We start from the raw sequence: 72,089 nt of genomic DNA on the forward strand, positions 1-72,089 counted from the left end.
TTTTATTGAGCACCTGCGTTTCACATACATTATTTAATCTAATCATCACAATAACCCTATAGGGTGTGCATGTGTGTGCAATCATTATCCCTATTTTAGAAATGTGAAAACTTTAATTTGAGTGGTTCATGTAAGATGTGCTGGGTCACAGCACTAAAGGGTGATACAATTAGGACATGGAACTTAGTCTGTCTGCTGAGAACATGCTTCATGCCTCAAATAATGCCACCACTCTAAAAGGCTGAAGTGAGTGATACTCTCAGTTAAAGGCCTAATAACACTAAGTTCATTTTACTCCTCTGTCGATACTTACTTAACTTCATTGTAGAATCTTCTACTGAGTTTCATTGGAAAAGAGAAAAAAACTGGGTCTAAAGTAGGTGTAATGTTTCCTTTCCATATAGTGTTCCAGCTCTTGGAAATGTTCTTTGAACCAAAAATTTTTCAGTAAAGCCCATCTTCTGGAACCTTCATGAAAGCTCCACAATAACAAAAGAGCTAAGTCTTTAAACAAGACTTCATCATGCATTATTAGTCAAACAGAGACCCTTAAGGCCTGGCAATAAATATAGCTAATAATATCAAGGAGAATACATACTTTGTACCAGGCATCATACTTTGCATTTGTATCATAATAGTGGTAGTAGCAATGTTTGAGTATTTACTAGGTGAAGGATACTATGTTTTGCATAAATCATCGTATATTTATTTTTTTCAATATTTCAATGAAGTAGAAATATTATCTCCGTTTTACATATGAGGAAACATCTTCAGTGAAGTTGTCTATAGTCGCATAGCTAGATAGTAACAGAGCCTAGAATTGATTTTCCAGCTAGGTGACTTTTCAAAACTGGAATATTACAACTGATGGACTGTTAATTGTCTTCTAAAAGGAAGGGAATAGTCCTGTTGAATGCTTTTTACCAGAAGAAAGCTCATAGGAATTATTCCCCCTCCTTCCCAAATAATTTCTGAACACACTTCCTATGTGAAAATCTCTCTGCCTGTGAAGGACTTTGGAGGATAGTCAGACAGTAACCTTGCTGTAAAGGAGCTTGCAGCCTGCACCGTAGAGATTGGACAAGCACACAATAGCCATGTTACAACATAGGCAGGACCCCATGGGAGACTGGGACAGAACACAGTAGGAGTCCAAAGAAAGGGTCCTACCTCTCTCTCACTGGCGTCTAGCAAAAAAAAGAATTATTTTTTTGGGTGAGTAAAACAAAATGGAAAAAGCTTGGAAAAACAGTTTAAGATTCTTATTAAGCACTTTTCTGAATGAAAAAAAAAAGCCAAATGCTTTACAAGCTAGTTTTCCTAAAACTGGAAAAATTTGAGAGATTCTGAAGAAGACAGAAGGAGAATGAAAAGACAATAAGAAAAGGTGGGAGAAAAGGAGATAGAATGGTGAAGATAATAAGAGAGATAACAGCTATTGGTCTCAGTTTTAGAAGCAACAGAGAAACAGTTTTGCTTTCTGAAGGGAGTACTCTCAGAATGGCCAATTTCATGTAAACAGTAGGTGGCAGCCTTAATATCTCCTGTCTTAACTCTAAAGCATGGCTTAAGTGATGGGACTGTAGCCTTGAAGAGAAAGTCATGATATTTGGAAACTGGAAACTGAACATGTTAACAGTTGACCTACAATAGCCATTGTTACTTTTCTTTACGTTCAACTATCAAATAACAACTGAAGTCTAATTTTGTTCTCAATCTTCTATATTTCAAAGTACAGAACTTAAGTATGGTGATAAGGAGGGAATGAAGTTTTGAGTCTTTAGCTCTCTACCATAATTTCTGTGGGATGTGGAAGAGAGCAAGTTGTTTCAGGTAGAGTCTTCTAAATACACCTGGAATTTGGGTTGACATAATTAAACTCACACATGTGTGCATAAGTGTGTATATAAATGTATCTAAATTCTATATATCTATCTGTCAATATACTTTATAGATAGATTTGGAGAGTTCCCAAGGCTTACTGATTCCAAATTCCATAGCATCCAAGTTAGTGCTATGAATTGCTTTGCCTCATCTTTACATGGAAATTTCCACTTCAGAAAGCTAGCATTTTACACACTTCTCTGTACCAATGCTGCTTTGCCAATGACGTTCAGAGCCTTCAGAAGATGGCCAGTCCTTTCAATAGTTTCAATGATGAGTGATTGAGCTTTGACTATTTATTTAACTGAATTCTGTCTTGATTTCACATTGAAAAAAATTATCATTTCGAGGTTGAGGTCTTTGCTAACAGCAGCGTCATCATAATGGTGTGGACTTATGATTGGTGTTACAAGGTCTTTATGTGGTGGTTAGTTGGGATGAGGTTTGAGGGTGGATTTCCAAATCCTTACCAGTCAAAACCCATTGAACCCTATAAAAACAATGAGGGTAGCATCAGGGCAAACCTCTCATAGCATAGGTCCTGGAGCATGTACATTTTGGGTTGGCATTTTTAAGAAAAAGTGTACACAGATATCGTAATTTTGTCATCTACAAAGGCTTATGATCATGGGAATTTATTGCTAAGAACCTCCTTTCTCAGAAGGGCCTGTGGATACAGCCTAGGCTTCATTACTATCACACTCAATTTGCCTCTGGTTAGCCCTCCCCACACTACCTTCAAAATGCCTTTTTCCATTTCTCTTGTTCTCACGTAACTCCAGGTCCTTGGGGGAAAGTCCTTGGGTTTTTAATCTGTATATATTTAAGTTGTTCTAAAAAATGCTTGTTAAAATGAGCCAATATGGCAGCCACCAGCACCAGCATTCACACAGCTGAATGTTCCCCAATATGGGTGACAACAGTGTCTATGTCATCAGTGTGAAGTGCAGCCACCCCCTGCCTCTACAAGAGACTCTCCAAGACCAGAGCCGTGTGGCTGACACGGTCTTGGTGCTCTGGCCGGGTGTCAGGCCTGAGCCTCTGACGTGGGAGAGCCAAGTTCAAGACATTGGTCAACCAGAGACATCCCAGCCCCACATAATATCAAACAGCGAAAACTCTCCCAGAGATCTCCATCTCAATGCTAAGACCCACTCAATTCAATGACTAGCAAGCTACACTGCTGGACACCCTATACCAAACAACTAGCAAGACAGGAACACAACCCCACCCATTAGCACAGAGACTGCCTAAAAATCATAATAAGGTCACAAACACCCCAAAACCCAACACCAGACTCAGTCCTGCCCACCAGAAAGACAAAATCCAGCCTCATCCACCAGAACACAGGCACCAGTCCCCTCCACCAGGAAGCCTACACAACCCACTGAACCAACCTTACCCACCGGGGGCAGACACCAAAAACAATGGGAACTACGAACCTGCAGCCTGCAAAAAGGAGACACCAAACACAGTAAGTTATGCAAAATGAGAAGACTGAGAAATACAGAGCAGATGAAGGAGCAAGGTAAAAACCCGCCAGATCAAACAAATGAAGAGGAAACAGGCAGTCTACCTGAAAAATAACTCAGAGTAATGAGAGTAAAGATGATCCAAAAACTTGGAAATAGAATGAAGAAAACACAAGAAATGTTTAAAAGCACCTAGAAGAAATAAAGAACAAACAAACAATGATGAACAAGACAATAAATGAAATTAAAAATTCTTTAGAAGGAATTAATGGCAAAATAACTGAGGCAGAAGAACAGATAAGTGACCTGGAAGATAAAATAGTGGAAATAACTACTGCAAAGCAGAATAAAGAATAAAGAATGAAAAGATTTGAGGACAGTCTTAGAGACCTCTGGGACAACATTAAAAGCACCAACATTTGAATTACAGGGGTCCCAGAAGAAGAAGACAAAAAGAAAGGGACTGAAAATATTTGAAGAGACTATAGTTGAAAACTTCCCTCATATGGGAAAGGAAATAGTCAGTTAAGGCCAGGAAGTGCAGAAAGTCCCATACAGGATAAAACCAAGGAGAAACATGCAAAGACACATATTAATCAAATTACCAAAAATTAAATACAAAGAAAAAATATTAAAAGCAGCAAGGGAAAAGCAACAAATAACACACAAGGGAATCCCCATAAGGTTAACAGCTGATCCTTCAGCAGAAACTCTGCAAGCCAGAAGGGAGTGGCTGGACATATTTAAAGTGATGAAAGGGAAAATCCTACAACCAAGATTACTTTACTCAGCAAGGATCTCATTCAGATTTGACAGAGAAATTAAAACCTTTACAGATAAAAAAAAGTTAAGAGAATTCAGCACCACCAAACCAGCTTTACAACAAATGCTAAAGGAACTTCTCTAGGCAGGAAACACAAGAGAAGGAAAAGACCTACACTAACAAACCCAAAACAATTAAGAAAATGGTAATAAGAACATACATATCGATAACTATCTTAAATGTAAATGGATTGAATGCTCCAGCCAAAAGACATAGACTGGCTGAATGGATACAAAAACAAGACCCATATATATGTCGTCTACAAAAGACCCACTTCAGACCTAGGGACACATACAGAATGAAAGTGAGGGGATGGAAAAAGGTATTCCAAGCAAATGGAAATCAAAAGAAAGCTGGAGTAGCAATTCTCATGTCAGACAAATAGACTTTAAAATAAAGACTATCGCAGGAGACACAGAAGGACACTACATAATGATCAAGGGGTCAGTCTAGGAAGAAGATATAACAATTGTAAATATTTATGCCCCCAACATAGGAACACCTCAATATATAAGGCAAATGCTAACAGCCATAAAAGAGGACATCAACAGTAAAACAATAATATTAGGGGACTTTAACAACCCACTTTCACCATGGACAGATCATCCAAAATGAAAATAAATAAGGAAGCACAAGCTTTAAATGATACATTAAACAAGATGGACTTAATTGATATTTATAGGACATTCCACCCCAAAACAACAGAATACACTTTCTTCTCAAGTGCTCATGGAACATTCTCCAGGATAGATCATACCTTGGGTCACAAATCAAGCCTTGGTAAATTTAAGAAAATTGAAATCGTATCAAGTATCTATTCCGACCACAGTGCTATGAGATTAGATATCAATTACAGGAAAAAAACAATAAAAAATACAAACACATGGAGGCTAAACAATGCACTACTAAATAACCAAGAGATCACTGAAAAAATCAAAGAGGAAATAAAAAAAACACCTGAAAACAAATGACAATGAAAACACGATGACCCAAAACCTATGGGTTGCAGCAAAAGCAGTTCTAAGAGGGAAGTTTATAGCAATACAATCCGACCTCAAGAAATAAGAAAAATCTCAAATAAACAACCTAACCTTACACCTAAAGCAATTAGTGAAAGAAGAACCAAAAAAAAAACCCCCAAAGTTAGCAGGAGGAAAGAAATCATAAAGATCAGAGCAGAATTAAATGAAATAGAAACAAAGAAAACAAAAACAAAGATCAATAAAACTAAAAGGTGGTTCTTTGAGAAGATAAACAAAATTGATAAACCATTAGCCAGACTCATCAAGAAAAAAAAGGAGAAGACTCAAATCAACAGAATTAGAAATGAAAAAGGAGAAGTAAAAATTGACACTGCAGAAATACAAAGGATCATGAGAGATTAATACCATGAACTATATGCCAATAAAATGGACAACCTGGAAGAAATGGACAAATTCTTAGAAAACCATAATGTTCCAAGACTGAACCATGAAGAAATAGAAAATATACACTGACCAATTACAAACACTGAAATTGAGACTGTGATTAAAATTCTTTTAACAAACAAAAGCCCAGGACCACATGGTTTCACACACGAATTCTATCAAACATTTGGAGAAGAGCTAACACCTATCCTTCTCAAACTCTTCCAAAATATAGCAGAGGGAGAAATACTCCCAAACTCATTCTACGAGGCCACCATTACCCTGATACCAAAACCAGACAAAGATGTCACAAAAAAAGAAAGCTACAGGCCAATATCACTGATGAACATAGATGCAAAAATCCTCAACAAAATACTAGCACACAGAATGCAACAGCACATTAAAAGGATCATATACCATGATCAGGTGGGGTTTATCCCAGGAATGCAAGGATTCTTCAATATACACAAATCAATCAATGTGATAAACCATTTTAACAAACTGGAGAAAAAGCATATGATCACCTCAATAGATGCAGAAAAGCTTTTGACAATATTCAACACACATTTATGATAAAAACCCTCTGGAAGTAAGCATAGAGGGAACTTACCTCAACATAATAAAGGACATATATGACAAACCCACAGCCAACATTGCTCTCAATGGTGAAAAACTGAAACCATTTCCACTAAGATCAGGAACAAGACAAGGTTGCCCACTCTCATCACTGTTTTCAACATAGTTTTGGAAGTTTTAGCCACAGCAATCAGAGAAGAAAAAGAAATAAAAGGAATCTAAATTGGAAAAGAAGAAGTAAAGCTGTCACTGTTTGCAGCTGACATGATAGTATACATAGAGAATCCTAAAGAGGCTACCAGAAAACTACTAGAGCTAATCAATGAATTTGGTAAAGTAGCAAGATACAAAATTAATGCACAAAAATCTCTTGCATTCCTATACAGTAATGATGAAAATCTGAAAGAGGAATTAAGGAAACACTCCTATTTACCATTGCAACAAAAAGAATAAAATACCTAGGAATAAACCTACCTAAGGAGACAAAAGACCTGTATGCAGAAAACTATAAGACAGTGATGAAAGAAATTAAAGATGATACAAACAGATGGAGAGATATACCATGTTCTTGGATTGGAAGAATCAACATTGTGAAAATGACTATAGTACCCAAAGCAATCTACAGATTCAATGCAATCCCTATCAAACTACCACTGGCATTTTTCACAGAACTAGAACAAAAAATTTCACAATTTGTATGGAAACACAAAAGACCCCGAATAGCCAAAGCAATCGTGAGAAAGAAAAACAGAGCTGGAGGAATCAGGCTCCCGGACTTCAGACTGTACTACAAAGCTACAGTAATCAAGACAGTATGGTACTGACACAAAAACAGATACATAGATCAGTGGAACAGGATAGAAAGCCCAGAGATAAACCCTCACACAAATGGTCACCTTATCTTTGATAAAGGAGGCAAGAGAATACAATGGAGAAAAGACAGCCTCTTCAGTAAGTGGTGCTGGGAAAACTGGACAGCTCCGTGTAAAACAATGAAATTAGAACACTCCCTAACACCATACACAAAAGGAAACTCAAAATGTATTAAAGACCTAAATGTAAGACCAGACAGTATAAAACTCTTAAAGGGAAACATAGGCTGAACACTCTCTGACATAAATCACAGCAAGATCCTTTTTGACCCACCTCCTAGAGGAATGGAAATAAAAACAAATGGGACCTAATGAAAGTTAAGAGCTTTTGCACAACAAAGGAAACCATAAACAAGACAAAAAGACAACCATCAGAATGGGAGAAAATATTTGCAAATGAAGCAATGGACCAAGAATTAATCTCCAAAATATACATGCAACTCATGCAGCTCAATATCAAAAAAACAAACAACCGAATCCAAAAATGGGCAGAAGACCTAAATAGACATTTCTCCAAAGAAGATATACAGATTGCCAACAAACAAATGAAAGGTTGCTCAACATCACTAATCATTAGAGAAATGAAAATCAAAACTACAATGAGGTATCACCTCACACCAGTCAGAATGGCCATCATCAAAAAATCTACAAACAATAAATGCTGGAGAGGGTGTGGAGAAAAGGGAACCCTCCTGCACTGTTGGTGGGAATGTAAACTGAAACAGCCACTATGGAGAACAGTATGGAGGTTCCTTACAAAACTAAAAATAGAACTACCATATGATCCAGCAATCCCACTACTGGGCATATAACCTGAGAAAACCATAATTCAAAAAGAGTCATGTACCACAATGTTCATTGCAGCTCTATTTACAACAGCAAGGACATGAAATCAACCTAATTGTCCATTGACAGATGAATGGATAAAGCAGATGTGGCACATACATACAATGGAATATTACTCAGCCATATAAAGAAACGAAATTGTGTTATTTGTAGTGAGGTAGATGGACCTAGAGAGTGTCATCCAAGTCAGGAAGAGAAAAAAATGCTGTGTGCTAACCCACATATATGGAATCTTAAAAAAAAAAAAAAAGTTGTGAAGAACCTAAGAGCAGGACAGGAATAAAGACGCAGACGTAGAGAATGGACTTGAGGACATGGGACGGGGGAAGGGTAAGCTGGGACGAAGTAAGAGAGTGGCATGGACTTATAGATACTACCAAATGTAAAATAGATAACTAGTGGGAAGTAGCTGCATAGCACAGGAAGATCAGCTCGGTGCTTTGTGACCACCTAGAGGGGTGGGATAGGGAGGGTAGGATGGAGATGCAAGAGGGAGGAGATATAGGGATATATGTATATGTATAGCTGATTCACTTTGTTATAAAGCAGAAACTAACACACCATTGTAAAGCAATTATACTCCAATAAAGATTAAAAAAAAAAACCCAAAAAACTAGCAACCTAGTCCCAAAATAGAGCTGCACATAGCAGAAAGCAGCTCCTAGAAGAATTACACATTCTAAGCCTGAGGAACATGAAGATTGGTATGCTGGGACATCTCCGCTGGGAATGTTGTGCGAGGTCCATTATTAAGTCATTTGGAATATAAAGTTAGCCGCTCCAGGACCTTAAATGTTTTTCAAGATAGGAAAACTCCAGTGTAGTTTGAGACAATTCTTAACTGGCTCTAAAAGCAAACAACATCAACAACTTAATTTTTTTGCAAAGAATGTGTACTCCCCTTCTAACTAAAAAAATATATTTAGTTCAATGGTAAATAAATTATAACAGATTTTGTGCCATAAAAAAATAAAACAAAACAAAAAACCACACAATTAAGTGTACTGACAAAATTTTATGCATAGGCAGGGATAGTTGCTATTACTGAATTCATTAAAGACATGTTTAAAAATATTTGATCATTATTTAAAATAATACATTTAAGCTCACAAACCTTGCGTGTCTTGTTTCCTAAAAACTTGAACACTGATCACAAAATTCATCAAAATTTTCTTAAACATTTCCATAAAATTACAAGTCCCAGAGGATAATTTTTCTTAAATGTTTTATTCACCTTTAAAACACATATCATTATGGCAATAAGTACAGAAGTTATGATTAAATCAATTTTAACAACTGTTTTAAAATTTCAGCACTATGAGTGTGATTAATTGCTTCATTATTTGTATATCTATTTCTATGGCTAACATTAGCTAGTTATCTTATACTTGCCCTTAAGAGAAGCCATCCACTGTACCAGAGCAGGAGATGCACTTTGTGGATTGATGTTCCGTGGGACTCAGGAACTGGTTGTGTCCTCTGTATTACTGATCTGAGGACAGGGAAGGAAATTCATAATGGGCTCTAGGTTTAGGAGACAGAAAAGAGCCTGAGGTGAAACAGAGGCGCTCTTTACCATCATCAGCAACATGGCAGCAGACACCAGTCATCCTATGATTATTTCAACTAGACTCTAATTACCAGAAACACTGAATAGTGTTGGACTGGCTTTACGATAATAAAAGCAATTAAAGTTAGAATGCTTTTATAATTTTGTACATTGTCAGCTTGGCAAACTTGTTTTCTTTTTTTCCAGGAAGATACTTTTCACAAATACATAAGCAAATAGTTAAGGAAACTCAGGAATAAACTACCACAAAAAGATTGTCTTATTTTCTGTCTTCTCTGAAGAATATCTGTTTTGAGTATGTTCTTCAATCTTTAGTAACTCAAGTAAGCCATGGAATGAATTGTCCTGTATTGATAATTAATGATGTTAACAGTAAATGTGTCACACGGGTGATGTGCGGGAACATAGGGTGATGATATATTGTTATCACTGTCTCTATCAGTGATAATCAGTTTAATTAGAGTATAATCTGCCTTTGAGTACATTTTTGAGCTTTAGTGGAGAACCGTCTTGAGTCCAGGCCTTGCTACATCATTTATGGGGCCTTTTTCATTTTGCACCACTGCAAAATGAAGATGTGGGCCTCTTTTTCAAAAAAAAGGAAAAAAGTATAATTAAAGGTGCTAAAATATAATAAAATATATAACGAAACTAAAATTCTAAGTAAAGAAAAATTAAATTTTAAATTATTAGCTTGAATTTTAACATTCACCATATATTGTACAATGCCAGGTTTAAATACAAATACAGGAGCCTTTAACTTTTATAATTCATAGAGAGCCTTTAACTTATATGCAGAAGCACTGAAGTTACACAATTTGTATTTGCATCTTAATCATGCATATGTATAAAAATAATTGCTTTGACATTTGGATGGGGGTCTTAAAAAAGTTTATGAAGAACTTTCATGTATATTACTTTGTATACAAGTTAAGATATTTGCTACTATCATCATTTTATGGGTGACCCAACAGGGTCTCAGAGGCTATATCACGTGCTTACCAAGTCTTTCAAAATAGAGAAACTTTGATAAGCTAATCTATTCTATTTATGCTATATTTCTACCTGTGAAATTATGTTGCTATTATAAAAGTTTTGAGATCTGTAAAACGGCAGTTTTCCTTTGTTTAACACTCAACCAGATCTTCTTTTCTTGTGAGGTATCAGAAGGCATTGGACTTTCTCTGATAAGGGGCAGTAGTATAGTGTGTAAGAGTGCTGTGCACCCCAATTTTCAGCTCTGCTATTCACTAGCTGCGAAGTTTGGACAAATCACTTAACTTGGGGATAATAAAAGCACCTAACTCTCTTCAGGAAGACGAAATGAGGCACTACATGTCAAGCACTTAGGACAGCGCCTGGATGTAGTGTGCAATCAGTGCAGACAACCTATTGTTATTCCTTTTTTGGGGGTGGTAATTTTGTTGCTTATTAGCACTTGTATGGCAGAAGAAAGATGAGGGAAAGGAAAACACATCCAGTGTTTGTTAGTTTTTATACTTTCCAGAAATCTGGTGAAAGATTTAATTTGGGGTCTGATTGAAATAAAAGAATATGAGACGTTTTTTCAATAATTAATTACTTCATCGTATTGGTTGAAATTCCACAGGCCAGTCAGTTTCATCTGTTCCAAGGTCCCCAGTTGTACCCCCAGTTCGTCCAGTAGCTAATTTATCTCTGAGGGGTCCAGAGGCGGGACCCTGAGTGGTAGAAAGATTAAAAAGAGCCCATTAGTGAAAATCTCTCCTCCCTGGGAAAGAGACAGTCCTTTGACTATTTACAGCCCTAGAGTGAATGTTTAAGTTGCCCCTGTGCAAATTGGGAGATTTAGAAAGAGACCCAGGTCCACCTCCCCGCCCCGTGCCCAATCCCTTAACCCGGAATCATAAATTCTAAAATCCACCTTCAGAGATAGGTTATTGCCTCAAATCTCCTCTTTTATAATGCAGACACCCCGGGGAGCTGTGCCACTTTTAGCTGCTAATTTACCCTTCAAATAAATGAGTTCCTGAGGTCTTTTCTTTCAAGCTAAAGAGTCTCTGTACTTGATAGTGGAGAAGGGCTTGGAGTGTGGGGTAGGGACCAAAATAGGAAATGGACAGTAGAGGGAGCAGAAGATAGGTTTGATACTGCTGGAGGAGAGTCAGTGCGGAGGAAAGATCAGATGGCCAGAGTCAGGAGACCTAGGTCTACTCTTGTATTGACTTCAGGTCGCTGAGCAGCTTCGGGAGGTCAGAGGGCAAACTCTTTGAGGATCGGTCCTGCTCTGATATTCTCTGACTCCCTGTCCCCACTGCGTTTGGTCTGCTAGCTGGTACCTCTCAGTCCTTAAGTGAAGAACAAGAGATAGATCTCAAGAGAAGGTGAGCAGTTTCAAACCTTCCCAAATATTCTGGAAGGTTTCCTTTGCATGTTGTCTACTTTATCCATCTGAGTCCTCAGCAAATTAATCACAGTTGTTCTGAATTCTCAGCCTGATAATTCTAACATCCCTACCCTGTCTGGCTCTCATACTTGCTCTTTCTTTTCTAACTGTGTTTTTTGCCTTTTGTAATTTTTTTCTTGATAGCCAGACATGATGACTGGGTAAAGGCATTGCGGTAAATAGGCCTTTAGTGACGTGGTGGTGAGGTGCAGGGGGAGGGGAAGTGTTCTCTAGCCCTATGAGTAGGTCTCTGTCTTTCAGTGAGCCTGTGCCTCTTGACTGTGAATTTCACAGTTTCAATTGTGAATTTGAATTTCAACTGTTTCTCAGTTTTTTCTCTCCTCCTTTAGGTGGGGCTGGATGGCTAAAGGGGGCTGGAATTGAGTATTTCCCTTTCCCTAGGTTAGTTAGGCTCTGAAAATACCCCATCAGGTAGGCTCTGGTTAACTAGTTTCTCCTGAGGACAGGCCTTATTAAGAACAGAATGCTCTGGTGCATTTAAAAATGGTTCCTTTTCCCTTCCTCCTGTCAGACGCATAAGGGGATTTTTCTCCAATATTCACCGTGAGAACCAGGTTGAGCTCCTAGAGCTCAACAAAACCCACAAAATATGGAGACCTCCCTCTGACCAGATCCTCCTGGAGTTTTTAACTCTCAGACTTGTCCACACTGAGCCTCTAGTGACTAGTTAATTAAGTTCAGGTTTTCCCGCCCCAGCACTGGTTCTCATGGACGCTTCTGCTCTGGTACGTTGTGATTCTTTGTATTTATTTGCCTGTCTGTCTCTCCAATTTTGGGGGCAGTAGTTTGCCCTGTGACCTCAATTCTCTTACAGATCTAAGAAGAGTTGTTGATTTTTCAGTTTGTTCAGCTTTTTACTTGTTGTTAAGATAGAGTGGTGACTTCCAAGCACCTTACATGTGGAACCAAAACCCAGAAGTCTGAAAGGTTTACTTTGACATACCTTGTGTCTACTGGTCCTAATGTATGATGTTGTATTTACAGAAGAATCCGCTACTCCCATCTCTGGGTTGATGTTGGGGAACTCACAATCATTAGTTTTACAATATCTCAGGAGTCTAGTTTCTTGAGGGGATGTAACTTACTTTTCAAATTCTCTAAACAAATACAATAATATTCAATTTCATGTTTTGAAAATAGTGTTTGTGGGTATCACTAACCATGACTCTGTTCTGGGTCTTAAACTTGGTTGCTTCAGCCCCTCAAGAGTAGATATAGGGGCTGCTCTTTGATGATCTCTGGGCTTATAGCTGTTTGAGGGCATTTAGGGCTGTGTCCATGACTTTTAATAGGTGCAGGGCAGGCCTGGATCTTGTGGGTAGATGAGACATTGCTCCCTCTGAGTGTAAGCTGCTCATGCACTGGTGCAGATGTGCAGAAGTGCACAGTGGATAGTCATTCATCCATAGGCCTGGGCGTGGTCATAAGGACATGCTCAGTGTGATGGCTCGGTGGTTGCTGTCCGGGGCTGTATCCAGCTTGGCTTTTGATGCTCACCAGGACTTCCCAGGCAGTGCCCCACCCTTATCCTCAGTACCAGGCAGTGAAGGGCTGGTACAGGTACAAGACCTGACAAAACCTTTGCTTGGGCATATTCCCCTCAGTCTTCCCAGGATCCTCCAATACAACTACCTTTCCCCCAAAACCCTCTTCATTCTTTCCCTCAAAGCTTCAGTCTTTTAGAGTAGACCTTCACAGTCCATTAGAACTGGAGCTGAGATCATTAGTAACCAAAAACCAATTCCCCTTTCCCCTTTCTGGAAGGTAGGAAGGACACATTCTTCAATCATTCCAAAAGGGGAGGGTGGGTGATTTATTTATATTGTAGGTCCCTTCTCCATGGTTTCAGGTCTCCCAATAAAGGGGGGGGGGATCAACTATTCATAGTAAAGTGATTAAAATTAAAAATCTTGTCACTCACTACCTTAAGGAGTCATAAAAGCCAAGAAGAACTACTATGTAGTTAGGCTATTTTAAATATCGAGAATTATTGCTCAAAGACCCACTTATTTCTTTTGTACTTCTGGTATTCCTCTACTTAGCCAAGGGGTGATTTCTGCCTCCCAAGAATTGACAGAAGAAAAAAGAGGCTGCATTTTCAGCTATCCAGAATATTTTACCTATATTTAGTTCAGTAAACATTTAGTAAGCAACACTAAAGCTAGATTGTGTTGGGTCATTGGAAAATGCAGATAAATAGGACATAGTTCTTGTCCTGAAGCTCAGAGTCTAGAAGATAAAATAGATTCTAAAAATACATGCAGCCTGGAGAGTATGGAACAGAGGTGGAAAACATTCTACTTTACTTTGTGAATGAGGAAAGACTCCGCGAAAGGAGTCTGAAGGATTAAAGGATGGGTAAGGTTCTGACAACTAGAGATACATCATTCTACTTAGAAGACGTTATGATTTTCTCCTCAACATCCATCCAGCACAGCTATTGGGTCACAGCAATGTAATAGTTTGAATGAAATCAACCCTATCTCTTCTCCCTGGTTATGCTTTCATTGGTCCAACCTAGTTAGGGAACTCTGTTTTCTTTCCATTGTAATTCAGCTAATCCAGACTTCATGCATTTTGCTAGACCACAGACATCAGTCAAATTTGCATAAATCTCAGCCATTTTTCTGGGAATTCCATGACATTTATGCTGTATTTCCTTCTAGTTGCTAGCTACTGTAGTGTATTGTTATGAAACAGGGAACTATAGACTCCACCATGAGGGAAGCAAGCCTAAGTTTGATACAGGCAGAGGGACACAGAGCAGAGAGAAAGGCAAGAAAAATGGAACCTCAATACTCATCTAACCCATACATGAAACTTTAAATTTGTCAATGTCTCCTTACATAAACTGACAAATTCACTTAACCATTTAGGCTAGTTCAAATTAAGATTTCTGTACTTGGAACCAAAAGTATTATAAGTGATACAAGGTAAGGGAGGGGTGGGTATTTCAGGGAAGCATAGTTCAGACTCAAGAAACATCATAATAAAGATAAGATGTGCCATAATTTGCAGGCACAAGGGTCATGAATGGTAGGCTAAATTTGAGGATTAGAATTTTACAGTGAACAGAAATGTAAAGATTAATGTACACCACCTTCCTTTGTCATATGAAGGAAATCAGGGTCAGAGATCCCTACCGATATTTCTGGGGTAGAGCTGGGTAGTGGCAGGATTGGTAATGAAAACCACCAATCCGTTCCTTAGATCCCATCTGCCTCCCCACTTCTTGTTTGGTCATAGTGCCTGGTTTTTGGACAAGTCTGTCTACTGGATAACTATTCCTCAAAGTCCCACAATGTTTTCAGACTCAACTAGGACAAGACAGAGCTCATGATTTTTGCCCAAACACTTGCTCTTCTCCCTGTGTTTCCAGACTTCAGTTGCTCCAGATACAAATCTGATTTTTTTCCTTTTCATCTAAGTGTTCTTCTTATATGATCCACTCACCTTCCATTAACACCTATATCCTGATTACTCTCAAATAGACAGTCTTAAACCTGTGATTTTTAGACTCTTGTACACATACATATTTCATACATTTCACCGAAGGTCCCAGAAGTATATCAGACTGAACATGTCCCAGATGCAATAAATATCTCCCCATCCCCCAAGCAATTAGAGCAGACAAGTGGATCCACTTGTTAGGTGTCTGGGATTCATTCTCAATACTTTCTCTCTCCTAACCAATCCCTCCAACCCCCGTTATCCAGTTGATCAATATATTTTTTTAAGTCTTTATAATCCTTTCCCTTCTCCCCACCCACTGCCATTACTGAGGTCATCAATCAGAAGTAAAAACAGTCAGTCTCCTTGCCTTTATTCTTGCATTACTTCCAATCCACACCCCCCCGACGACTGTCAGTGATCTTCCTATAATGGACATTTTAGATGACATTGTAATAGCTCTAGGTACTGACCTGCCCTGCCCCCAGTATTGTTGTTTCCTTGGCTGTTTCTTTATTTGTGTGTGACTCAGCTGAAGTCTATTTCCCACACAGTGCACAGCCTCTGATGCCCATGCTTAGATTTGCACCCTCGTTTTTACCTTTTAGCTTGGCTACCCAGGGTTCAGTATAAGTCACTATTGGTTAAGGTCATGTTTAAGTCCCTTTAGCCAGTTGGATTTTTAGCCTTTACTGGTGTGTGTGACTTGCTGCTATCCAATTCGGGGAACTTGTGTTGTTGTTTTTGTTTGTTTTGCCCCACATTTGCGTTGGAACCAGTAGCTTGGAGGTTTCCTCTCTGATGGCACCTGGGAGGGCATAGCTTGGGCATGCACACAGTCTTCTGTTTGCTGGGAAGGGAATGGCTGTGTTTACAAATAATATAAGTCTGGTTTCCTAGGAGTTGCCCCTGGGTTAGAGCAGCTTATTGTTCAGATGGTGTTTGGTCAGAGGCTGTGCTTGAGCCCCTTGTGCCAGGGCAGTCTGCCCTGTGTTGATCGGTCTGTGTGTAGCTTGGGGTTGCTTTCAAGTCTGCCTCCATCCTACTGTGACAGCTCATGAGTAGGTGCAGCCTAGCACATGTGCACAGCATTTCCAACACCCAGCGTGACCCCCAGGGGGGCTCTTCTTGGCTGTCTCTTTCCCTTGTTTTCAATATTAAACTGGCTGCTCTGCCATTTTGTTTGTGTCATGGAGCTAACATAAATTCTCTTAACCAAGATCTCTATTGCTTCGGACAATGGCCTTAGGCATAGAATTTGCCACTTTCTGTTCCAAATAAATCAGCCACTTCAGGCAGAGCTGCAGAACTTGTTATTCTTATGGCCTTCCTTTATCCCAGGAAAAGTCCCTTGGACACCCAATGTGAGCTGGGAGGAGTGACCTTCTTTCTGGAGATGACACTCTGTGAGTGAGTGAGTACTGGAGAAGGCAGAGCCGTCCCTGGTCTTCTCAACTTTCCCATCCTTCCATGATACTTCTGCTCTGGGGCATCTGCAAATAGTGGACACAGTGGAGAAGGAAGATGTGAATGAAGCTATAAGGGTAAAGGTGATATCAAAGAACTCACTTCTAGGTGACAAGGGGCAAACAGCTAGGACCCAGAGACCAGCAGATGTGATACTTGCCACTGTCTGTGGGTCTCAGAGGACCAAAGTGTTCAGTTTTCCAAGGCAGAGCAGTGCTGCGTATTCTGCGGCTTTATACTTGCCTTATTCCAGGCAGCTCTAGATAAGCATGAGGAGTTAAACATCTAGCAGGTCAGTACTGCCTGGGCAGGGATCACTTTTGTCAAATTCCAACCCATTTGAGACTCTGGCGTCTACTCTGCATACCATGCTAACCCGCCTCTGCCTTTAGAGGTCTGATGATGCCCTTGAAGGGAAAGGAAGGCCTCTTATTTTTCCCGTGCTGCACTTGTTTTGTTCCTTTTGCTAAAAAAAAAAGTGTTTGTAGATCCCATTCACCCCAAAACACACCAAAAATTCTCTTACAAATGAACTGGAATAGGAGTGATTAGGGGCCCAGCATTCTGGTTCTGCTGTGCCTGGGGTGTAGCATCGGCCCTAGAAGCTGGACAGGGGAAGAGAGACTTCATTCTCTTGGACTGGAATAGAACTTCTGCATCATGGGGCTGGGGGTGACAAAAAACATCAGCAGACTATTCCTTCCAGGGTAAAACCATAGCCACAGACTACTGGGAGCTGAAGGAAGAAGGCACCCTCACCCCATCCCCCATCTTTTTGGCTGCACACACCAGGGGTGGAACTTTTATGACATGGAACTGATTGGGGGTATGTGGGAATGGAGTGTTCTTGGCTCAAATGCCACAGACTCTCACTGTTCTTACTGGAATTTAGTAGATTTTCTTGAATGAATGTTTCTCCATTTGCTGTATGCCCATAGGACAATTTTCAGAGCCTCTAAAAGATTTTTTTAAATATATTTTTTCAATAGTTGAATTGCCTTTGTGGATGTAGGCCCACTGAGCTCCTTATTCTATCATTCCAGAATTCTCATTATTCATTTTTAGCATCCCAGAATCTTAAAAAAATGAAACTAACTTAGTCCTCTCTCAACTTTTGAGAGGTCCTGGTTGGTACCTTTAGGCACTCCATCTTTAATTAATGAACAAATGAATAAGTGGAAACTGATGGTATTATGAAAGATGGATGAAAGCAGACATTTAGGAGACTGTTGCAGTTGTTGAGTGTATGGTGCCCTCCTTTTCTGCTCACTTCTCCCCCATTTTCTTCTCAACCAGAGAACTTAGAAATTTAAGCAATTTAGGAATACGGGATTTTCAAAATCTTCACTCTCTGGTCACTAGAAGCAGTAGCTTTTCTCCCAAAGGGACCAGGATTAACAGGATGGGAAGTGTAAATCTACCTCTGCATCCCTACTTTTACTTCAGTCCATCATTCACACAGTTCTTTCAGTATAGCTACAAGGATTTATTGTCTTTGTATTGATAGCATCCCACCCTGTGTCCCCTAGAAGGCAACACAACTGGAAATGAATGTAACGAAAGCAAGCAAACATACCCTATCAAATTTGAAAATTACATTCTTTGCAGGTACTTAACAGTAATTAATCTCTGCCCTGGCATGGATGGAGGAAAAGATGGATGGCAAAAGCATCCCACTGAATTTTACAAAAACTCCTTTTCTGAAAAATATACAGTTGATCTCTACCACTACTTAATATGGCTTAATCCTATCCCCTGATTGTCCTTGACTGATGCAACAAGGAAAACGTGTGTGACTTATGCATCATTTTCCCTAACTAGAGCCACCAAATTAATCATCATATAACCGTCTGTTACAAAGCTTAGTGATTCATTCATTTCCATTTTATACCAGTTATAGATGTTGAGAGACATCTATATGTGATGATAATGGACTGAAGTTACTATTGGAAAACATACAAAACTCTTCCTTCCTCCCTTCCCCCAGCTAATTTCCTCTCTCTTATTGCTGCTTATGAATATTGAAGATGAAGAGTGAATGTGTGAGAGCCACATGTGGAAATTATCTTTATTTTCAGAATTGAAAATGTTCATTTGCCCATGACTGAAAAATTATACAATCTATTTTTTCAGTTATTTATCTCCTGTGGAAACCTGAGCCCACTAATTGCCTTTTAATATCTATTCTCCCTCTCTTGCTAATGACACATCAGATTTTAGCTGGCCCTACAGCCATCTAGAGTAAAGACTATATTTCCCAGCCTCCCTTGCAGGTAGGTGTGGCCATGTGACACAGTTTGGGCCAATCAGATGTAGGTAAAAGTGTAACTTCTGGGAAATGTCCTTAAAGGGAGAAGCATGCTCATCTTTGTCCTATTCTCTTTCCTGCTGCTGGAATGACTTCAATAATGCTGGCTCTTAAGGAGCTACCTTAACATATGATGCAACCAAAGTTATGGAATCCTGGGTTCTTGACAACTCTACAGAACTGCTATTTAGCCCTGGGCTGCCCACCTCTGGGCACTTTAAGTGAGAGCATAAAATCATGTTTTAAAGCCAATATCATTTTGCTTTTACTTTCATAAGGCACTGAATCTAATACAAATCTAATATCACCTATGCATCAGTAAATCAGTTTTTAGTTAGAAAGTGATAAGCAGGGTATTAGGTGATGTTTGTAAAAGCACTATGCCTTTCTATGATGAGAGTGGATAATCAAAAATCACTGAGATACTGCCTAATAAAACAGATTTAAGGTATAATTGACATACAAATTAAAACTTCACATATTTAAATTGTTCAATTTGTTGAAGTTTACATATGTGTACATCATCTCAATTAAGATATTAAATATCTCCCTCACATCCAGAGTCTCTTCCTGCTCCTTTAAAATCCCTCCCTTCTACCTCTTTCTGACCCCACACAACCCCAACCCCAGGCAATCACTGATCTCCTTTCTAACACTATGGAATATTGCTGACTTATTTTTACTGCTGAGTAGTATTGCATTGTAAAGATATATCACAATTTGTTTATCCATTCACTGGTTAATAGATATTTAGGTGGTTTTCAGTTTGGGGTATTATAAACGAGGCTGTTACAAACACTTGTGTATGAGTCTTTCTGTGACCATCTGCTTTCACTTCTGGTAAGTAAATAACTAGGAGTACAGTGTCTGGGTCACATGGTAGGTTTATGTTTAACATTTCAAGAAACTGCCAAAAAATTTTCCAAAGTTTGCCTTTTTGCCTTCCCATTAGAAGTATACAAGGGTTCAGATCCTCCACATCCTAACACTTAACATAGTCAGTCTTTTAAAATTTTAGACATTGTAATAAATTCTAATAGATCTGTATTGTATCTCACTGAGTTTTCCATTTGCATTTCCCTCAGGCTAATAATGTTGAGAACCTTTTCATTCTTTTCCTTGGTATATATTTTCTTTGATGAAGTGTCTTTTCAAATTTTTTGCTTATTTTTTCTTATCGGATTGGCTTCTTTCTTTTTTTTTTTTTTAACATCCTTATTAGAGTATAATTGCTTTATATAGTTGTGTTAGTTTCTGCTGTATAACAAAGTGAATCAGCTATATGTATACCTATATCGCAATATCCCCTCCCTCTTGCGTCTCCCTCTCACCCTCCTTATCCCACCCCTCTAGGTGGTCAAAAAGCATTGAGCTGATCTCCCTGGGCTATGCAGCTGCTTCCCACTAGCTATCTATTTTACATTTGGTAGTGTATATATGTCAATGCCACTCTCTCACTTTGTCCCAGCTTACCCTTCCCCCTCCCTGGGTCCTCAAGTCCATTCTCTGTGTCTGCGTCTTTATTCCTGTCCTGCCCCTAGGTTCGTCAGAACACTTTTTTTTTTTTAAGATTCCATATATATGTGTTAGCATATGGTATTTGTATTTCTCTTTCTGACTACTTCACTCTGTATGACAGACTCTAGGTCCATCCACCTCACTACAAATAACTCTATTTCGTTTCTTTTTTATGGTTGAGTAATATTACATTGTATATATGTGCCACATCTTCTTTATCCATTCATCTGTTGATGGACACTTAGGTTGCTTCTATGTCCTGGCTATTGTAAATAGAGCTACAATGAACATTGTGGTACATGATTCTTTTTGAATTATGGTTTTATCAGGGTATATGCCCAGTAGTGGGATTCTTGGCTCATATGGTAGTTCTATTTTTAGTTTTGAAAGGAAACTCCATACTGTTCTCCATAGTGGCTGTATCAATTTACATTCCCACCAACAGTGCAGAAGGGTTCCCTTTTCTCCACACTCTCTCCAGCATTTATTGGTTATAGATTTTTTCATGATAGACATTCTGACCAATGTGAGGTGATACCTCACTGAAGTTTTGATTTGCATTTCTCTAATGATTAGTGATGTTGAGCATCCTTTCATGTGTTTGTTGGCAATCTGTATATCTTTTTTGGAGAAATGTCTATTTAGGTCTTCTGCCCATTTTTGGGTTGGGTTGTTTGTTTTTTTGATATTGAGCTACATGAGCTGCTTGTCAATTTTGGAGATTAATCCTTTGTCACTTGCTTCATTTGCAAATATTTTCTCCCATTCTGAGGGTTGTCTTTTCATCTTGTTTGTGGTTTCCTTTGCTGTGCAAAAGCTTTTAAGTTTCATTAGGTCCCAATAGTTTATTTTTGTTTTTGTTTCCATTTCTCTAGGAGAGGAGTCAAAAAGGATCTTGCTGTGATTTATGTCATACAGTGTTCTGCCTATGTTTTCCTCTAAGAGTTTGATAGTGTCTGGCCTTACATTTAGGTCTTTAATCCATTTTGAGTTTATTTTTGTGTATGGTGTTAGGGAGTGTTGTAATTTCATTCTCTTACATGTAGCTGTCCAGTTTTCCCAGCACCACTTACTGAAGAGGCTGTCTTTTCTCCATTGTATATTCTTGCCTCCTTTATCAAAGATAAGGTGACCATATGTGCGTGGGTTTATCTCTGGGCTTTCTATCCTGTTCCATTGATCTATATTTCTGTTTCTGTGCCAGTACCATACTGTCTTGATTACTGTAGCTTTGTAGTATTGTCTGAAGTCAGGGAGCCTGCTTCCTCCAGCTCCGTTTTTCTTTCTCAAGATTGCTTTGGCTATTCAGCATCTTTTGGGTTTCCATACACATTGTGCAATTTGTTTTTCTAGTTCTGTGAAAAATGCCACTGGTAGTTTGATAGGGATTGTACTGAATCTGTAAGTTGCTTTGGGTAGTAGAGTCGTTTTCACAATGTTGATTCTTCCAATCCAAGAACATGATATATCTCTCCATCTATTTGTGTCATCTTTAATTTTTTTCATCAGTGTCTTATAGTTTTCTGCATACAGGTCTTTTGTCTCCTTACGTAGGTTTATTCCTAGTATTTTATTCTTTTTGTTACAATGGGAAATGGGAGTGTTTCTTTAATTTCTCTTTCAGATTTTTCATCATTGGTGTATAGGAATGCAAGAGATTGCTGTGCATTAATTTTGTATCCTGCTACTTTACCAGATTCATTGATTAGCTCTAGTAGTTTTCTGGTAGCATCTTTAGGATTCTCTATGTATAGTATCATGACATCTGCACACAGTGACAGCTTTACTTCTTCTTTACTGATTTGGATTCTTTTTATTTCTTTTTCTTCTCTGATTTCTGTGGCTATAACTACAAAAAGTACGTTGAATAATAGTGGTGAGAGTGGGCAACCTTGTCTTGTTCCTGATCTTAGTGGAAATGGTTTCAGTTTTTCACCATTCAGAATGATGTTGGCTGTGGGTTTGTCATATATGGCCTTTATTATGTTGAGGTAAGTTCCCTCTATGCCTACTTTCTGGAGGGTTTTTATCATAAATGTGTGTTGAATATTGTCGAAAGCTTTTTCTGCATCTATTGAGATGATCATAAGCATTTTCTCCTTCAGTTTGTTAATATGGTTAATCACATCGATTGATTTGCGTATATTGAAGAATCCTTGCATCCCTGGGATAAACCCCACTTGATCATTGTGTATGATCCTTTTAATGTGCTGTTGCATTCTGTGTGCTAGTATTTTGTTGAGGATTTTTGGATTTATGTTCATCAGTGTTATAGGCCTGTAGTTTTCTTTTTTTGTGACATCTTTGTCTGCTTTTGGTATCAGGGTGATGGTGGCCTCATTGAATGAGTTTGGGAGTGTTCCTCCCTCTGCTATATTTTGGAAGAGTTTGAGAATGATAGGTTTTAGCTCTTCTCTAAATGTTTGAAAGAATTCGCATGTGAAGCCATCTGGTCCTGGGCTTTTGATTGTTGGAAGATTTTCAGAGTTTCAAATTCAGTGCTTGTGATTGGTCTGTTTATATTTTCTATTTCTTCCTGGTTTAGTCTCTGAAGGTTATGCATTTCTAAGAATTTGTCCATTTCTTCTGGGTTGTCTATTTTATTGGCATATAGTTGCTTGTAGTAATCTCTCATGATCCTTTGTATTTCTGCAGTGTCACTTGTTACTTCTCCTTTTTCATCTCTAATTCTGTTGATTTGAGTCTTCTCCCTTTTTTTCTTGATGAATCTGGCTAATGGTTTATCAATTTTGTTTATTTTCTCAAAGAACCAGCTTTTAGTTTTATTGATCTTTGCTGTTGTTTTCTTTGTTTCTATTTCATTTATTTCTGCTCTGATCTTTATGATTTCTTTCCTTCTGCTAACTTTGGGGTTTGTTTGTTTTGTTTTTGGTTCTTCTTTCTCTAATTGCTTTAAGTGTGAGGTTAGGTTGTTTATTTGAGATTTTTCTTGTTTCTTGAGGTAGGATTGTATTGCTATAAACTTCCCTCTTAGAACTGCTTTTGCTGCAACCCATAGGTTTTGGGTCATCGTGTTTTCATTGTCATTTGTTTTTAGGTTTTTTTTTTTTATTTCCTCTTTGATTTTTTCAGTGATCTCTTGGTTATTTAGTAGTGCATTGTTTAGCCTCCATGTGTTTCTATTTTTTACAGTTTTTTCCTGTAATTGATAGCTAATCTCATAGCACTGTGGATGGAATCGATACTTGATACGATTTCAATTTTCTTAAATTTACCAAGGCTTGATTTGTGACCCAAGATATGACCTATCCTGGAGAATATTCCATGAGCACTTGAGAAGAAAGTGTATTCTGTTGTTTTGGGATGGAATGTCCTATCAATATCAATTAAGTCCATCATGTTTAATGTGTCATTTAAAGCTCGTGTCTCCTTATTTATTTTCATTTTGCATGATCTGTCCACTGGTGAAAGTGGGGTGTTAAAGTCCCCTCCTATTATTGTGTTACTGTCGATTTCCCCCTTTATGATGGTTAGCATTTGCATTATGTACTGAGGTGCTCCTATGTTGGGTGTATAAATATTTACAATTGTTACATCTTCTTCTTGGATTGATCCCTTGATCATTATGTAGTGTCCTTCTTTGTCTCTTGTAATAGTCTTTATTTTAAAGTCTATTTTGTCTGATATGAGTTTTGCTACTCCAGCTTTCTTTTGATTTCCATTTGCATGGAATATCTTTTTCCATCCCACCACTTTCAGTCTGTATGTGTCCCTAGGTCTGAAGTGGGTCTTTTCTAGACAGCATATAAATGGATCTTGTTTGTATATCCATTCTATGTCTTTTGGTTGGAGCATTTAATCCTTTTACATTCAAGGTAGTTATCAATATATATGTTTCTATTACCATATTCTTAATTGTTTTGGGTTTGTTATTGTAGGTCTTTTCCTTCTCTTGTGTTTCGTGCCTAGAGAAGTTCCTTTAGCATTTGTTGTAAAACTGGTTTGGAGCTGCTGAATTCTCTTAGCTTTTGCTTGTCTGTAAAGGTTTTAATTTCTCCATCTAATTTGAATGAGATCCTTGCTGGGTAGAGTAATCTTAGTTGTAGCTTTTTTCCTTTCATTGCTTTAAATATGTCCTGCCAGTCCTTTCTGGCTTGCAGAGTTTCTGCTGAAGGATCAGCTGTTAACCTTATGGGGATTCCCTTGTATGTTATTTGTTGTTTTTCCCTTGCTGCTTTTAATATTTTTTCTTTGCGTTTAATTTTTGATAGTTTGCTTAATATGTGTCTTGGCATGTTTCTCCTTGGATTTATTCTGTATGGGAGTCTCTGCGCTTCCTGAACTTGATTGACTATTTCCTTTCCCACATTAAGGAAGTTTTCAACTATAATCTCTTCAAATATTTTCTCCGTCACTTTCTTTTTTTTTTTTTTTTTAATATTTTATTTATTTATTTATTTATTTATTTATGGCTGTGTTGGGTCTTCGTTTCTGTGCGAGGGCTTTCTCTAGTTGTGGCGAGCGGGGGCCACTCTTCATCGCGGTGCGCGGGCCTCTCACTATCGCGGCCTCTCTTGTTGCGGAGCACAGGCTCCAGATGCGCAGGCTCAGTAATTGTGGCTCACGGGCCCAGTCGCTCCGCGGCACGTGGGATCCTCCCAGACCAGGGCGCGAACCCGTGTCTCCTGCACTGGCAGGCAGACTCTCAACCACTGTGCCACCAGGGAAGCCCCCACTTTCTTTTTTGCTTCTTAGTCTGGGTCCCCTATAATTCGAATGTTGGTGTGTTTAATCTTGTCCCCGATGTCTCTGAGACTGTCCTCAATTCTTTTCATTCTTTTTTCTTTATTCTGCTCTGTGGTAGTTATTTACACTATTTTATCTTCCAGGTCACTTCTCCGTTATTCTGCCTCAGTTATTCTGCTATTGATTCCTCATAGAGAATTTTAAATTTCATTTATTGTGTTGTTCAACATTGTTTGTTTGCTCTTTAGTTTTTCTAGTTCCCTGTAAAACGTTTCTTGTATTTTCTTCATTCTGTTTCCGAGATTTTGGATCATCTTTACTCTCATAACTCTGAACTCTTTTTCAGGTAGACTGCCTATTTCCTCTTCATTTGTTTGGTCTGGTCAGTTTTTACCTTGCTCCTTCATCTGCTGTGTATTTCTCTGTCTTCTCATTTTGCTTAACTTACTGTGTTTGGGGTCTCCTTTTTGCAGGCTGCTGGTTTGTAGTTCCTGTTGTTTTTGGTGTCTGGCCCCAGTGGGTAAGTTTGGTTCAGTGGGTTGTGTAGGCTTCCTGGTGGAGGGGACTGTTTCCTGTTTTTGGTGCATAAGGCTGGATCTGGTCTTTCTGGTGGGGAGGACCACGTCCGGTGGTGTGTTTTGGGGTTTCTGTGACCTTATTATGATTTTAGGCAGCCTCTCTGCTAATGCGTGGGGTTGTGTTCCTGTCTTTCTAGTGTTTGGCATGGAGTGTCCAGCACTGGAGCTTGCTGGTCATTGAGTGGAGCTGGGTCTTAACATTGAGACAGAGATCTCTGGGAGAGTTTTCGCCATTTGATAGTACGTGGGGCTGGGAGGTCTCTGGTGGTCCATTGTTCTGAAGTCGGCTCTCCCACCTCAGAGGCTCAGGCCTGACACCCGGCTGGAGCACCAAGACCCTGTCAGCCACACAGCTCAGAAGAAAAGGGAGAAAAAAAAAAGAGAGAAAAAAATATTTAAATAAATTTATTAAAATAAAAAAATTTAAATTATTGAAATTAAAAAAAAGAAAGAGAGCAATCAAACCAATAAACAGATCTACCAATGATAACAAGAAGTAGAAACTATACTTAAAAAAAAAAAACAAAAACGGACAGATGGACCCTAGGACAAATGGTAAAAGCAAATCTATAAAAATCACACAGAGACGCATACACATACACACTCACAAAAAGAGAAAAAGGAAAAAGAATATATATATATATATATATGTATATATATATGTGTATATATATATATATATATACATATATATATATATAAAAGGCAGAGAGCAACAAAATCAGTAAACAAATCTACCAATGATAATAAGCTCTAAATACTAAACTAAGATAAACATAAAACTGGAAACAAATTAGATGCAGAAAGCAAATCCCAAGTCTACAGTGGCTCCCAAAGTCCACTGCATCAGCTTTGGGATGGTTCTTTGTCTATTCAGGTATTTCACAGATGCGGGGCACATCAAGTTGATTGTGGGGATTTAATCTGCTGCTCCTGAGGCTGCATGGTGAGATTTCCCTTTCTCTTCTTTTTTCGCACCACTCCTGGGGTTCAGCTTTGGAATTGGCCCCACCTCTGCATGTATGTTGCCCTCTGGCGTCTGTTCTTTGCCCAGAGAGGAGGGGGTTAAAGGAGTGGCTGATTAGGTGGCTCTGGTTCACTCAGGCCAGGGGGAGGGAGGGGTATGGAATGCAGAGTGATCCTGCAGCGGCAGAGTCCGGCATGATGTTGCAACAGCATGAGGCGCACCGTGTGTTCTCCCGGGGAATTTGTCCCTGGATCACGGGACCCTGGCAGTGGCAGGCTGCACAGACTCCCAAGAGGGGAGGTGTGGATAGTGACCTGTGCTTGCACACAGGCTTCTTGGTGGCTGCAGCAGCAGCCTTAGAGTTTCACGTCCGTCTCTTGTGTCCGCGCTGATAGATGCTGCTCGCACCCATCTCTGGAGCTCATTTAGGCGGTGCTCTGAATCCCCTCTCCTCAAGCACCCAGAAACAATGGTCTCTTGACTCTCAGGCAGTTCCAGACTTTTTCCTGGACTCCCTCCTGGAGAGCTGTGGTGCACAAGCCCCCTTCAGGCTATGTTCACACAGCCAACCACAGTCCTCTCCTTGGGATCTGACCTCCGAAGCCAGAGCCTCAGCTCCCAGCTCCCACCCGCCATGGCAGATGAGCAGACAAGCCTCTCAGGCTGGTGAGTGCTGGTCAGCACTGATCCTCTTTGTCGGAAACTCTCCACTTTGCCCTCTGCACCCCTGTTGCTGCGCTCTCCTCCGTGGATCCGAAGCTTCCCCCAACACCCATCCTCCATCTCCACCAGTGAAGGGGCTTCCTAGTGTGTGGAAACTTTTCCTCCATCACAGCTCCCTCCCAGAGGTGCAGGTCCCATCCCTATTCTTTGTCTCTGTTTTTTCTTTTTTCTTTTGCCCTACCCAGGTACATGAGGATTTTCTTGCCTTTTGGGAAGTCTGAGTCCTTCTGCCAGCATTCAGTAGGTGTTCTGTAGGAGTTGTTCCACATGTAGATGTATTTTTGATGTATTTGTGGGGAGGAAGGTGATCTCCACTTCTTACTCCTCCGCTATCTTGAAGGTTCCCTGCTTCTTTCTTATTATTGAGTTCTTTATAGATTTTGGTTACAATTCCTTTATCAGATATGTGAGCTGCAGATATTTTCTCAAGTCTATGACTTGTTTTATTCTTCTCTTAACAATGTCTTCCAAAAAATAAATGTTACTAATTTTGATGAAGTTCAATTTATCAATTTTTAAAAGGGATCTTTGTCTAACCCAAAATCACAAAGATTTTCTCCTATTTTTTAAAAAATGAGTTTAATAGCTTTAGGGTTGTTTACTTAGTTCTCTGGTTCCTATTGACTTAATTTTTGTCTAAGGTTTATATATGGTTGATTGAAGTTCTTTCTTTCTTTCTTTCTTTTTTTCTTTGCATAAAGACGTTCAATTGCTCCTGTACCACATGTAGATCTAATAAGTCTCAGCCAATTCATCAGAGAGCTCTAGAGCAAAGACTGCTTGATAGAGGAGTCTTAAACTTGGAAGAAATGGCCAGATCTGCTCTTTCATTGTGTGGAGGCTGCTTGGGAAGAGCATGGCATTGGTCGAATACTTAAGGCAGATCCTAAAGATTCTGAGAATTGTAGGCTTTGAAGATAAACAGGAAGTTCTTTTTCTAAGGAAGATCAAAACAGCACACCTCTATGACTCCAAGTTATATTCTACATAAGTAATTGTAGTTTTTCTTAGTGAATAATTAATAATTATCATAACTTAAAGTATAGATTTAGTTTTAGTTGTGACATAACATATGCTCTTTGTTGATTAAATCAAGTAAACTTATCCAGTAAAGATTTATTGTGTGCCTACAAAATGCTCAACACTGTTCGAGGCCCTGGGAATACTGTACTGAATAGACATTATACCTGTTCTAACGGAGCTTACATTCCTGTGGGGATACATTCAGCTGAGCCATGAAGTTGTTAACTTTAGATATTACAACCTAGCAAATTATACATACTAAGTTGAGCTTTAACGACTTGATGACCCAGCAGAGGAGGTCTATAGGCGGACTAACAAGGACTGTTGATGGCAAATACACATTACTGCTTTTTCCCTCATTTTGCTGCTTCCAACCCCAGAGCTGAAGAGTTGCCTCTGAAAAAATATTCAAGCCCACCAGCAACTGGAGGCCTCCCTTCCTGGATAGTGAAGAATGGCATTCTGGCATTTACTAATGTAAGCTTGGCGCCCTCTGGGAATCTATACTTTTGGTCTTAGAACAAAGCCTAGGTCCTATTCCATAGGCTATGATGTGATTTCATAACAAGGGCCAAATGCCAATATGTTAAGAGTTCAACCTGTGCCCTGGCTCCTCACATTCTCTGGTATGTACTGTTTTATAATGTCAAGCTGCCAATGCTTCTAATTCCATTACAAAAGGTGAACATTTAATCATTTCTTACATTCCTGACCCAATCACACATACAAAGTCTGTTGTTTAATAAAATTTTTTCTATTTGTTAAAAAAAACAATATAACTAGAAATTGTAGGTGATAAAAACTTATAAAAATGTACATGAAAGCATGAAAAAGGGCTTTGTAATTTCATATTGTTATTAATTGTCCAACTCACTTACTATAAAGTAAGGCACAAAAGGAACTGACTATTTGAGAGGACAAAATTCTTTAAGAATGAGCAGCTATTTTCAGGAACTAAACATGTAAAATCATTATGATGAAAATCAGTTTTGAGGGATAGGATAACTTGGGGACTAGTTTCTAGTGGTAATAACTAATCAAGCCTAAGGAATGTGTTCCTCTCCCTAAGTCTTAAGACTTCTGTCACTCAGCCACTAACTTCCTGGAAAGAGAAGTGAAGTGAAGTCAGTGAATGATAAGACCTCTAGCAGTGCAATTTTCTACCAAAATCTAGTTGCACGTCATTCATGGCAGACAGAATTTAACACTACTGGAGGGCTGGAGATAGTCTAGGCTCTGTGGAGAGGCAGGTGCCCTAAGATGCTGATCTATGGCAGAATCAGGAATAACTTAGGATCTGGGATATTCAAGTGGAAAGCCCTCCACCTAGTCAGGCCATTCATCTCCCACTCCTCTCCAACACCCCAATCAATAATGCAAATATTGATTTGCCCCATTCTTCATGCAGGTCGGAAGCAATACTAGTGAATCGCAGTTTAGTATTCAAAACAAGGCTGAACCCCTTTGAATCTCAAACCTATGAGGAAATTTCAGTCCCCATTACAAACTGCTGAGACAGAGGAATTTATTCTCTGTCCTCCAGACCTCTCCTTGTAGTTCGACATGATTTGTATTATTTTAATGTATTCATTTATGAGGATAACAGATTTCAGATTATTTTTAGGTCTTCAGCAGCATAACCTTCTATTATGTTAATATAATAAAACACAGAAGATCCTGACAGATTTATGAATTCTATTAGCCAGAGCATATAATAGAGGGACCTAATCTAGTGTCGATGGCATGAGTGAGTTTGGAAGCTTTCACTGAAGAACAGATACTTTAAAAAATTTTTTTAATAGAAGTATAGTTGATTTACAATGTTGTGTTAATTTCTGCTGTACAGCAAAGTGATTCAGTTATACGTATATATTTATATACATTCTTTTTTTTTAATACTCTTTTCTGTTGTGGTTTATCACAGGATATTGAATATAGTTCCCTCTGCTATACAGTAGGACCTTGTTGTTTATCCATCCTATACAAAATAGCTTACATCTGCTAACCCCAACCTCCCACTCCATCCCTCTCCCAGCTCCTTCCCCCTTGGCAACCACAAGTCTGAAGAACAGATACTTTAAATATGAGTTAGGACAGTGGTGCTCAGGGTTGATAGCAGTTCAAGTGGAGGGAAAACTTTGTGGAAGGCTCTCCAGCTACAGAAACCTTGACATTTTTGAAGAACTAAATAAAGAATAGCATAGCTGTGAATGAAGAGAATAGTGCAAGGTGAATGCGAGGTGTGAAGCTAGAGAGGAAAGCAGAAGGTGTATCGTATAGGGTGCTGTGAACCAGACTAAGACTTGTTTGTTTCTACATAATATCTGGAAAACAGCAACTTTTAGAAAATGATGAACCTTCCTATGGTGCAGGTTGCCTGGGGGGAGTTGGCCAATGATGACCCACTCCTATAAGGAACAAAGTTGTACCTTGCTGATGATCTCTTGCAGTTTCCATGGCAACTGAGCAGGCCAACTTTTATCTTGACTCCTGAATATGGGTTCTGTGATAAAGAACAGAGACATAGCAAGTCAGACTGGCTTCCTGGTTGTTTCTGTTGCAGCAGAACCAGTCAGCTAAGTCCTTAGGAGGCTTATTTGAAACCCAGATTATGACCAAATGTGCATGAAATGGGCAATGGTGTTGCTACACTCATACCTACAGGCCCTGTGATCATGTGAACAGCAAAGCTTTGTACTGCTTGTCTTGGGGTAAAGTTAGAGATATTAAATGAGAAGTCTATTTCTATCCCATACATTAGACTTCAGGATTTAATGGTATTAAAATTTAGATGATCCGTTGTTGAGTCTTTTTTCCCCACAAAGTTCTCTTTTTTTTCTCTCTCTCTCTTTCCCTTTCTTTTACTTTTTGGAGCCAGTCACTGTTCTGGGCACTTGATAAATATTAACTTAACTATTTCCCATGACAATCTAATGAGATAGATGCTACTATTTTTCCCATTTTACAGAGAATGTAACTTAGGTCAGAAAAGTTATATAACTTGTCCACAGTTACATGTCTGCTGAGTGGTAGAGCCAGGTTTCTGATCCAAAACTCTACTTCCTCCCAAGAACAGCGGGATGTAGTAAAGGAATTTAAAGAGAGGAAAGACACCATCAGTTCTCTTTTTAAGAGGTTGTTCTAGCCAAAATGTGGAGAAGGTATCTGGTAAGAGCAGATAGACCAGTCAGGGATATATGTAATATTCTAAATGAAAAATGATGGTGCCTTGAAGTATGGCATGACTGAGGATAAGGAATGCTTAGGACTTATGCTTAACAGGATTGGAAGTGTCAAGAATGAGACCCATAATACTGGCAAAAACAAGTAGGTGGATGGTGGTGCCATTTAATGAATAGGGTACACTGGAGCATATTTGAAGGGAAGGATGGTAAGTTCAGTTTTTCGTGTGCTGAGTTTGGAAGTAAAAATATGGAATAGGCATTTTAATGGGTGGGCATAGAGCAGATGGGTAAAGTCTGGGCTGGATATAGGAACTGGGGTTGCATCTTCATATAGATAGTACAGATACTAACTAAAGCCATGGTAAGAGATGAAATTGCTTAAAGAGAGTATAGACATAGAAAAGAAAAGAAGAAGGCCAATGACTCAATTATTAAAACAGAAATAAACCTATTCATACCTCTGATGAATCCACAGAGTTGCCTTATTGTGCTGCAATATATTTTCTGAATTCTGAAATAGTGTTTGCAGTTCGTGAGAACTAGTTTTGTAATTAGAGTATTCATTTAAATTTTGGATTCATGGCACCTTAAAAAGCAAATAAGACCATTGGTGCTTGCTGTGGTTATGCACTGAATGCCTGAGAAGCTAGTCTTATCTTCGATGTTTCTTGTCATCCCAGAATAAGGATTAATTGTGCACTCTACTCTGGAATAGCCCTGGATGATAAAGACATCATCAGAGATTAATACCCCATATCACAAAGGAAAGGTTTTTTGTTTCTCTTACTTGTTTGTTTCACTTTCTCTTACAGTAGAAGCCTGCTTCTCTTCTGGAAAATGTCTTCTCACTCACAGTGTGAAATTTTGTATACCAAGAAACAGTGTGTTTACTGCATTCTTTTAGGTTTATTTTGTTGAGAACACACATGTCAAGGAATGGAGGTTTGGGAAAGGATGAGACCAGATGGGGATATGGTCGTGCATATTACTAGTATTGTTCTGTATTGGCATCCACAGATGCTCAATAAATACTTTCAGACTTGACTAATAGATCAAAAGATATGAGTTTTGTGATTTTACAAATTACATTCACCATCCATTCATTAACCAATTCACAATCATTCATTAATCCTTGTAGTAAAAATCTACCATGTTATGGACATTTGTCTTTTAAGCTTTACAAGTGTTCAATATGATATATATGTAACACACCTAAATAGAAATAAATCCTGAATAATATGTTTAAACATATACCCACCTGTATTGCTAAAGTATTGTTGCCAAGATAAACAATATGAAAAGATATGATATACATACTTTTAAAAACTGTCAGTATGCACTAAAGTGGAACATATGCATTCCCTATAATGTATCTGTTATGTTGGCTATCAACAGAAATGTGTACATATGTTCACCAAAAGATATGTACTAGAAAGTGCATAGCAGCACTATTTAGTGTAGCCATAAACTGAAAACTAACTAAATGTCCATCAGTGCTTGAAAGGAAAATAGAATACTGCATGAAAAAGAGAGTGAACATTACAACCATATGCATGGACAATTATTTTTTGACAGAAGCAGCAAGGTATTTCAATGGAGAAGAAATGGTGACAGAACAACTAGATATTAAAAACTGAGTGTTGGAAAAGACCTTATACAATTTGCAAAAATGATTTGAGATTGATCATAGACCTAAACATTTAAGCCAAGACTACAACATTTTTAAAAGAAAACATTGATAACATCTTCATGCCTTTGGTGTAAGAAAGGTTTTCTTACAGAGGGCAAAAAAACACTTACCTTAAAATAAATGGTTAAGCGGGCTTAATAAAAATTATAGTCTTGTGCTTATCAAAAAAAAAACACTGTTAAGAAAATGAAAAAGTGAGTCAGATTGGGAGTAAATATTCACTCTACGTATCTGTCAAAGGACTTGTATACAGAATATATAAGGAACCCCTGTGAATCAATAATTACAAACATGAACAATCTAATTTAAAAATGGGCAAGAGATTTCAGACATTTCACAAAACAAAATAAGTTCATGGAAAGGTGCCCAACATAATTAATCATATTGGAAATGCAAATTAAAACCACAATGAGGTACCACTTCACACCCACTAGAACGACTAAAATTGAAAAGATTGATAACACTAAGTGTAGGTGAGGCTATGTAGCAACGGGCATTCTCACTCAATTGGCTGGAGTAAAAAGTAGTGCCACCACTTTGGAATACAGTTTGGCAGTTTCTACTAAAAATTAAACATATCTCCTTTCTTTCTTTCCTTACCTAATTCTCCAGGACCTTTACTATTACACTAGACTGAAGTTATGATTGTGATCTGCCTTGTAGTGTTGTGGATCTTAAGTGAATGCATCCAAAATTTCTCCATTAAGTATAATTTTGATTGTATGTTTTTTGGATACATCTCTTACCATCTTAAGTGTTCTCTTCTAACCTTGCTTTGCTGAGACTTTTTATCATTGTTAAGGATTGAATTTTATCTAATATGCATTATAAATCAAAGTAGTCATAGGATTTTTCTCTTATCTTCTGAAGTGGTGAATTACATTAAAAGATTTGTCTGAGTTCAACTCGTTTTTGCATTCTTGAGATAAATCCAACTTGATATAATATATTACTATTTTTAATTTCTATTCAGATAGCTAGTATTTTATTTATATTTATATGTGTTTATAAGTGAAATATGAAGGAATTTGAAGAAAATTTGAAGGAAAATGATAAACTTTTATTATTTTCAAATGATATTATTATGTGCTGAGAACAACATGAAATAAGAGAGTTTGGCAGAGTTGCTGAATATAAGATCTTCCTATAAAAATAAATGAATTTATGCCAAAGTAACCATCTAGAAAATATATTAAAGTCATTCCATTCATAATAGTATCAAAATGGTAAGGTTATTGAAATTAACTTTAAAAAACCCCTAAGACGTCTATGCAGAAAATTTTAAAACTCTAATAAACTAAAGTATGAAGATGTACTCTGAATTCTTTGATAAGACAAATTAATATAAATGTCAGTTTCTCCCAATTACTCTGTAAATTCAAAGCTGTCAATCAAAATTTCAGTTGGTGCTGTTGAGGAATTTGATAAGCTTACTCTAAAATTCATATGCATGTTACTAAGTTATTAAAAAGAAGAAAACTGTAAGGAGGAACTAGGCCTACCAGATATTATTGCTACAAAGCTATAGCAATAAAATACTTTGGTGTTGATACAAGAAGAGACAAGTAGACCAAGAGAAGAGAATAGAGAACTCAGATTCAGAACTCAGTTCCCAAGGCTGAGATCCTCTGACCTGAGTCTGCTCTTATCTGGTTCTTCCTCCAGGAGCTGCTAGTGTTTTCTGCATGTCCCTACTATTCTCTTGTGATTTCCTGGGCCAGAGTTCAGCAAATCCTCTGTGTCTGTTGCCAGCTTTCTCTGCCTATGAGTTCTTGTTCAGTGATATCTAAAGCGAGGCTTTGCTTTCCCCCAGTGGGCTCTAGAAGACGTCTGCCACGCTTGTTAACCTGGGAGCAGTAGGTTCTCAAGCCTGGTTTCTTACATATCTAAGGATCTGTGAGAGACAGGACAGAGCACATCTCAGAACTGCTCTGCTCTAGAGACAAGGAAGCTGGGTTATTTACCTACCAACCCAGTTCATCACTGGATGAGAGAGGCTCCCTGTCCTTTCCTCTCACACTTCTAGTTATCTCCTTCTGTAGTCTGAGCACACTCCCCCTTAGAGAAAACCCTTAGTCTGAGAGTCACTGGTGTTTGCTATAAAATGCTGTTTCTTGGCTCATATGGGAATGCTGGGCACCTAAACAACTACTGTGTTACATTACTGCCATCATTTTGCTTTTTGCACATAGACTCTAGGGAGCTTGGTAAAGTCTTGAGATTTTAAAGAAGCTGGTTAGAAAAACCAAAGCTATTTTTAAGCAGCGGTGGTGTACTCCTATTACTCAGAACTCTCTGGAAATGACTTGAGTTTGGGCTGTTTTTAAGCTACAACAAGTTGTGTTAAAAGTAGAGTGTAGTGGTTTTTCTTTGTGGAAACACCTCATAATTGAACACCACAAGCTTTAAAGAAATTAAGCTTGTCGCTGTGTTGAGGCTGAATAATCAGCTTTTCAGAAGACTCTTACTTGTCTTCCCCTTTTAAAGTTCCTATTCAGTTGCCAATATCTCTGGTCCACATGAAAAAAGCACACCATCCAGACTCCCGAGAGAACCGTCAGCCTCAGAGTTACTCTCTTGACCAGGAAGAGTCCCTGTAGCCAGAGCTGCTCACAGTAGGAGTAGAACACTGATGTCTATCCAAAATGAACTGAGTTCCCCCTGGGGACCTACTGCCTGAAATAATGGTCCCACTTGGCAAGCAGATAGCTTAGTGTTAAAGCCCTGTATCTAGTTGAGGGCAGTACAAATAGTGGAAAAGGTATTAGACTGCCAGAAGAGTAAGATTCAAGATTACACCTGGCCATTTATTACTTGTGTGATATTAGATATATTACCTCCCAAGCATCAGCTTTTTTCTTATGTAACATGCAGGTTAACCTAATTCACAGGGCCATTTTGAGAATCAAATAGAATAAAAATAAGCAATGCCAATATCATAAAAGGTGTTATTGATACAATAATAAAAAAAGTCTCTTCTTACAGGAAATAGATATTATTTGTTGAGGGAATTTGTTAGTCATTGGTTTTGACGTTTTCTGTGGGAACTCTGGAATGTGCTAAATTAATGCCAGGTTGCATCTATTTCATGTGACCTTGGGCTGGCTATAGCCAAATTCATATCATAAATGTTCATTGGTTTTTCAGGACATTAAGGAAAAAATTCCCTTGTCTCCTTCATTGCAGGCTCCTCTACTCTTTGTAAAATCCGCACATGGAACTAATACTGTTTTTTCAAGTATTATACTATTAGTTTAAAAAATACCTTTATGTGACAGGAAATCCTTACTGAGTCATCAAGACTTCGAAAGAGAGCACTTCAGAATGCCCTGGGCACAAGGGTTAAGTAAGAAATGCATTTCCAACCTTCCAGGCGGGTGGAACAGGCTACTCAGAGCAGGCAGTCCACTCTGTGAATGGGTGGGTGTAGTGGTGCCAGCTGCAAATACAGTGGAGTAGGAAAAGTCAGCACTTCAATAGGAAGGCTGCTGGCTCTGGGAGCAGCAGTGGTAGTTTAATGTTAAACTAGGTCAAATCCTGCTATAACTATGAGCAAGCATGTTCAAAAAGAACAGGAAGAAGATTCTTAAAATATGTATTTAAGCATAATATGAATCAGGTAGCAATATAGGCATTGCAGGATGGAATGTTTGGGAAAGGCATTTGTGAAAGTGGATCTTGTGTTGTCTTGAAGATGGCCAAGGAGAGAGAAGAGACATTTAGAGACAAGGGAAACAATGCAACAGAACTGGATTCATGGATGAGCAGGACAAGGGGTAGGACAGCCTTGGCAGAAGTTAAGGATGTTTGTTGGGGGTGATGGGAAGTTAGGTTTGTGTTGCAGGTGGAGGTGGGAGATTAGGTTGGTGTAGCAGTTTACTTCCCTGGAAAGCAAACTCTGAGACAGATATATGTGCAGGAAATTTATAGGACAATGTTCTTGGAATGAACATCTATTGGGAAAGGAAAGCAGCAGGATTGGACAGAGGGAAAAGGTGAGCTTCTTTAGCTTTCATTAAAATTATATTCATTGATATAATTAGTTTTGCTGTTTAGCAAACACAACTTGCATTTTTCACTTAGCAATATTCTTGAATATCTGTCAATATTAGTACCCATATCATTCTTTTAAAAAACCTACCACATGTGTTCCATGGTATGGTTGCTTTCTTTCTTTTCTTTTTTTAAAAAAATTTTATTGGAGTATAGTTGCTTTACAATGTTGTGTTAGTTTCTACTGTACAGCAAAGTGAATCAGCTATATGTATACATATATCCCCTCTTTTTTGGATTTCCTTCCCATTTAGGTCACTACAGAGCACTGAGTAGAGTTCCCTGAGCTGTACAGAAGGTTCTCATTAGTTATCTATTTTACACATAGTATCAATAGTGTATATATGTATATATGTGTCATCTTGGGCATGTTACTTAACTTCTTGTCTCATATGTAAAATGGGATAGTAGTAGTATTGTTGGGAAATTATGTGATAGTATATGTAATGTAGAGCACTTAGAATGGTATATGGTTCAACCAAAGACTATATATGTGTTTGCTTTAAAAAAAAAAAAAAGTGTATATATGTCAATCCCAATCTCCCAATTCATCCCACCACCCCCTTCCACCCTTGGTATCCATATGTTTGTTCTCTGTTTCTATGTCTCTATTTCTGCTTTGTAAATAAGATTGTCTATACCAATTTTTTTCAGATTCCACATATATGCGTTAATATACGATATTTGTTTTTCTCTTTCTGACTTACTTCACTCTGTATGACAGTCTCTAGGTCCATCCACATCTCCACAGATGACCCATTTCATTCCTTTTTATGGCTGAGTAATATTCCATTGTATATATGCACCACATGTTCTTTTTTTTTTAATTTATTTATTTTATTTATTCATTTTTGGCTGTATTGGGTCTTTGCTGCTGCGTGTGGGCTTTCTCTAGTTGCGGCAAGTGGGGGCTACTCTTCGTTGCGATGCACGGGCTTCTCATTGCAGTGGTTTCTCATTGCGGAGCATGGGCTCTAGGTGCACGGGCTTCAGTAGTTGTGGCACGTGGGCTCAGTAGTTGTGGCTCACGGGCTCTAGAGCACAGGCTCAGTACTTGTGGCGCACGGGCTTAGTTGCTCCGCAGCATGTGGGATCTTCCTGGACCAGGGCTCAAACCCGTGTCCCCTGCATTGGCAGGCGGATTCTCAACCACTGTGCCACCAGGGAAGCCCCACCACATCTTCTTTATCTACTCCTCTGTTGATGGACATTTAGATTATTTCCATGTCCTGGCTATTGTAAATAGTGCTGTAATGAAATTTAAGGCCAGACACTATAAAACTCTTAGAGAAAAACATAGGCAGGACACTCTTGGATATAAATAGCAGCAAGACCTTTTTTGACCCACCTCCTAGAGTAATGAGAATAAAAACAAAAATAAACAAATGGGACCTAATGAAACTTAAAAAGCTTTTGCACAGCAAAGGGAACCATAAGCAAGATGAAAAGACAACTCTCAGAATGGGAGAAAATATTTGCAAATAAAGCAACTGACAAAGGATTAATCTCCAAAATATACAAAGCTCATGCAGCTCAATATCAGAAAAACAAATGACCCAGTCAAAAAATGGGCGGAAAATCTAAATAGACATTTCTCCGAAGAAGATATACAGATGGCCAAGAAACACATGAAAAAATGCTCAACATCACTAATTATTAGAGAAATGCAAATCAAAACTACAGTGAGATATCACCTCACACTGGTCAGAATGGCCATCACCACAAAATCTACACACAATAAATGCCAGAGAGGGTGTGGAGAAAAGGGAACCCTCTTGCACTGTTGGTGGGAATGTAAATTGATACAGCCACTATGGAGAACAGTATGGAGGTTCCTTTAAAAACTAAAAATAGAACTACCATATGACCCAGCAATCTCACTACTGGGCATATACCCTGAGAAAATCATAATTCCAAAAGAGCCATGTACCACAATGTTCACTGCAGCACTATTTACAATAGCCAGGACATGGAAGCAACCTAAGTGTTCATTGACAGATGAATGGATAAAGAAGATGTGACACATATATACAATGGAACATTACTCAGCCATAAAAAGAAACAAAATTGAGTTATTTGTAGTGAGGTGGATGGACCTGGAGTCTGTCATAGAGTGAAATAAGTCATAAAGAAAAATACAAATACTGTATGCTAACACATATATATGAAATCTAAAAAAAAAAAAAAGTGGTTCTGATGAACCTAGGGGCAGGACAGGAATAAAGACGCAGACATCGAGAATGGACTTGAGGACACAGGGAGGGGGAAGTGTTAGCTGGGATGAAGTGAGAGTAGCACTGACATATATACATTACCAAATGTAAAATAGATAGCTAGTGGGAAGCAGGCGCATTGCACAGGGAGATCAGCTAGGTGCTTTGTGGCCACCTAGAGGGGTGGGATAGGCAGGGTGCGGGGGAGACTCAAGAGGGAGGGGATATGGGTATATATGTATACATATAGCTGATTCATTGTTATACAGCAGAAACTAACACAACATTGTAAAGCAATTATACTCCAATAAAGGTGTTAAAAAAAAAACCCAAAAACTAAAAATAGAACTACCATATGACCTAGCAATCCCACCACTGGGCATATACACAAAGAAAACCATAATTCAAAAAGACACATGCACCCCTATGGTTGCTTTCTTAAGCGCAAATTTAATATAATCATATCCACTTGATGGACATTTGTGGGTTTTTTTCAAGTTTTTCAATACCACAAACCATACTGCAGTGAGCACCCTTGTATGTGTTTCTATGCATTGGAGAATAATATGAGCCAAAGACAAATCTAGAGATCAAATATTTAGTTGAAGAAATGAATTTATTTAAGTATATTAGTATCTGAATTCTTTTTTCTCAAAAGGATAACTAAATTTCTCAATACCAATTATTAAAGTATATCCTTTCTCCAATGGTATGAAACGGTAACTTTTTCATAAACTATATTTTCGTATACAATTATTTCTATTTATGGATTGTCAAAATTATTAATCAGTCATTGATATTATAATATTTGTATCTTCTTTACCTTTTAATACATTTTAAATCTGGGAAAAAATAAACTTCCTATCCTCTTCACACAATCTGTTCTTATATTTTCAGAATTTGTTTAGCTCATTTACTACACCTTATGAATTTTAGAATCAACTTGTCACATACCATGTAACATTTGTTTGAGATGGCATTGCTTTTAAATTAATTTGGAGAAAATTGTCATTTTTTTTCAAGTTGTCTTTTATGTCCCTCATTAAAACTTTATCCTTTTCTCTGTAAAGATCTTGCCTATTACTTATGATATTTAATTCCAATTATCTTATAGTTGTTTCTATTTTAAAAGGAATAGTTTTTCTTTCTTACTGCATTTTCTAATTGGTTTTGCTAATAGATATTGATTTTAATAGATTGGCCTTCTAACCAGCAACATTGCTAAAGTGTCTTAAGATATAATGCAATGTGTGGTTCTATGAGTTTGCTTCTTCTTTGAGATCTAGGCATTTTCCAATCTTCCTGGATGTTTATAACCCTATGGAGACATAGACCCTCTCCAAAATGAGCTCTAGTAGTCTCTTGTCCTGCCTGATGGCAAACACTTTCATTGTTGCCTAGTCCAGTTGGGGATAAGGGGGAAATGTGTGGGCCTCTTCTCACCCAGATGATCCTGCTTCAGCATGCCAACTAAGAATTCTGTCAGTTGCCCTCAGCTCCTTTTGTACTTATCATCTCTGGAGGTGGAATACTCTTGATAACTCTTGTAACTTTTTCAACATTAATCTTCTAAACATGTGTTGAACAGTGATTAAAATGTTCAAACTGATCTCATCAATTTTCTTTCATATTCCCACCACCCCTGCCAATTTCTTGTCTATCAAGAGTTCTACTTCTCATTTGTGAGCACATTAATATATATGGATATAAATAGAAATATAGAAGAGTCAGACTATAGCAAACATTGAAGCCTATTTTTTCCCAAATGGGTAGTCAGTTGTTCCATTACCATTTATTAAATCTTGCATCTTTTCCCACTGCTTTGTTTTTTGAAAAGTTGTTTCTTCATACAGTGAATTTTCAAGTCTTATTAGAATTTTGATAGATTTTTTTTGTACACATAGATTATTAATTTAGGTAGAATTTATTTTAATATTATAATATTAGTTCTAGATTCTAGTCTCTCTAGCTATGGACATGATATATCTCACCATTTATTCATGCCTTCTTTTATATTCTTTAGTAAATTCTTACATTTTTCTCCACAGTTCTTAAACATTTCTTCCATGATTTATCCCTAGGTGCTTTATTATGTTGCAACCTGAATGGGATCTTTAAAAAAAAATTTTTTTTTCTCTAATCAATTATTGCTGTTATATAGGAAGTTCATTATTTTTTCCCATTCTCTTTTCTTGTTGCAGTTCAGTTTGCATATTTTTGTTAGACTGTTTTCCAGTTCACTAATCTTTCTTCTGCTAGATTCAATTTTCTATTAAACCTATCTATTGAATCCTTAATTTCAATATTATATTTTTCAGTTCTAGAATGTCTTTTTGATTCTGTTAACTCCAGTATCTAGATTATCAATGAGTTTGCTTTTACTAGCTACTTTTTTCTTGGCATTTTTCGTATGGGTCCTGTGCCTTGGCATGCCTGGTAATTTGTTACTGAATACAGGACTTGTTTATAAAAAGAAAGAAAGAAAGAGTTAGAGGTACCAGTTGATGCTGTTTCCACCAGAGAGGGTTCACCCTTTCCTCTACCAGGAAAATAGAGTATGGAGATGATTCCCTTGATTTAGCCTGGAACTAAATCTGAGTCAAGCCTGAGCTGCACTTTAGGTAAGACCCGGTCTACCTGCTTTCAGCCCCATATAACTGCCCAAAACTCTTCTGGTTTTTCTGTTCCTATACTAGGGACCAGATCTGGATTCTGGAGTCTAAGCCTCTATGGCAGCCCAAGTTGGCATATTCTCCTTACCAAAAAAACAAAAACAGAAACCACCAAACAACAACAACAAAAAACCAGTTGCAGCTCATCAATGTGAATTATTCACTCCATCTAGAGATTTTTAACCATCTAGGGCTCCTCTTCCTGGCAGGTATTTTTCTCTAAACCATCAAGAGAATGCATAAAATTCCACTTTGATTTCAGAGATTTAATTTTACAACCCAGCACAACTTCGGAATTCAACAGGTGTTGAGGGGGAAATCATCCATGGTATCTGAAGCCCCTCACGTTTGCAGTTTTGTCACTACTTCCCTGTAAGCTCTGTTGGTTTCTCTGTTTCCCATGAGTGGATCCTCTGCCAGGGACAAGTCCTGATTCTTCAAATTGGTCCATAATCAGAATCAGCCACTGCCCATGTTTGATCTTTAGTTTATCTCTGAAAGAGTCTCTTCTCTCTAGAATTTTAGTCCCTGTAGTTCCTATTGCTTCCAAAGCTCTGGATTTTCAAATTATTTTTAGTATGAATGTTAAACTACTTACTGTATCTTACCGAGTAGTAGAAGTGTCAGCCATTTATTTTTATGTTGGCCCTGATTTCAGCACAGTGTTTTCTTCACTTGCCATCACCATCCCCCATATGGCCAATGTTTCTCAGAATCTTAGGTCTGATGGAGAAACCAGACATATGTGAATAAACTTGGGTTGTAAAGTGGCCAATGTCCCTGAATATGAGTATTTCCACAGTTGAGACTTGGCCCATTAGAGTTTACTTTTAACAGTAGAGGAACTACAGGTCTCTTTATACAGTCACTTTCTAATTTGTGAACTCTCAGTGCAAATTTATTTACTGATTATCTAACGTATATCTTCAGCTTTAAGAGCATTTGAATGGTATATTTTCTAAGCCTGGTGTATTTGAATTTTTTTTTCCATTGCTTTCATACATGAACGATCACATGGTTTGATATCAAACTCTTGAATAATAAATGCTTTGTCCTCACCCCAGGACACTGAGGTAAATTTTTCTTCCTCAGTAGGAAGCCTGTCTTTTCTTTCTAGATGTTGAGACTTATAGACATTTTCTGTACACTTCAACTGTTTATATCTTTCGGGTCCAGAAAATTTCTTTAAGTTTGTCTATTTGGCTTTAGAGTGCAGGCATACCTCAGAGATATTTTGTGCTCAGTTCCAGACCACTGCAATAAGCTGAATATCACAATAAAGCAAGTTACACAAATTTTTTGGTTTCCTAGTGCATAGAAAAGTTGTGTTTACACTATACTCTAGTCTATTAAATGTGCAATATCATTAGGACTAAAAAAATTACATACCTTAATTAAAAATATTTTATTGCAAAAAACACTAAACATCATCTCAGCCTTCAGCTAGTTGTGGTAGTAATATCAAAGATCACTGATCACAGATCACCATAACACATATAATAGTAATGAAAAGGTTTGAAATATTGCAAGAATTACCAAAATGTGACAGAGACACAAGTGAGGAAATACTATTGGAAAAGTGGCATCAATAGACTCGCTCAATGCAGGGTTGCCACAAACCTTCAATCTGTAAAAAAAAATACAATATCTGCAAAGCACAATAAAATGAGGCATGGTGTAATATCTTACTTTTAAAGTTAAATAGGACACATGTTTACTACAAAAGTTTTCCAGCACAATTTAAAGAGTATGAAAAAATCATGAAAGCCACCCTAAATTCCACTACCCTGAAGTAAAAAATGTTAACATCTTTGATCATCATTCCAGACAGACTCAATGCATATATGCAAATATACAAATGGAGAAAGGCAGATAAATCGGTGTGAATAATTTCATAAGAATAACAGTGTAGACAACAGAAGCAAGAAGAACTACAGTCCTGCAGCCTGTGGAACAAAAACCACATTCACAGAAAGATAAACAAGATGAAAAAGCAGAGGGCTATGTACCAGATGAAGGAACAAGATAAAACCCCAGAAAAACAACCAAATGAAGTGGAGATAGGCAACCATCCAGAAAAAGAATTCAGAATAATGATAGTGAAGATGATCCAGGACCTCGGAAAAAGAATGGAGGCAAAGATCGAGAAGATGCAAGAAATGTTTAACAAAGACCTAGAAGAATTGAAGAACAAACAAACAGACATGAACAATACAATAACTGAAATGAAAACTACACTAGAAGGAAGCAATAGCAGAATAACTGTGGCAGAAGAACGGATAAGTGACCTGGAAGACAGAATGGTGGAATTCACTGCTGAGGAACAGACTAAAGAAAAAAGAATGAAAAGAAATGAAGACAGCCTAAGAGACCTCTGGGACAACATTAAACGCAACAACATTCGCATTATAGGGGTCCCAGAAGGAGAAGAGAGAGAGAAAGGACCAGAGAAAATATTTGAAGAGATTATAGTCGAAAACTTCCCTAACACGGGAAAGGAAATAGCCACCCAAGTCCAGGAAGCGCAGAGAGTCCCATATAGGATAAACCCAAGGAGAAACACGCCGAGACACATAGTAATCAAATTGGCAAAAATTAAAGACAAAGAAAAATTATTGAAAGCAGCAAGGGAAAAACGACAAATAACATACAAGGGAACTCCCATAAGGTTAACAGCTGATTTCTCAGCAGAAACTCTACAAGCCAGAAGGCAGTGGCATGATATACTTAAAGTGATGAAAAGGAAGAACCTACAACCAACATTACTCTCCCAGCAAGGATCTCATTCAGATTTAAATGAGAAATCAAAAGCTTTACAGACAAGCAAAAGCTAAGAGAATTCAGCACCACCAAACCAGCTCTACAACAAATACTAAAGGAACTTCTCTAAGTGGGAAACACAAGAGAAGAAAAGGACCTACAAAAACAAACTCAAAACAATTAAGAAAATGGTCATAGGAACATATGTATTGATAACTACCTTAAATGTGAATGGATTAAATGCTCCAGCCAAAAGACACAGGCTTGCTGAATGGATACAAAAACAAGACCCATATATATGCTGTCTACAAGAGACCAACTTCAGAGCTAGGGACACATACAGACTGAAAGTGAGGGGATGGAAAAAGATATTCCATGCAAACGGAAACCAAAAGAAAGCTGGAGTAGCAATACTCATATCAGATAAAATAGACTTTAAAATAAAGAATGTTACAAGAGACAAGGAAGGACACTACATAATGATCAAGGGATCAATCCAAGAAGATATAACAATTATAAATATATATGCACCCAACATAGGAGCACCTCAATACATAAGGCAACTGCTAACAGCTATAAAAGAGGAAATTGACAGTAACACAATAATAGTGGGGGACTTTAACACCTCACTTACACCAATGGACAGATTATTCAAAATGAAAATAAATAAGGAAAGAGAAGCTTTAAATGACACAATAGACCGGATAGATTTAATTGATATTTATAGAACATTCCATCCCAAAACAGCAGATTACACTTTCTTCTCAAGTGCTCATGGAACATTCTCCAGGATAGATCACATCTTGGGTCAAAAATCAAGCCTCAGTAAATTTAAGAAAATTGAAATCATATCAAACGTCTTTTCTGACAACAACGCTATGAGATTAGAAATGAATTACAGGGAAAAAATACGTAAAAAACACAAACACATGGAGGCTAAACAGTACGTTACTAAATAACCAAGAGATCACTAAGAAATCAAAGTGGAAATCAAAAAATACCTCGAGACAAATAACAATGAAAACACGAAGATCTAAAACCTATGGGATACAGCAAAAGCAGTTCTAAGAGGGAAGTTTTAAGCTATAGAAGCCTACCTCAAGAAACAAGAAAAATCTCAAATAAACAATCTAACCTGACACCTAAAGGAACTAGAGAAAGAAGAACAAACAAAACCCAAAGTTAGCAGAAGGAAAGAAATCATAAAGATCAGAGCATAAATAAATGAAATAGAAACAAAGAAAACAATAGCAAAGATCAATAAAACTAAAAGCTGGTTCTTTGAGAAGATAAACAAAATTGATAAACCATTAGCCAGACTCATCAAGAAAAAGAGGGAGAGGACTCAAATCAGTAAAATTAGAAATGAAAAAGGAGAAGTTACAACAGACACCTTAGAAATACAAAGCATCCTAACAGACTACTACAGGCAACTCTATGCCAATAAAATGGACAACCTGGAAGAGATGGACAAATTCTTAGAAAGGTATAACCTTCCAAGACTGAACCAGGAAGAAACAGAAGATATGAACAGACAAATCACAAGTAATGAAATTGAAACTGTGATTAAAAATCTTCCAACAAACAAAAGTCCAGGACCAGATGGCTTCACAGGTGAATTCTATCAAACATTTAGAATAAAGCTAACACCCACCCTTCTCAAACTCTTCCAAAATATTGCAGAGGAAGGAACACTCCCAAACTCATTCTATGAGGCCACCATCACCCTGATACCAAAACCAGACAAAGATACTACAAAAAAAGAAAATTACAGACCAATATCACTGATGAATATAGATGCAAAAATCCTCAGCAAAATACTAGCAAACAGAATCCAACAACACATTAAAAGGATCATACACCATGATCAAGTGGGATTTATCCCAGGGATGCAAGGATTCTTCAATATACACAACTCAATCAATGTGATACACCATATTAAGAAACTGAAGAAGAAAAAACCATATGATCATCTCAATAGATGCAGAAAAAGCTTTGGACAAAATTCAACACCCATTTATGATAAAAACTCTCCAGAAAGTGGGCATAGAGGGAACCTACCTCAACATAATAAAGGCCATATATGACAAACCTACAGCAAACATCATTCTCAATGGTGACAAACTGAAAGCATTTCCTCTAAGATCAGGAACGAGACAAGGATGTCCACTCTCACCACTATTATTCAACATAGTTTTGGAAGTCCTAGCCATGGCAATCAGAGAAGAAAAAGAAATAAAAGAAATACAAATTGGAAAAGAAAAGGCAAAACTGTCACTGTTTGCAGATGACACGATACCATACATAGAGAATCCTAAAGATGCCACCAGAAAACTACTAGAGCTAATCAATGAATTTGGTAAAGTTGCAGGATACAAAATTAATGCACAGAAATCTCTTGCATTCCTATACACTAATGATGAGAAATCTGAAAGAGAAATTAAGGAAACACTCCCATTTTCCATTGCAAATAAAATAATAAAATACCTAGGAATAAACCTACCTAGGGAGACAAAAGACCTGTATGAAGAAAACTATAAGACACTGATGAAAGAAATTAAAGGTGATACCAACAGATGGAGAGATATACCATGTTCTTGGATTGGAAGAATCAATATTGCAAAAATGAGTATACTACCCAAAGCAATCTACAGATTCAATGCAATCCCTATCAAATTACCAATGGCATTTTTTACGGAACTAGAACAAAAAATCTTCAAATTTGTATGGAGACACAAATGACCCCGAATAGCCAAAACAGTCTTGAGGGAAAAAAATGGAGCTGGAGGAATCAGACTCCCTAACTTCAGACTATACTACAAAGCTACAGTAATCCAGACAATATGGTACTGGCACAAAAACAGAAACATAGATCAATGGAACAAGATAGAAAGCCCAGAGGTAAACCCACACACCTATGGTCAACTAATCTATGACAAAGGAGGCAAGGATATACAATGGAGAAAAGACAGTCTCTTCAATAAGTGGTGCTGGGAAAACTGGGCAGCTACATGTAAAAGAATGAAATTAGAACATCCCCTAACACCATACACAAAAATAAACTCAAAATGGATTAGAGACCTAAATGTAAGACTGGACACTATAAAACTCTTATAGGAAAACATAGAAAGAACACTCTTTGACATAAATCACAGCAAGATCTTTTTTGATCCACCTCCTAGAGTAATGGAAAGAAAAACAAAAATAAACAAATGGGACCTAATGAAACTTCAAAGCTTTTGCACAGCAAAGGAAACCATAAACAAGACGAAAAGACAACCCTCAGAATGGGAGAAAATATTTGCAAATGAATCAATGGACAAAGTATTAATCTCCAAAATATATAAACAGCTCATGCAGCTCAATATTAAAAAAACAAGCAACCCAATCCAAAAATGGGCAGAAGACCTAAATAGACATTTCTCCAAGAAGACATACAGATGGCCAAGAAGCACATGAAAAGCTGCTCAACATCACTAATTATTAGAGAAATGCAAATCAAAACTACAATGAGGTATCACCTCACACCAGTTAGAATGGGCATCATCAGAAAATCTACAAACAACAAATGCTGGAGAGGGTGTGGAGAAAAGGGAACCCTCTTGCACTGTTGGTGGGAATGTAAATGGCTAGAGCCACTATGGAGAACAGTGTGGAGGTTCCTTAAAAAACTAAACATAGAATTACCATATGATCCAGCAATCCCAGTACTGGGCATATACCCAGAGAAAACCATAATTCAAAAAGACAAATGTACCCCAGTGTTCATTGCAGCACTATTTACAATAGCCAGGTCATGGAAGCAACCTAAATGCCCATCGACAGATGAGTGGATAAAGAAGATGTGGTACATATATACAATGGAATATTACTCAGCCATAAAAAGGATCGAAATTGGGTCATTTGTTGAGACGTGGATGGATCTAGAGACTGTCATACAGAGTGAAGTAAGTCAGAAAGAGAAAAACAAATATCGTATATTAACACATGTATATGGAATCTAGAAAAATGGTACAGATGAACCGGTTTGCAAGGCAGAAATTGAGACACAGATGTAAAGAACAAACGAATGGACACCAAAGGGGGAAAGCAGCGGGGGGTGGTGGTGGTGGTGTGATGAATTGGGCGATTGGGAATGACATGTATACACTGTTGTGTATAAAATTGATGACTAATAAGAACCTGCTGTATAAAAAAATAAATAAAATAAAATTGAAGAATTAAAAAAAAAGAATAGCAGCGTATTCTTATTCAACACAAAATACTAAATTTAATTGTATTTGAACTTAACAGAACAAAACTGAAGGAAAATCAAATGAATTATTAAACTTCAGATTAATATTTGTATACTTCAGGAGATTTATTTCTAAAACATTTCTTTAATGTTAAGAAAAAAAATCCGTAATAGACATGTTTCTATTTTAATAAGTATTTATTTACTCCCAGCTCTGAACAATGAATCGATTCCTTCTCCTCTCCTGTCCCCTTTGCGTTTTGTGTTGCTTAATTTTATTTTTTAGCATTTGTAACATTTAAAGTTTTTTTCCCAACCATAATTCCTTCATTGGTTGTTGTATGGCTAAATGGATTCAATGCTTTCCACCAGGCTTTCTGTTGCAATTTCTTGCTTGCTCTAAACGTTATTTCTATTTTTTTGTTGTTTGGCTGGTTTTCATTATGGGGCAATTTTTCAAAAAGTTCTTGTGGGAGTTATAGTTGTCCTTGGGTGTTTTTGCATTTGATTGTGTTTTCCTCTTACCTTTATAATTGAATTTTAATGTGTCTGAGTATGATACTGTTTATTTCTACTTGCTTCCCCTTAGTCATGTAGACATATCTCCTAATCTTCTACAGTGGTTATTGCTGTGGGGAAAACTGAGGCTGGTGTGATTTCTCAGCCTTGTTGATACTTTGCTCTCTGTGTCTGGATGCCTAAAGAATTCTTTTTTATTGTTAAAGTTTATTTCCCAGAAATCTTGATATCGAGCTATTTAATTTAAAAAAATGCCAGTTTTATTTGCAGGTTTAATTCTGCCTAAATTTTTAAGAATATTTTTGGCATCACTTTTGGGGTTCTTTACTTCAAAGACCTTGATTATCTTTATATTATACTGTATTTGTCTTTCCACATACTTTGTTTCTAAATCTAGTTGCTTTAGTATATATTTTTTCTTTTGCATTTATTGTGGCTTTCTCAATGTCATTAATTTGCTTCTCAGCTCTATTCATTCTATTTTTTTGCTGTATAAAATTATATATCAGTAATGAGTGACAGTAGTTCATTGTATTGTTTATCGATTTGTTGCATTCTTTCTGCAGTCTCCTTTTAAATTTTATTCTTTGTTTTTGAGCTCTTATTCATTGAACTAAAGGCTCCCACAATCCATTTCAAAAATATGCAAGGAATCTTGTTAGATGGGTTATGTTTTCTTCGATTCTGAGCTATTTCTCTCCCTTTTGCACGCTGTTTCTTTTATTTTATTTGCTGTAGTATATGTTTCATTCAAGGTCCTGGCAGGAAGCTGATGGTACATGAAAACTGGGATTATTGAGGAAAGTTTAATAAAGAAACTGTTTACAAAGGTATAGGCAGGCTTCCAGGATGCTCAAACCAACAAAAACTAGTGCAGCATCCCTCAGCCAGAAACAGCAGGGAGCCATTTCCACCCCCAAGCCTTAAGGGGTGAAGAGATGGCATAGCTCCTGGAGCCCATAGAAGACAGCTGCAGAAAAGGCCACCTGATAGAAACTGTGGCCTTTTATAGAGGGCCGAGCTTCTCCATGGTCATATGAGGTCAGATGAGAGAGAGGGAATAAATTCCCCAGCCTTACTCCTCTCCTTTCCTCTAACCTTTTGCAAGTGTCTTTCAATAGGGAGCCAAAAGGTAAACGTGATAAAGGTCAACCTTCCAAGACATAGAGGATTCAGGAGAGGGGTGGAAAGGCACTGGAGAGAAGGACAGATGGGAGATAACCAGCGGAGAATACTTGCAGAAATGCCATGCTGCTGCTTTTCCTCTTGCTTATATTTGAGTGGTTCTGTCCAGATCTTCTTATACTCTAACATAATGTGGGTTAATTCTTCTTAGCATTCATCATGCCTAATCTGAGTCTGTTTTCTCTTTCCTTCCAAATCATACTTTATGAGGTGTTGCTTCCCTTTTACTTTTCTTGTGCTGGAGGCAATGGATATACATACAGGCATATGGGGATGGGTAGAGTTTAGATACATGATCAGGATTTTGCTCTCTTCTCTGATTTCCATTAAATTTCTTATTTCAGTGCTCTCTCTACCAACAAAGGAATATTTACATTCCTGGGCTCTAACTCATTTCCCCAACATTTTTTTCCACATCTATGATTTCAAATTCTGATATAATACTCCTGCTTTTCCTTCCTTTAGTGAGGATTTTACTATATCTAGTGAAATATTCATTTCATTATACTCTTTTGCAATGTATTAAGCTCCTTTTTATCTTAACTTAGTATCTTTGCAACTCATCCTGTTGTATTTTTGCCTTGCCTTTCACTTCTTGTGATTTTCTTTATATAGACAATAGCTTCTTGGGTCCTTGAGTGACACGTTTTCCAAAATACCTATTTCTTGTAAGAAGTAATTTTACTCATTCACTATTTCTCTGAATGTTTAGGATAATGTTCCTTTCCCCTTATTCCTATAGGTCCAAAGCTTTTTTCTCACTTTGATTCAAACAAAGCAGGAAATATCTATACTCTGTAGAAAGACTGGATGTGTGGAATTCCCTTGGCTTTTCTCAGTGTCAACTTGGCTACCGGTCAAATCCCCTTGTCAAATCTACTGTTTAGAGGAGAGATTGATGTGGACAGCATCCAGCCAAACTCCTAATGTTGAGCAGGCATTTGTCTAATGCATCTTGGCTGTAGTGAGGTGGGAGCTTCCCTTGCTCCCCACTCTTGGCTGTCTGACATTTTGAACAGATGCAATCCATGCGAAGCTATAATTACAGGGCAAACCGCTGCCAGGGCTTTTTCTGCCAGGGAATTTCTGTGCTCAACTAGAGTACCTCTCTGTAGGGTCTGTACATCCTTGATTATACTGTGTCACAGTGCCTGGTCCTACCCCCACCATTTTTGGTGTGATGATTTATTGCCTCTCAATGAATATAGAGAAACAACAAAGGGAGGCATGATCTGCTCACTTGAGGAACACAAATTAAGAACTGACAGACCATATTTAAAAACTGTTTTCTGAGTTAGAGTCTCTGGGTGGGGAGTCAGGTGGTGGAGGAGGAACACAAAATCTTTCTACCTTCTTTCAGACAGGTGACAAAACAGAATAGCTTTTCTCATTCTTACTCCTTCACTTTTCATAGTTAATGGAAATTCCTCAGCTTCTCCAGTGGTTTTTGTGGCAATCTGAAGTTTCATCTTTCAAAGCTCTTCACTGTGGGAAGTTTTGAGCATATGTCACTGTGGCTAGAACGATGCCATTTTCAACCAGGAGCCATACTCTCCTGGACCCTGAAAAAAGAGAACAGGCAAGAAAATTGGACATAAAGTATGCAATCATCCTTTCTTGGTCTGATGAAATGTCAAACACTTCCTACCATCTAGACCAACTTTTCCTTGATGGTGTCGCTGTCTTTGATTGAAAGAGGAATTCCACAGGTAGTGTGTAATTTTATTTAAATTTGCTTCATATGTGAGGCTAGAGGCATTATTTACCTATGTGCATGAGCATTCTGAGTGAATTTAGTTTAGTAATAAATTATTGCTAACCAAATGAATCAATAAAGAGAGGTATGAGAAATAACTGTGAAGTTCCTTGCTTGGCTGTTTTGTAATAATGAGATTGAACTACATACTTAGATTCTCTGTGGTGTGACTGATAGAAGCAGTCTATTAATTAATTGTGGGACCTCTGTGACCTTTCATTGACCCCACTGCTAACAGAGGTTTAATATACTAAGGCAAGAGATACCAGAGTGGCTCCCCAGAGAACCATAAAGAGATTGCAGTCATCCCTCAGGATCCATGGGGGATTGATTGCAGAATCACCACAGATGCCAAAATCTGCAGATGCTCAAGTCCCTTATACAAAATTATGTGGTATTTGCATTAAGCTACATACATCTTCCCATGCAGTTTAAATCATCTCTAGATTACTTATAATACCTAATACAATGTAAATGCTATGTATATAGTTGCCAACATTGGACAAATTCAAGTTTCACTTTTTGGAACTTTCTGGAATTAAAAAAAAGTTTTTGATCTGCTCCTGGTTGAATTCATGGACATTGAACCCACGGATACAAAGGGCTAACTGTAATCCTTTTTTTTGGCTCTTCATACCTATAAACATATAGCTAAATTGCACCAATATTTTTTCCTTTGACAGTTAATTTATCTATATTTCTCTGATACTAAAAATGCAAATTTTCTCTCTCTTCCTCCATATTTATGTATGTCTGTGCCCATCCTTTCCTTTTGCCCATATAACACATGGCTAATCCCCTCATTTCCTTCAAATCATACTTTTTCAATTATCTCTACTTTGACAATGCTATGAAAAAAGTATAACCTAACCCAATCTCCAGTCTTGACTCTCTCAATCTCCCTTACCTCTCCCCACCAAATGCTCTATCTTTTAATTTATGGTATTTGCCACCTTCTAACAAACCTTAATTTATATATTTATTGTGTTCTTTGTTATGTTATATCCCCCTTTTCTATCAATCTTGCTAGGACATTAGCTTCATAAAGGCAGGCTTCTGTGTTTTCTTCATGGATATATCTCAAGGATCTAGAACAGTGCCTAGCATATAGTAGATGCCCAGTAAATGTTTTTTGAAGGTATGAATGGATGAGTAAATGTATGATATGTCCCTTCTCTTTTCTATGTCCTTTTCTCAGTCTGTACTTTAGAGCCTTGTCTCCTGTGGAATTTTGCTTATTATTTTCCCCCCTGTAATGTTTAACTATTGTGATTCCCTCTTCTTTGGACCCTAAAAACATGATTAAGTCTCCCTCATTCAAAAAAAAAAAAAATTGCATACCAAGCCTGCCTCGATCTTTAATGTCCTCTTTCTCCTTCCTGACATCACAAGACTTCTGGAAAGGGTGTATCTATTTTTAACGTGTTTTAACGTCACTCCTCCATTCACTGCTTTGCCCTCTGACTTGTCTCTTGGCTACAGAACTGAAATGGCTAATGTAAACCATCAATTTTCTTCTTTTAGTCCTCATCTTATTTCATCTCTTTGTGGGCTTTGGTGGTGGTAACTAATACCCCATCTTGAAGGTTTGTCCCCATTGGTTTCTAATATTGTTTTGGTTTTCTTCTTGTCCACCAAGCACAATTTTTCTAGCTCTGCTGTATCAGCTTTTCCACCTGCCCCTTGAGTTGTGTCCTCCAGAATTTAGGACTACTCTTTCTTCTTTCTTTACATACTCTCTAGCCAGTTTCATCCACCCTGGTGTTAGTTACTATGATATCACCAATCACCACATCCCCCGCTCCCAGCTTCACATTCGTTTTGCCAAATTACTATTGAGTATTTTCAACTCATTGCTCAAAAGCACTTCAGGAAGACACACCTAAAATGGATCTCATTAGTTTTCCAATCTCTACATTTCCTAAACTTCATCTTTCTGCTTTCATTACCTTAGCTAATGACAATCCCATCCACATATTTTCCCAAGCAAGAAACATCAGGGTCATTAGTGACTCCTCCCTTATACCTAAATTATTCATCCAGTTCTTGTCACCTCTAACAGAAACTCATCTACACAGTTAGTTCCTTTATCTCCATTCCAACTTCCATATGCATTGGTTCCCTATCATTTCTATCTGGATTATTGAAGTATTCCTTTAACTGATCTTGGTTTCAGTTTCTTATTATCTGCTCCTAATTCAACCCAACTAATATCTTCAAAAACAACTTCTATTCCAATAAACACTTATTAAGCACCTACTTCAGTCCCATCAGAAAGAAATAATGGTCCCTGCCCTTAGATGACCATGTGTTTACAAGAGGCCCATGTATAAACAGAATGCAATGTGGTTGAGTGAATAAATACAATACTAAAGATATGAACAAAATGAAATGAGGTGGATTGTCTCAGAGTCACATGCATCTGTCAGAGCAGAGGCCTCCATCTCCAGATTCCTAATGCAGTGCACTGTCACTGTGGCAGTGTCGTCACTTCCTGCACACCAGCTACAGTGTAGAGGACATTTCCCTTTTATTTTGGTGATGACGGAAGTTGTTTATTGAATGGGAGTTTATTTGTCTCTGGTGTTTGTGGATAATAAAGTTCAGACTAGGGTGGTAGTGATAAGTGATCAGTATTTTGAAGGTAAAGCCAATAGGTTTTGCTAATTAGTTGCATATTAAAGTATGAGAGAAAGAATGGAATGAAAGATGATACTAATGTTGGACCTGACTCCAACAAGAAGGACAGAGTTGTTATTGACTGAGATGGAGAAGATCACAGGAAAAATAAGTTGGGCAGCAAGGTGGGGATGGGGTTGGAATCAAGAATTCAGTTTATGATATGTAAAGTCTGAGACATCTATTGGCCATCCAAGTTGGAGATGTTGAGTAGGCAATTAGATATCACAGATTGAGGTTCAGTGAAGAGATCAGGGCTTGATATATAAATTCATGATTACTTATTGTATTTTTGATATTCAAAACTTTAGGAATAGATGGGATCACCTATGAAGGGAATGTAGAAAGAGAATCATTCCAAGGAATTATGCTCAGGGACTCCAGTCTTTAGAGATCCAGGAGGTCAGGAGAATCCAGTAAATGAGACAGAGAAGGAACAGCTATTGAGGAAAAGGAGACCTAGGAGAGTGTGGCATCCCAAAGGGCAAGAGAATAAGGTGTTTTAAGGAAAAGGCAGTGATCAGATGTGACAACTGCTCTTGGTAGTTCACGTAGTTTGGGAAGTGTGAATCGACTACTAGATTTAGCAACTGGAAAGTCATTAGTGACTTAACAAGAACAGTTTCAGTGGAGGATTGGAAGGATAAAGCATAATTGGAATAGGTTCAAGAGAGACTGAATGGAAAAACTATAAGCAACTCTCTCAAGGACTTATGTTATAAAAAGGATTTAAGAGCTGGAGCAGTAGCTGAAGGGATACAGAGATTGGAGGAGAAAAGGAATGAGGCAGGCAAGAAAGGGGACAACTGGAGGAAACATGTTCTTGAGCTGGCACATGAAAACGGGATTCAGTGCCCAAGAGGAGGAGTTGACCTGAATAGGAGTCCAGATACTTGGAAGACCTGGTGATTGAAATGATATGAAGTTGTAAAGTCAGACCTTATCACAAAGGGCTTTGAATGATATATTTTTTTAAGTTTTGAGTTTATCATATAGGACATAGGGAACCACTGTATATTTTGAGCAGGAGAAACATATGATTGGAGAAAGACATGGTTTGGACAATGAACTGCTCTCAGGCCAGAAACTTTAGAAATGAGCAACTCACACTGCTAGTCTCTTCTTCCAAGTGACTCTTCTCCAGATTCAGCCTTGTTTTATTCATTCTACTATAGGTAGAACATTTCTCATTTGCTTTGCTTTGTTTTTGTATTTTGTCCTGAGTTTATAGTTGTTAATCTGCAAAGATAAGGTTCAGGATGCACTACATGGCTATACTGGAAGCAAAAGTTGAGTCTTATATATTCTTGGCAAAATATTCCAGTTGTATGAATTATTCCATCAAAAGCACAATTAGATCCTTTGGCATCTTTTGTGGGCTTCCTCCAGATGTTGACGGCCCTCCCAAGTTGGAGTGCTTTAATTAGAACATATTATCATGGTGGTATTACACTTCCCAACCAGATGACATTATTAATTTCATTGCACTCTTACGAGTAGATTGGACATTGAAAGGAAGGACTCAGGTGCTGGCAATAAACTTTTGTTCTAAGTCATCTGGTCTAAGGTATAGACCTTGGCTCTGATACTTGATTACATGACTTTAAAATTCCACAGCACTTGATGTTTCCTTTGCTAATTTGACAAGGTCACTTTGTGCACACACATTAGATGACCAGTGATTCTCCAATGCATATAATATGGCTTCAATTCTGTTTCTTGGTTTCTCTCCATAATGACTATAGATATAAGCCACATAGACAGCTAAATGATCAAAGCATCATTCCTGAAAAAATCAGTTTATATTTACTCAGCTTGCTCAATCAGTGTTAAATCAAACTAAATCATGACATAGAAAATGAAACCTGGATCATACCAAGCCACTGATTCATTTAAGTCAAAGCTATTTAAGTCCCTCTTTAAATGGGAGAGTAATTTTTTTTTAAAGGAATTCCTTTATTTTTATTTTTTATTTATTTATTTTTGGCTGTGTTGGGTCTTCGTTTCTGTGCAAGGGCTTTCTCTATTTGCGGCAAGTGGGGGCCACTCTTCATCACGGTGCACGGGCCTCTCACTATCGCAGCCTCTCTTGTTGCGGAGCACAAGCTCCAGACGCGCAGGCTCAGTAGTTGTGGCTCACGGGCCTAGTTGCTCCGCGGCATGTGGGATCTTCCCAGACCAGGGCTCGAACCCGTGTCCCCTGCATTGGCAGGCAGATTCTCAACCACTGTGCCACCAGGGAAGTAAATGGGAGAGTAATTAGATACTCAAATAATGGCTTGAAAATCATGTTGGTCAGTATAAAATCTTCTAAGCTTCCTGCATGTTTAACATACCATGAATACAAAGCATCAAGTCTGTGTGGGTTTTGAGAATAATAGACTAGACTTTCCAGAATGTGGTGAGTAGAGAATTGAATAATTATTAACCGAGAACTCAAGGGAAAGATAAAAATGATAGGCTCCTTATTAGATAGGACTTAATTTGACAATATGGAGAGCTTGAAAGCTTTATCGTAATATATTAGGAAGTCAGCAGTGTGGCTGAAACACCAATCAAACCTCAGCTCCACAGTTCAGGACAAATAGACCCTTTATTGGCATTATCAGCTGAGCACTGTAGTGTGCTTGTCCATGGTTCATAACAGGGAACATAATGGAAAGTGTGTTCTTCTGTGGAAATTGACTCATTAGTCATTCATTCAAAAAAATGTATGTGTTAGTGTGCTAAGATGAGTAAGACATGATCTATGGCATTAAAGAACTTGAGATTTAGTTGGTAGTGACAAAATATTAACAAAATATGCCATCAATTGTCATAAGTAGCTCTATAGCAATGTGCACAGGCTACAGTGGGTTATTAAGGAAGGGGTCAATGTACCTGGAGGGGCTTTAGGAAGGTCAAAGGATCAGGATGTAATATGGCAGCTGAGATGAATAACTGTTTATCAGGCATAAATGGCAAGAGAGGGCTTTATAGGCATAAGGAGCCATTAGAACAAAGCCAGGATGACTTCTCTGAGAACATGTCAGTAGTTTGGGATGATAGAATATTGGGAGCAAAAAATGAGACTAGAGGGTATATCAAGTGGCATTATTTAAGCCATGGAGAAGCAGACTGGAATCAGAAGGACACCATAGGACAGGCACTGCAGTGGATGAGAGTAGGGACTTCGGAATAACTGGGGTCCTGACTCTGCCACTTCAACCATGTGTGAACTCGGTCTACTTACTTAGCTTGCTTAAGCTTTAATTTCACAATCCAGCAGCGATATGGTGTGGCCCCCTGAGCCCTCTAATCTCATGTCATCTAACTCTTCCTCATTCACTAGGCTCTAACAATACCAGATCTCTTTAATGACCTCCAAGGAATGAAACTTACTCCTGTATCCAAGTCTTTGCTCTTGTTGTTCCTCAGCCTCTACGCTCTTTATCCAGCTTTTTGGGGGTGCTGGCTCCTACTCATCATTGAGCATCCAGCGCAAATGTCCTCTCAGAAGAAGAGCCTGTCTTGTCTATTGTCTCTAAAGTAGTGTCTCCCACCCTCCATCCCACACAATCTTTGTCTCATAACTCATTTCCTTCTTGATTCTTATCATCATCAGAAATTATCTTGATTTATGATGTACTTGTGTATTATTTATTTCATGCCACTGGAATATAAGTTTCAGAAGTCTATATCTATCTCCACATATTTATTTTTCTGGGGATAGCTTCCATAACTTTCATTTGAATCTTAAGGTAGTAGGTATTCCTACTATATATTTAGTATTCCTACTATATTCCTATAAAACACAGAAATCACTGATTTAAATCCTGATAATTCACTCCTTTTATCCAAATAAATTCCTAATGACTCAAACATTTAGATATTTTAGAAAATAAAACCATAAGGACTTTAAAATTGCACCGTCCAACATGGTAGCCACCAGTCACTTGTAGCTATTTACATTAAAATTAAAGTTAATTAGAATTAAATAAATTGAAAATTCAAGTCCTATGTTTTACTAACTGCATTTCAAGTACCCAACCCTTTGGAGCTAGTGGCTACCATATTGGATAGTGCAGATGTAGAACATTTATACCACTGAGAAAGTTCTATAAGACAGCTGGGTGGATTTACTTATAATCTTATAGAAAAAGCCTTTCAAAGCAGGTTATAAAACCTAGAAAGGGAGAACTTTGATAAGTTTAATTATATGAAAATTAGGAAGTTCCACATAGCCAATGGTATAAACAAAATAAACCAAAATAACAAAAATGGAAAATATTTGCAACTTTAATGACAGATAGAAAGGTAATTTCCTTAGGTTTATAAAAAATTCACATAATTCAATAACTAAAAGAAAAACAACTTGATTGAAAATGTTAAAGAAAATAAAGTCAAATGTCAAAAGCATGTGGAAAGATGTTTAACCTCACTCATTAAAAATGTATGTCTAAACAATAGTGACATCCCTTTTGAAATCTATTGAATTGGCAAAAATGAATAGGTTTGGTACTAGGGAAGGTATGGCAACTTGCCCTATTAATCAAATAACTTATGTATTTTCCTGAATAAAATAGAGGTCCTAAAGGAAAGGATGAAAAGCAAGGAATTAGAATATACTAACTGTTTTGGTCAGTTTGAGCTACTTTAATAAAAATACCGTAGACTGGAAGCTTAAACAGCAAATATTTATTTCTAACATTTCTCGAGGCTGGGAAGTCCAAGATGAAGGCACCAGCAGATCCATTGTGTAATGAGGGCCTGCTTTCTGGCATATAGATGACTGAGATCCACCTTCATGACATAATTATCTCCCAAAGTCCCTACCCTCTAATACCATCACCTTGGGGCTTAGAATTTCAATGCGAGTTTTGAGGAGACTCAAGCATTCAGTTCATAACATGAATGTTGTTTGCTATCCTTTTGAAAAATTTTCCCAATAAGCATTATGTTATATATATGTTTCTGTACCTTATTTCTTTCATTTTATATTATATTTTTGAGAATTTTTTATATCATCCCATAAATATCTAGTTCATTTTTATGGCTGTGTGGTATATTATTGTGTGCACGTGCATTAATATATTTAACTCTTAGTTGTAGACATTCATCTTCTTTTGAAACCCCTGGAGTGGATCATGGTTGGTCTACATCAATCATGGTGGTTCCATCCCTGCTTACACTTCCCCAATCCTGACACTCCCTCCAACTCCCCTAGCCCCAGCATTTGCTTTTGGAGTTGGCATGTGACCCTGTCAATGAGACATGAGAGAGAGTTAGCAGGAGGGCTTCTGGAAAATGTTTGCCTCTGTGATTAAAAGAGATACTAATAGGAAATTGTCCCTCTACCACTGGATGTGATAACTTTTAACTTTGATAGCCATCTTGGGGCCATGATACAGGCTAGCCTAAGGACCAAGCTTATGTGCTAATGATGACAGGGCAGAAATAAGGAAAAATCCTGGGTCCTTGATGATGCTGATGAGCAGTTAGTTAATTAGTCCCAGAGCTAACCCATCTCCATACTTCTTGTTGGATGAGATAGTAAGATATTTCTATTTTTTAAGCCAATTGAATTAGAATTTTCTGCTACTTGTAGCCAAAAGAATATATGTAACTTAAAAAAAATTTTTTTATATTGAAATCATTGTAGACTCACAGGAGATTGCAAAAATAGTGTAGAAAGACCTGCCTACCTTTCATCTAGCATTGCCCAAAAGTAATATCTTGTCTAACCATAGTACAATATCACAACCACAAAATTGCCATTGGTGTAATACTACAGATCTTATTCAGTTTGCACTGTTTTTACATACATTCCTCTGTGTGTGTGTGTGTGTGTGTGATTCTATGCAATTTTATCCCATATATAGAGTTGTGTAGCTACCACCACAATTAAGAATTGTTCCATCAGCTCAAAGGAACTCCTTTCTGCTATCCTTCTATTCTCCACCTACTCTGACAACCACTAATAAGTTGTTAGCCTAGAGTTTTATCATTTTGAAGGTGTTATTTAAATGGAATTACTTTTGAGGCTAATTTTTACTAAGCATAAGGCCCTCCCTTGAGAACAATTCTGTTTGTTGCGTATATAAATAGTTTGTTCTTTTTTTTTTTTTTTAATTTTTGGCTGTGTTGGGTCTTCGTTTCTGTGCGAGGGCTTTTTCTAGTTGCGGCAAGCGGGTTTCACTCTTCATCGTGGTGCGCGGGCCTTTCACTGCCGCGGCCTCTCTTGTTGCGGAGCACAGGCTCCAGACGCGCAGGCTCAGTAGTTGTGGCTCACGGGCCTAGTTGCTCCGCGGCATGTGGGATCCTCCCAGACCAGGGCTCGAACCCGCGTCCCCTGCATTGGCAGGCAGATTCTCAACCACTGCGCCACCAGGGAAGCCCCAGTTTGTTCTTTTTTATTGATGAATATGTTCCATTATATGGATGTACCAGAATTTGTTTAACCATTCACCCAAGGACATTTGGGTTGTTTGCAATTTTTGGTTTTATACATAAAGCTTCCATGAACATTTACACACAGGTTTTGGTGTGTGTGTGTGTTAATACAAGTTTCCATTTGTTTGGGTTAAATGCCCAAGAGTGTGATTTCTGGGTCATATAGTTAGTACATATTTAAATTTATAAGAAACCGCCAAACAACTGTCCAGAGTGGCTGTACCATTTTATATTCTGACCAGCAATGTGTGAGAGTTTCGGTTTCTCTGTAGTCACCAGCATTCAGAGTTATACTACATTTTTTAAAGCTCTTCTAATAAGTTTATTAGAAAACTCTTCTAAGAAGTGTGGCGATGTCTCATTGAAATATCTCATTTTCAAAGGATATATAGAAGTTAACAACAATGGTTATATTGAGGGAAACAGTTTGGAAACAAAAGGAAGAGGAGACATTTTACTTGTAACTTTCTGTTTTGTTTGTATTTCTTAGGTGCATATATTGATATGTTGCATTTAATGGATCACCAGGATTATGGGTCATTGTTTTCTTTTTCTCTTTATATTTGCTTTCAAATCCATAATCAATGTTTAACAATTCTGATATTATTTCAAATTGGAAGTAAATGTCTACATACCTGTCTCTGTATTGTCATCATAATTAATGTCAAGGAAACGCTGCAGGCATCTAATAATATTGGCTGTCCTGGTTTTACATTTCACTGTCTTAACACTCATTTACCCAAACTGAATATAATCATTTCCTTGTGTCTACGAATTTGCCAGACTACATCCTGTGCTAGACATGACTCCATTTGTTGTCTTCTGAAGTCACACAAAGCAGAATATATTTTCTTGTTAAATGCCGTGCTTAATAGCATTGTGGAATTTAATTGCTTCTCTTTTGTGCAACTAAAAGAGAATGTAAAAAACATAAAATCACACATTGCCTTCCTCAAAGTCTGTTTCCCTCACAACACTATATTTACTTTCAATTTGATCATTTTAAGAGGAATGTTTATACTTCATTGGCTTTTTGAGTAAGGTCACATAAATGTGTAGACACTGGTTATTTGCTGTCTGAATAATGAATCTCAGGAAGGCCTGAAAACCATCTGCATTCATCAGAGACCGAAAAAATTGCCTAATCAAGTACATGAAAGGAACAGAATAGAATGAAGTAGGACATGACCTGGCAGGGAAAGTGAGTTATGCTGGGCAGAATCATTTCAGCTACCTTCAAGGTCATCACCTTTTCACCTGAATGGATTCATTGTGTGTTAAACCATTCTGATTGTTCACATGTGTCAGTGCCCTTCAGCCAAAGGCCAGCAGGAACACACCTGTAATGAAATGAGTTGAGTTCATTACCCATAGCAACGATGGAGAGCACACACCATGGAGAACTATTGGTGTCTTAGTAAGAGGATGTTCTAGGGTTTGGGAGAGGGTCTGAGGAAGCTGGGCTTTTCTCTAAGCTGGCTGACAGAAAGCAGGGGCAATTCTATGATTGGGTATCTAAATCATATCTATAGAAAGGGGGGGATGGAATGAGCATAGAGATCTAACTGGTAAGATAGCCATCACTCATCTTAACCAAGAAACAGGGGTGTTTGGCATCTTGTGGGTAGCACAGTGACCTTGATTTTTGTCTCTGCTTAGAAAAAATTATACAGTGACCTAGTTTTATCTCATTTAATCCATAGTCTCAGAGTAATCTTGTCTGAGGTCAGTATACTCTGAGATTGTTAATGTTCAATAAAAGAATAATATGGACTTGCTGTGGGTACCAGACCAGCTTCTGAATGTCTCCGGTTGCTCCTTTGCTTTCTTTCTCACATGATTGAAAACATTGAAGCACCCATACCATAGTTTGCTATGTGGACCATAGCTTGGTGTATGTTATACTCACGTGGCTTTAAATGTATTTCATTTATATGCCATAGCTTTTTGACCTGGTTTTCAGATATGTTGTCATTATTCCAAGGTTAAATGCAAACGTAAAATGCACAGCTTTCTCGTCAACCTGGAAGTCAGTTTCTAGGGTCTGTCTGATACAGCCTTCTGCCTCCAGGCTAAGCTACCCATGATGATTGTGAAAAATTGACGCTTTTTCTGCTTTTAATGATCTAATTGAAAGGAAGAAAATTCCACTGTTGCCCTCAGAAGTCCATAGCCTCTGACCCTTCGAAAATGGTTTTCTACTTCGTCCTCCACGGAGACGCTCTCTCTCTCCTGTGTAACTGAACTCATTTCCTGAAGCAGGCTTTAGAATTGAGGACTCAAAACCAGGCAGAATTTGAACTGAATCTGGCCATCTAACCTGTTTTATTTTGTATGCATTATGTTTCACAAAGAGGAGAAATTTCATATAAAATTCGTCTTTTCACCTGCCCTGATGAATCAGAATATTTGGCCACACTGGGCAACAGACTGGTTGAAGCTGAGTAGCAACTGTTCCTTTAGATTATCCAAAGATTGCCGTGGTCCCCACCACAGCCTACTGCACTACTGCCCTGTACCACTCATCGTGTTTCCTGCCCGGCCTCATAACACTTGAGTTGCCACCCCTGGCATAGACACCTTTTCTCTGCTGCTTGTATTTATTTCTCAAAACAGGCTATGGATTATAAGGTGGTCTATGGGGTATATTCAATGTCATTCAATAAACATAATAGACCTTGCTAGAGTGTGAATTGTGTTTTAAGTTTTAGAAAACACATTATTTTTATATTAAATGCAATATAGATATATTATGGAATGCAGTGGGGAATGGATTTAAAGATAGATCTAGAAATTTTAAAAAATCTTGCTTCAGACTGCTGCCTCAGCCTATGCCCCAGACCAGCCCATGAGGTGGTTGAGAAGGAGAAATGTGTACCTTCGTCTTTGCCATTGGAGTCACTGTGGCAGAAAAGTTATAGAAAAGCAGTACTAATATAATCATTTCAAGTTTATATTTTCCTGTTTTTGCAGACTTTCAGAATGTCATGGAGTTTTTGAAATGGAAGGAAATTTAGATGTTAGCTAACCTTTAATTAACTAGTTTATTGGGGGTATGAAATGTATCAATACATAAAGCCACTCTGGGCAGAGACAGAACCCAGATAACCAGATTTCCAGTTCTTGTTCTATGTGAAATATATAATTGCTGAACATAATAGCAAGTTATAGCTAAATTATGTAGTATTACTATTTCTTTGGTTTGATAATTCTACTTGTTACTTATAGAATAGCAGATAGAAAACTTATTTCTCAGAGAAATTTTGAAGTCTTCCCTGATGTAGTATGAAAATAGTTTCTAATGATGTATAAGATAAATGATCTCAAGTAAGACTCAAATGAAAGTTGCTGGTTACACTAGGTTTTATAGGTTGGCACCTTTAGACAGTTTTAACTCTGAATTTGCAATGATTTGAAGCACAATAGTTGTGGGAGATGGAGAGAGAAAAAATATCACAACACAAATGAATCTAATTTTTCAAATGTGACTTGTAATATTTTCCTCATCTGTGACAATATAATGAAAATGGCATATTTACAGATCAAACATCATGCTTCTGATTTAATGTATTTGTTTTTCCCTTTTTAATAGTCTCTCTGTTTTTGCTTTTTTATTGAAGTATAGTTTACATATAATACTATATTAGTTTCAGGTGTACAACAGTGATTCAACATTTATATACATTGCAAATGACCACCACAATAAGTGTAGTAGTCATCTGTCACCATGCAAAGTTATTGGAATATTATTGACTATATTGCTTTAGTGTACATTACATCCCATGACTTATTTATTTAATAACTGTAGGTTTATACCTCTTATTGTCTTTGACCTATTTCACCCAAGCCCCCAGGCTGCCTCCCTCCAGCAACCACCAGTTTGTTCTCTCTATGAGTCTGTTTCTGTTCTGTTAGTTTGCTTGTTTTGTTTTTTAGATTTCACGTATAAGTGAGATCACATGGTATTTGTCTTTCTTTGTCTGACTTATTTCACTTAGCATAATACCCTCTAGGTCCATCCATGCTGTTACTATTGGCAAGATAGATTTCGTTGTTTTTTTAATACTGAGTAAATATTCCATTGTATATATAACCACATATTCTTTATCCATTCATCCATTCATGGACACTTGGGTTGCTTCTGTATCTTGGCTATTGTAAATAATACTGCAATGAACTTGGGGGTGCATATATCTTTTCTAATTAGTGCTTTTGTTTTCTTTGGATACCCAGAAACGGAACTGCTGGATCTATGGTAGTTCCATTTTTAATTCATTGAGGATCCTCCATACTGTTTTCCATAGTGGCTGCACCAATTTACATTCCCACCAACAGTGTATATGTGGGTTCCCTTTTCTCCACGTCCTTGCTAACACTTGTTATTTTCTTATCTTTTTGATAATAGCAGTTCTGACAGGTGTGAGGAGACATCTCATTGTGGTTTTGATTTGCATTTCCCTGATGATTAGTGATGTTGAGCATCTTTTCATGTGTTGGCCATCTATATGTCTTCTTTGGAAAAATACCTATATAGTCTCTGCCATTTTTAAATTGGACTGTTTATTTATTTTTTTGTATTGAGTTGCATGAGTTCTTTATATATTTTGGATATTAACCCCTCATATGATATATCATTTGCAAATATATTCTCCCATTCAGCTGGTTGCTTTTTTATCTTGTTGATGGTTTCTTTCGTTGTGCAAAGCTTTTTTAGTTTGGTGTAGTTCCATTTGTTATTTTTGCTTTTGTTTCCCTGGCCTGTGGAGAGAGCCAAAAAAATATCGCTAAGACTGATGTCAACAGCACACTACCTATGTTTTCTTATAGGATTTTTATGGTTTCAGGTCTTATATATAAATCTTTAATCCATTTTGAGCTAATTTTTGTATATGGTCCAATTTCATTCTTTTGCATGTTGCTGCCCAGTTTTCCCAACACCATTCATTGAAGAGACTGTCTTTTTTCTACTGTATATCCTTGGCTCCTTTGTTGTAAATTAATTGACCAAATAAGTATGCATTCATTTCTAGGCTCTTTATTCTGTTCCTTTGATCTATGAGTCTGTTTTTATGCCAGTAGCATGGAGTTTTGATTACTATAGCTTTATAGTATAATTTGAAATCAGGGCATATGATACTTCCAGCTTTGTTCTTCTTTCTTAAGATTGCTTTGCCTATCTGGGATCTTTTGTGTTTCCAATCAAATTTTAGGATTATTTGTTCCAGTTTTGTGAAAAATGCCATTGGTATTTTAATAGGGATTGTATTGACTCTGTAGATTGCCTTTGAGAGTACAGTCATTTTTAACAATATTAATTCTTCTAATCCATAAAAATGGTATATCTGTCCATCTCTTTGTGTTGTCTTCAATGTCTTTCATCTGTCTTATCATTTTATGAGTATAGATCTTTTATCTCCTTAGTTAGATTTATTCCTAGATATTTTATTCTTTTTGATGCAGTTGTAAATTGAATCAATTTCTTAATTTCTCTTTCTGGTAGTTTATTATTAGTGTATAGAAATGCAACACATTTTTGTATACTGATTTTGTACCCTGCAACTTTACTGAATTCATTTATTAGTTCTAATAGTTATTTTGGTTAAGTTTGTAGGGTTTTCTATATATAGTATCACGTCATCTGCAAGTAGTGACAGTTTTACTTCTTCCTTTCCAATTTGGATGCTTGTTATCTCTTTTTCTCATCTGATTGCTGTGGCTAGGACTTCCAATACTATGTTGAATAAGAGTGATGAGAGTGGGTGTCCTTGTCTTGTTCCTGATCTTAGATGAAAAACTTTCAGCTTTTCACCATTAAACATTATGTTAGTTATGGGTTTGTAATATATGGCCTTTATTATGTTGAGGTGTGTTTCCGCTACATCCACTTTGTTGAGTTTTGATCATAGATGGATATTGAATTTTTTCAAATGCTTTTTCTTTATCATTGGTATGATCATATGATTGTTATCATTCTCGTTTTCTTAATGTGGAGTATCACATTGATTGATTTGCAGATGGTGAACCATCCTTGCATCCCTGAGATGAATCCCACTTGCTCATGGTGTATGATCCTTTTAATGTATTGTTGAATACATCAATAATTTGTTGAGGATTTTTACATATATGTTCATCAGGGATATTAGACTGAAAATTTATTTTTTGGTAGTGTTTTTGTCTGCTTTTAGTATCAGGATAATGCTGGTCTCCTAGAATGTGTTTGGAAGCATTCCTTTTTCTTCAACTTTTTGGACAAGTTTGAGAAGGATAGGTATTAGCTCTTCTTTAAATGTTTGGTAGAATTTACACGTGAACTGTTGTTTGTTGGGAGTTGTTTTTTATTACTGATTCAACTTCATTACTATTGATTCATGTGTTCAGATTTTCTGTCTCTTCCTGATTTAGTTGTTGAAGGTTGTCTGTTTCTAGGAATTTATACAGTCCTTCTAGGTTGTCAAATTTGTCGACATATAATTGTTTGTCATAATCTCTTATGATCCTTTGTATTTCTGTGGGGTCAGTTGTAATTTCTCCTCTTTCATTTCTGATTTTATTTATTTGGACCTTTTTCTTTTTTCCTTGATGAGTCTGGCCAAAGGTATATCAATTTTGTTTATCTTTTTAAAGGACCAGCTCTCAGTTTTATTAATTTTTTTAGTCTCTGTTTTTTTAGTCTCTATTATATATTTTTCTGCTTTCATCTTTATTATTTTCTTCCTTCTACTCTTTTTGAGCTTTATTTGTTTTTCTTTAAGTTGTTCCTTTAGGTGTAAGGTTAGTTGTTTAATTGAGATTTTTCTTGTTTTCTGAGTTAGGCCTATATTGCTATAAACTTCCTCTTAGATTTACTTTTGCTGCATCCCATAGATTTTGAAACATTGTGTTTCCATTTTCTTTCATTTCAGGTGTTTTCTTATTTCCTCTTTGATTTCTTCAATGACCCACTGGTTGTTTAAAGGTATGTTGTTTAACCTTCATGTATTTGTGTTTTTCCAGTTTTCTTCATGTAATTGATTTCTAGTTTCATAGTGTTTTCATCAGAAAATATGACTGATATTATTTTAATCTTCTTAAATTTACTGCAACTTGTTTTGTGACCTAACATGTCATCTATCCTGGGGAATGTTCCATGTGTACTTGAAAAAATGTGTATTCTTCTGTTTTGGGGTGGAATGTTCTGTATACGGTTGACGCTTGAACAACAGGGGTTAAAAGCACCAACCCTCTTGTATAACTTTGCAATCCCCCTGCCATATCTGCAGTTCCACATCCACAGATTCAACCAACCACAGATTTTGTAGTACTGTAGTATTTATTTAGTGAAATAAATCCAAAGAGAAGTGGACCCATACAGTTCAAACACATGTTCTTCAAGGGTCAGTGGTATATCTGTTAAGTCCATCAGGCTTAATGTGTCATTTAAGGCCAATATTTCTTTACTGATTTTCTGTCTGGATGATCTATCCATTGATATAGTAGGGTATTAAAGTCCCTTACTATTCAATATTATTGTATTACTGTCAATTTCTCCTTTTGTCTGCTAATATTTACTTTGTGTATTTGGGAGCTCTTATGTTGGGTACATAGATATTTACAGTAAGTCCCCTACATATGAACCTTCAAGTTGTGAACTTTCAAAGATGCAAACGTGCATTTGCATGTCCAATCACGTAAGTTAGTTCACAAGTCTGGCATACATTGTCACGTGCGTGCATCCTCTACAAGTGGTTGTGCTTTTGTGTACTTTACAGTACTGTATAGAGTACAGTAGTACAGTATTTTTATTTCAAGCCCAGGATGTCCAGAAGCAAGCATAAAAGCAGCGGTGATGTAGCTGGTACTGCTAAGAACTGCCAGCTGTTGTACTGTACTACTGTACTTTTCAAGGTACTGTACTGTAAGATTAAAAATGTTTTCTTTATTTTTTGTGTTTGTTTTTTATGTATTATTTGTGTGAAAAGTATTATAAACCTATTACAGTACAATACTATATAGCCAATTGTGTTAGTTGGGTACCTAGGCTAACTTTGTTGGACTTACGAACAAATTGCACTTACAAATGCGCTCTTGGAACAGAACTCGTTCATATGTAGGGGACTTATGGTACAAGTTTTATATCCTCTTATTGTATTGATCTCTTTATCATTATGTGATGCCTTTGTCTTTTGTTACAGTCTTTGTTTTAAAGTCTATTTTGTCTGATACAAGTATTCCTACCCAGCTTTTTCATTTCCTTTTGCGTGGAATATTTTTTCCATCCTTTCACTTTCAGTCTGTGTGTCGCTTTAGATCAGAAGTGAGTCTCTTGTGGGCAGCATATATATGGGTCTTTTTTTTTTTTTTAATCCATTCAGATACCTTATGTCTTTTGATTAGAGCATTTAGTCCATTTATATTTAAAGTAATTATTGCTAGGCATGCACTTATTGCCATTTTGTTAATTGTTTTCTTGTTGTTTTTATAGTTCTTTTCTGCTCCTTTCTTCTTCTCTCTTACCATAAGGTTTATATAGAATAACGTATGTATATAGCAGTCTATTTAAGTTGATGATCACTTAAGTTTGAGCTCATTGTAAAAGCACTGCAGTTTTACTACCCCCTGCTATGTTTTATGTTTTGGATGTTGTATTTTTATTTTGTGTATTGCTTGACTAATTATTTTAGATATAGATGATTTTACTACTATCTTCACTATATATGTTTGCCTTTACCAGTGAGGTTTTTTTCTTTCACAATTTTCTTGCTTCTAGTTATGGCCTTTTCTTTTCCATTTAAAGAAGTGCCATTAGCATACCTTGTAAGACCGCTTTATTAGTGATGAACTCCTTTAACTTTTGCTTGTCTGGGAAATTCTCTTCTTCAACTGTGAATGATATCTTTGTTGGGTATAGTATTCTTAGTTGTAAGGGTTTTTTTCATTTAGCACTTTGAATATTGTGACAGTCCTTCTTGGCCTATAAAGTTTCTGCTGAAAAATCAGCTGATAGTCTTATGGGGGTTCCCTTGTATGTAACTAGCTATTTTTCTCTTGTTGCTTTTAAGATTCTTTCTTTATCTTCAACTTTTGAAATATTAATTATAAATGTGTCTTGGTATGGGTCCTTGTAGTTTCCCCTTGTTTGGAACTCTCTTTGGTTCCTGGACCTGGATGTCTGTTTCCTTCACCCGGAAATCTTCAGCTTTCATTTCTTCAAGTAGGTTTTCTGTCCCTTTCTCTCATTCTTCTCCTTCTGGGACCCCTATAATGTGAATGTTATGTTGGCCCAGAGGTCCCTTAAACTACCCTCATTTTTTAAAAATGCTTTTTTCTTTTTTTTTCTTCCAGTTAGGTGATTTCTACTACCCTTTCTTCTAGATCACTGATCCTTTCTTCTGCATCTCTAATCTGCTGTTCATGCCCTCTAGTATATTTTTCATTTCAGTAATTATATTCCTCAGTTCTGATTGGTTCTTTTTTATATTTTCTATCTCTTTGTTGAAGATCTCACTGAGTTCATCCATTCTTTTCCCAAATTTGGTAAGCATCATTATGACTATTACTTAGAACTCTTTTTCTGGTAAATTGCTTGTCTCTAGTTCATTTAGTTCTTTTCCTGAGGTTTCATCTTATTCTTCTGTTGAATGGTATTCCTTTGTTTCCTCATTTTGTCTAACTCTCTGCTTTTGTTTCTGTGTATTAGGTACATCAGCTACATCTCCAGGTTTTGAAAGAATGGCCTTATGTAGATGGTGTCTGGTGGGGCCCAATGGTGCAATCCCCCCTCATTATTAAAGCCAGGTCTTCAGGTGTATACTCTGTGTGGGCTGCATGCACACACCTGTTATGGTTGGGCCATGATTGCTGCTGGTGGACAGGGCTGGCCCCCAGGTTGGCTGGCTTTGAAGCTTGCATGCAACTGCTGTGGATGTCCTGGTGGGTACTTGTCCTCAGCCTGACTATGAGGTCTGGCCAAGACTACTATAGGTCCACTGATGCACAAGGCTGTCCCTCAGTGTGAGTGGCTGTGAGGCCTGGCTGCAACTGTTGTAGGTGAGCTGGTGTGCAAGGCTGGACCCTAGGAGTGGAAGCCATTTTGGAG

The sequence above is a fragment of the Balaenoptera borealis genome (genome assembly GCF_965194805.1).
Source record: "Balaenoptera borealis genome assembly, chromosome: 2".
NCBI classification, from domain to species: Eukaryota; Metazoa; Chordata; class Mammalia; order Artiodactyla; family Balaenopteridae; genus Balaenoptera; species Balaenoptera borealis.